The sequence below is a fragment of the Sebastes umbrosus genome, chromosome 5, assembly GCF_015220745.1.
Source record: "Sebastes umbrosus isolate fSebUmb1 chromosome 5, fSebUmb1.pri, whole genome shotgun sequence".
In the NCBI taxonomy this organism is placed as follows: Eukaryota; Metazoa; Chordata; class Actinopteri; order Perciformes; family Sebastidae; genus Sebastes; species Sebastes umbrosus.
The window spans coordinates 20,416,622-20,486,381 of record NC_051273.1 but is presented as its reverse complement, the minus strand read 5'-3'; the positions used below and the strand labels follow the sequence as shown (position 1 = coordinate 20,486,381).

The window sequence follows — 69,760 nt, the reverse complement described above, 5'->3', positions numbered from 1 at the left end:
TCTTTGCCGTTTCATTTGGGAGAACAGGACGGAAATGAAGAACACCTTTTTTGTGACTTCCCACACTCTTGTCTGTTTTTTACAAGCTGTGTAATGAACCTGATTAGGACAAGGCATTAAAGCTCAGCCCATTCCAGTTAACAGGGATGACTCTTTATTTCGAGCATTTGTGATTATGCTTTATTATTATTATGTGTGAAGAACAAAAAACATGTTATCCTATTCTAATAGATCTTAAAGGAAATATTTGCTTTCTTGCTGCAAGTTAAAGATTGATACCACTCTCTTAGTAGATATAAGATACAGCCATTAGCCAGTTAGCTTAGCTTAGTATTAACATTTGAAACAGCACAAAACAGCTGGGCTGGCTCTGTCCAAAGGTAAAAATCAGTTGCTCGGCAACCAGTGGACTCCATAAACGTACTGGTCCTGACCAACTCTGTAATTGTCTCAATCAAAAAGTCAAAATTTATTGAAGAAACATGGATGTAATCATTATTTATATCATCAATGTAATGGCTTGGTCCAATTTACTGTTTGTTTCGAATTTACACTGTCTGCGTATGACCGGCTTTTTTCACAAACGAGAACAAACAGCAAGTGAGGAGTTATTCACTGAATTTTACAAAAAGTGTATTGGATTAGTTGTCTTTGCAACATATCTTACAGTATTTAAGTTATTTATTAAAGTTATTTAATATGCTATTAATTAATTCATTTATTTATTTGGCATATTTTTCCGACAGACATTTTGGCCATTGATCATTTAATCTGCCAGACAACTACATGTGATACCGGCTAAAAACCGGCATATGCTGGCTAACGTACTAGTAAATCCTGATTCACGATGATTTGTCATTTTTAAAACGTGGCTCACCATAAGAAAAGTTTTGTAAACACTGCACTAGAAAACAAGATGGTGACCTCAAAACAGCAAGAAGAAGAGCTCCTTTGTTTGTTGTATTTGAATGAACAAAAAGAGAAAATGCTGTGGGCGACCGCTTAAAGAGAATAGGGATTGACCGCGGGATGGGAAATACAGTACATACATACATGAACGATACAAGCGTCCAGTTAACTTTACTGGATCATGTACAGTCTTTTTGTTTTTACATCATGGGAACCCTCACGGTCACACACATGCAGCAACCATGAATTGATCTTGACTCCCTGCAAGAAAGCAAATAAATGAATTTCCGAAAAATGTTGAACTATTCCTTTAAGTTTTTCATTTTCCCTTCATTCATTGAAAACTAGCTGTTTCTTGCAGAAGCTCGTGGAAAGATAAAAAAGAGATTTACAATGTGAGAGAAGATGCAGACGTTTTCAAGTGGGGCTGTCCAGTGGCAGTTACCTCCTTTTTAAAGGAGTCCCTGTTTCAATTATGAGTAGCCTACCACCCTGAGGCCACGCTTGTCCGGTGCTGGGAGTGTGTTTGAAGAGTGTGTGCTCAGAGAGGGTGACAGTCACTTCACACTCTTTAGCTTGTTAACTGCCCCCCAGAGACTTGCTGTCCCCCTACCCCCTATTTAAACCTTCCCATCATAAAAGAAACACTTATGAGAAAGAGACCAGTCACCTCTTTCTCCAAACTCCCAGCTCCCCCCAACTCCCCCAAGCCATTCCTGTCTACCTGCCACTATGTTCTGGTCATTGGTGCCCGCCAGGCTCCTCATCAAAGCTACTTTCAGCACAGATCTACGTGGGCCCTTCGTAAAAAATCAGTCTTTCACCCTCAAATTAAACCACGTAGCCGTGTCTGTTAACTTCCTCTGGTTACATCCACTTTTCCGGCTCTTTACTCGTCTTTTCTCTCCTCCTGTGTCTGTCCTTGGAAATCTGTTTTGCGGTGGACAGTTTTTAGTCACCGTCATGCATGAGCTTTTCTACATTACTGGAACTGGTGGAAGTCAGAAAACAAGAGACAGAGATGATTGTGAATGTGTTTTTTGTTAAGTGTTGTATGAACTTCTTCAACAACTACAAAAAGATAGTTTTCAGGACATCTGAGTGTTTGCAGGCTTGGCTCAAGTATTTCATCTGTTCTCTCTCTGTCAGCACTATAATGGGAAATAATGTGTGTTAACAAATTTATATAAGGCATTTGGATAACAGCTGCATTTGTTTTCATCATGGCTACTTTGGAACTCTTGACAAACTAGTCAGTTAGTAACCGAGACATGATTTTTGTTCTGGAGAAGTAATCAACATGTTGCATCACAAGCTGCTGCTCCCTTCCCTTGTTGATTGAGATGGATTGTTTTGTTGCACATGTTTGCTAGTGAGATGATGCTTCCAGCTAATAGTCCCAACAGATTCCATATGTCAATAATAAAACTCTCCGACAGCCCTAACCATTTCTTTTTCAACATGCTGAATCGGCCAAAAAACCTTCAACACGGGCAGACTAGAGCCGACGGTGCTAAAAAACTAGGCCGAGGGACGCTCACCGACAGCCCCAAACTGTCTGACGGCCGACCATCGGCTTGGTGTGTCTGGGCCTTTAGATTTAGGTAGAGAGACTAGTCAGACGAAAACTGGTTTGATATTGAGCCACAACACCGAACTGGTATACAGAATTTTACCACTAGGTGTCACACTTGACGCAGCAGCCGCTTGTCAGTAAAATGAGAATAGCTGGTCCACCTTAACAGCCCGCCTTACTTGAGCCTGGGCTGAAGTTGTTGCTAACTTCGGGGCTAACCTCCTTCACTTTAATCAGCAGGTGGCAAACAAGGTACGAGAACTTGGCTTGAGTCTTGAGGAGTTGTAGCATTATTCACCGACAAATAAACTGTACACACACTGCACTGCTACGTTCACTGCTACAACTTTACTGATTACTTCACACATTCACTCCCTCTCTCTCTGCTCTCCGACCGCACACTCGCTAACGTTACGGGCCGCCGGGCTGACTGGCTGCCGAACATACTTGCCAACTCTCCCGATTTTCCCGGGAGACTCCCGTTTTGCATTGCCCTCTCCCGGTTTCCTCCAGGGGTCACACTTCTCCCGTTTTTCTCCCGATTTTTACACCTTTTTCCTTTTCATTATCTCAACCTGTTTCTGTCACTTTACAGCCTGTATAAAACCTGTTGGTGCTGTTGTTGTATTGTGCCTGAAAGGGCCTTCAATGAGTGAGAGATGGAGAGGGAAATGGAGAGTAGTAAGAGAAAGAAATACTCAAGCAGGGACAAAAAAATTAACGAATGAATAAAAACTTATGAATATTACTAAAGTTCACGCCAGAGGGGCGAATTATTCAGTTTTATTCCCTGAGAATTAAAGTAAAATTAAAAGTAGGCCTATTTATTAAATTTTTCTAAAAGATATATTAAACACTATTTTGATGGAGGACAAGTATTATCTTATTATTTTCTGTTAGATTGTTGTCTCAGTGGTGCCAAACATGCAAACACACATGTAAACAAACAAAACAAAGTGAGAAAGAAAGACAGAGAACGTTAGAGAGAAAAAGAGTAAAAAGAGTAAGTTCTAGTTGTCCTTCCTTTGACAAAATTCCCCATAATTAAAATCATACTATCACTTCTAACTTCTCAAAAATCAGAGTGCCCCCTGAGGTCAACAACAAAGCTCAGGCCTCATGTGAGTGTCAGATGTGGCAGCAGATTGCTTTGTGGTGTCTTGCAAGCAAATGTTTGGGGTCTGAGCTCAGTGCTAGAGCAGACACAAGCATAATGTATTTCTTTGTTAAATGTCATAACGTGCAATCTCTTGCAGCTTTACAGTGTGCATCTTTGATGTTGAAGCTAACGTAATAATTTACATGATTTCAACTACATAATATATACTGAGGATTTGATAAATGTACAGTTTACAATTTATAATTAGGTCAGCGTGTAACCCACTGCATAACTTCTAATTTCATAGATCAGAAACAGGTACAAGAAAACTTTTGGAAAACAACAAGACTAAAGGGAGTATCTCTGTGAGGCTATATTTAGACACAGTTGTGCTATGAGGTAAAGGCTAACACAGTCTTTAGCATGTTAGCATGCTAATATTAGTGAATTAGCAACCAGACGTTGCTGCGTTACGTTGCTGCGTTACGTTGCTGCGTTACGTTGTTGCGTTACGTTGTTGCGTTATGTTGTGGTGTTATTATTTGAACACAAACCTTGATATTTGTTCTAACCTTAACCAAATGGTTTTGTTGCCTAAACCTAGCCAATCGTTTCACAGCGTTAACCACATGGCATTGTGCATTTCTGCAAGCGTGACATGAGGCTGATATGAAACGTATTTAAGAAATGTATTTGTGGTTCAGAAACGTTGACATTCAACATTCCCGTGGTTTGCAGACACGTGCAATGTCAACATTTTTGAATGAATGACGTGAATGTCTGAAACAAATGTTATGGCAAACTATCTAATAATTGTAACATTTCACTCAAAACCACAAATGTGAACCACACGGTGGCATTAGAGGAAAAGTCAGGCGATCAACAAAGTCATTAGGATTCATCCTCTGAGGACCACGAGTGTCTGTGCAAAATTTTCCTCTTAATCCATTAAATAGTTGAAGAGATATGGACCAACGTGGCGGCGATCGACTCTCAGACTGAGTTGAGTTGAGCCGTACTGTGTGGGTGTGCCCCGAGCTGAGAACACCACTCTGTGAGCCAGGCACCCAAGGAGGATGTTCTCAAGTGGAGGAACCTAATCTTTCCCAGCAGGAATCCAAGCGGCTCTGTAAGTGTATGAATAGAGATAATATCTCTATAATGAGGCCTGTTTTGTACCATCAAAGTCTTCAAAAGGGTCTGAAACCCGACCTCCCTCCTAGCACTGACAATCCCTCAGTAATAGCTCCCTATTATTAATTGTTTTGCCTGCCTGCTAAGTCCTTGTCTCTCTCTTTCTCCCTCTTTCTCTTGTAGTTGTGTTTTAGCTCACCCATGACCTCGTGCTTTTAAGAGGACTGACATCCTGCCAGTTTGTAACTCAGCGGTAGGTAGGTGTTTGTTTTGAAAATGAAACCGTTTCCAGACAACTCTCTATTGTGGACGCTAAACTGCGAGGAGTTACAACACTCACATAAGGAAATTATCTCACACATGTTATTCGCGGGCTGTAAATTCTGATAATTTCAGCTATTATGCAATTTATCCTTTCAGCGCGTCCAACACTGCCTGTGTTGTTGCGTCAGAGCCAACACAGGTGTGCTTGATATCTTTGAGCAGTCTGCTGTGGTTGGCTGACAAACATCCGGACGTGGTTAAAGGGAACTGACCAGACCACACCAACTCAGACCCGCTGAGGACTTTGCATATCCTGCTTTTTGACCATTGTCTATTGTCAGTGGCATTATGATAAGTGGGTCGTCTATCTGATGCTGTGCAGAGTTCTGATAGATCTAGCCTCCCAGTTCTTCTTTTCAGCAGAGATCCAACTGACTGATAGTGTTTGAGGGGAAAAAAAATGACTTGTCAGGGTGATTAAACATCTGTGCTTTGTTAATCTGATATATCAGAAGCACGATACAGAGGACACGGACAGAACAGAGCAGGCTGGCGGCGGCGAGGATGGAAAAAGGCACTTTAAAAATCTTTGTTGACTCAGCATTTCATCCCTCTCCTAATAGTAGCTTTGTCTGGATGTTGAGGTTGACCTAGCATCATTGAAGTCTGAAGTATAGGCCTTCATAATTCTTTCAAATTATTCTATTAAGATGCACTTGTAAATAGTAGCATGACACATCTTAAGACGTTTTAACTGACTCTCTAATTGAACCCATCTTTACTTGCAGTAAGAGCTGCGTGAGTCACAGGAGTCCAGTAAAGGCCGCCTGTGCAGAAGCCCGAAGGATCATTCTAATGTCTTGTCTCTCTGTAATGGACAGTAATGGACATAAAGTGTGTGATGTGATGAGTAATATTTCATAATTAATGTTTGTGTCAGTGCTCTGGACGTTTACAGTAGACTGTAAAAAAGTACTATAGTATGGGCTGCACGTCTCAGCTTGAGCCCAAAAGTTTGATTTTAAAAAGAAAAAAAAAGTTTATGGAAGTTTTTAAGGCTGCCAAAGTTAACGCGATAACACGTTAACGCAAATTTGTTTTCACGCCAGTAATTTCTTTAATACATTAACGCAACTTGCTCAGCTTTAAAGCCAGAGTGAAGATATCGGTACCATATGAAACTACAAAACCTAAGGAATCCATCGGTACCAACTACGTCATACTAGCTTTTCGCTAAATTTTGGCAAGGAGAAACTGTCATGGCCATTTTCAAAGGGGTCCCTTGACCTCTGACCTCAAGATATGTGAATGAAAATGGGTTCTATGGGTACCCACGAGTCTCCCCTTTACAGACATGCCCACTTTATGATAATCACATGCAGTTTTGGGGCAAGTCATAGTCAAGTCAGCACACTGACACACTGACAGCTGTTGTTGCCTGTTGGGCTGCAGTTTACCATGTTATGATTTGAGCATATTTTTATGCTAAATGCAGTACCTGTGAGGGTTTCTGGACAATATTTGTTTGTTAATTGATTTCCAATAATAAATATATACATACATTTGCATAAAGCAAGCATGTTCGCCCACTCCCATGTTGATAAGAGTATTAAATACTTGACAAATCTCCCATAAGGTAAAATTTGAAAAGATAAAAAAATGTGTGATTAATTTGCAATTAATCGTGATTAACTATGGACAATCATGCGATTAATCGTGATGAACTATTTTAATCAATTGACAGCCATAGAGGTTTTCAAATTCAACTCTAAATATGACTTCTCAGATGTCACACATGTGGGGAGTTCCTTAAGAGGCAGTTTTTTTCCACAGGTCACTAATTCCATGTAAGTGGTGCGTGCACACACAAGAGACTCGCACGCACACACAAACACATGCCAAAGGCATTTACCAACACAAGCATCTCACAGAGAAGTATCTCCATCAAAAAACAGCCCTCTCTCCATCTGTTAAACAAATAGGGAGCCCCTACAAAGGTGTGCAAAAGAATCCACATGATCAAAGTGTGTGAGAATGGCAGCCTTGTCCTGGCCCGGCCATTATCAGGCCCCATGAATGCCTGTCTTCTCCTCTTTTGTCGGCCGAGGCATTGACAGTCACTCACCCGGCAATGACTGTCACACCAGCGCAAAGAGCCAGCCGCCGACAGGGGCCAACCACATCAAACGAGGCTGTCAAGGGGCCCTGCTCGTGAACCGTGGCAACAAACACCTCCTGATCCTCACCTACAGCTCAGCAGCAGACACCCACCGCTGTGCTCTCAGCCACTGCCTCCACTGAGAAAAGATGTACTGCCTGGACCTCATTTCCCTCTCTGCCTCCCCCCTCACCCCTTCTCTCTCTCTCTTTCTCTCTTCCTCTGTCTCTCTCTCTCTCTCTCTCTCTCTCTCTCTCTCTCTCTGTCAAGTAGTGCTTGTGTTAACCTCCAGCCTGCTGAGACACAAAGGGCCGCTAAAGTGTTTAAGAATGCTTTATGGATGCATGACAAGGGGAGGCTGACACTGCTGGGGGTCAGAAAGTACACAGGATGTGAATGAGATACATTCAGTTTTACTTTCAATTTGGAGCCGAGTCACACTTGATTTAAACTACATCACGTTTGAACTTCAAACGTCGACATTAAGAAGAAGACAGTCACTTTAAATTGGCTGTAACAAGTACTTTGGTCAAGTCAGCATGGGTTGCATGTGTATGCTACCAGCTTCAGATTACATTCATGGAAATAAATGTAGCCTCATGTGCAGTGTTTTCCACAATTAATGAGAAGTTTATATTAATTGCCACAATAACTGAATAACAGTACAACTCCTGTGACAACATAAACACACCTGTCTAGAATTTTCTGTTTTTAAGTGTCAGTTTCTGTGCTTACAAAGAACCTTGAAACATTGTGAATTTCACTTCACTTTTCACTTAATGTTATCTTTCATAGTCAAAAGTCTTATGCACATTTTTTCACAACTTTACAAGCTGCATATTCAATATTTATGTCCACACAAGAAAACCTAATGCAGGAAGTAAATTCGAATGTTGGACTTTTAGTTTCAACCACTTTTCTACTAAAATGAACCAGTACTCAAGAGCGTGGCCATAACTGTTCCATTCTAAACTATATGCTATACCAAATTACATTAAAGTTGCATGACCAAAACATCTCAAGAGAATTGTTAAATAGAGTGTAAAATAACATAATGTGAATGCATATGTAAAATTATGATAGAAAACATGTTTCTTGTATCATTGTAGGACACTCATTTTCACCTTGGTCTCCTGTTTGACCTCTAGTCCCACTTTGATTGACTGTGATGACACTGCCACCTGTAGGCCAAAGAGAATTCACCATCCATTTCAAACTACTCTGATGTATATGGACGTTTCATTGTAGTCACTGAAAGGACAGAAAGCAAAAGAGAAACATTTGTATACATATTTAGCAATAAACGAGTGCAGTTCTGCCGATACTTTGTGTCCAAACAAAATTTAGAAAAGATTATTCATAGTTTTATTTCTTATAGGGTGGACAACTGTAATGCACTCCTTTCTGGCCTCCCCAATAAGACCAGTAGACAGTTACCACTGATTCAAAATGCTGCTGCTAGAATGCAGACAAACACCATGAAGATAAAACACATTTCTTTAATGCTTCCAGTTAAATATAGAATTGATTTCAAGGCCCTACTTATTGTCTATTAGTCACTTGCCTTGGGACGATGACATGCCCCAACTGTAGCCATTTTTTTTTTTAAACTAAGCTAAAGACTTTTCTTTTCCACAGATTTTAATTAATCATTTTTTATGGTATTTTTATTTATTTTATTTATTTGGTTTTAACCCTGTCTGTATTTTTATAAATATAATTTGTACTTTTATTTATATTATTTTATTCTTCTATCTGTCTTATATTTTTCCCGTAAAGCACTTTGAATGACCTCTGTGTATGATAAGGTGCTATATAAATAAATGTGCCTTGTCTATAAAATATAGAAAAATATATCAACAGCAGGAAGTGGATTTTTTTTTTGTATTTTTTTTTTTTAAGTTGATAATATTAACTGAAGCCAGGGATTTTTCTGCCTTTCCCGTCATATCTGTTTCATTTTAACATTTATCTGAAACAATTAAAGTAACTTTTTTGATTTATTTAAAATATGTCTGAAAATGTGAGTCTTGGTTTTGTAATAGATGGGAAGTTTGTATAACCTGAGCCTTATTTCCAACTAGCTTGTTCAATGTCAATGTCTAACATTGAGTTACATTAACTTCCAATTTAACACATTTCATTGACCATACAAAATCATCCACCATGTAATTTAAACAACTGGTAATGTTTTTTTACTCAGTTTTACTGTTAAGTCCAATTGATCCATGATCTACAGCAAGATTGTTATTAGTAACATCAGTAAGCAGTCATGTAAATGATTAGCTAGATCATAATTAAGGAATTATACTGCAAACTGTGCAATACTGTCATTAATACTGCATTTATACTGTACATTCAAGAAATAATGTTATTCATTTCAATTTGGTTCACCATCTGACTCATAAAGTTCCTATTGTTATTCATAAAGAAAAAATCCAGCAGGTATTTTCATATAAATATGTGGGAGTAATGATAGACCATCTGTTATCTTGGAAAGACCACATTTAATTTGTCTGTAAAAAGACAAAACAAAGAATTTACTTTCTCCGCCGCCTCAGGTCTTTTGGGGCGAGTAAACTATTTCTTCTTTTGTTTTTTTTACTTCTGTGATTATGAGTGTTCTACAGTATTGTTATACTACATGGTACAAGAGTTTCTCCACTACATTAAAGTCAAAACTGCTCCACCAAATGAAAATCTGCTCAAAGATTGTAGGTCAACGCCTTGAGAAATTCTATTAATCAGACTATCATAATAATATCTTAAGGCTGACTAACACCATCGTTTCTGACCCCACAACCATGTTATGAACAGTGAATATGAATTGTTACCTTAAAACCTCGAGATACAGTGTTCCACAATTTAATAAGGTTAGACTGAAGACACAAGTCAATCCTAACACTAAATATGAGGCATAATAATCTCAGATCAAATGTACGTTGAAGGGCCCTGAATATCGTCTTCTTGTGGTTTAAATGTATGTATCCTTGTTTTCCTGTCTTTGTCCTTTCTGTGATGTTGTAAATGGGGCTGCTGTGATGCAAAACAAATTTCAGAACTGGCTGACAATAAAGTATAATCGTATTAAAACCATTCTGGCATTTATATTTAACACACTTAATAGATCCCACTTCTCAACATTTTGTATTTACTTATTTGCACTGTGATTATTTGTTATACATTGCACATCTTAATGCAAATATTTGTACATATTTCTGTGATGGAATAATTGATATACAAGTTATCTTTGGAAGGAAGAGGTCCGGAGCTGATGATGTCTTACAAAAGAAGGTTTATTGAAGCTTGATCAAGGAGAATTGTCAGGTCTCCACAATAGATGCTCTCTGCGTGAAGGCCTCACAACTCTGCCCTTCCTCCCCGGTGCTCAGTGTCTTACCCCTTATCATGTTTTGACTTACTCCGTTCCTCTGGCATCTCTGACCCTGGTTGCCCTAGCGACTGGCTCTATGGTCTCCACTACAGGCACAGCTGTACAGATAACGGTGGCTCCTCTAGACAGGACTCCAACCCAAGAATGTCAACAGAGGGACACTCTGACAAACACTCTGACCTTTCTACCAACAAGAGAGGAATTGATGGAAAATTCCATCACAATTTCTTATATAGATAGATGGATAGGTAGGTAGATAGATAGATAGTAACTTTATTGATCCCGAGGGAAATTCAAGTTTCCAGTAACACAGTTCCATAGTGCAAAACATGTTAGTAAAAAGGCAGTAAAAAAGTTAGGAAAAAATATAGGTATATAAGTATAGGTATATAAGTACAAAAAAATATACCAGATATAAAAATACAAGGATATGAAGAAAACTGTTAAAACTGAATATAGTGCAGGGTAACAGCTGTGATACAGGACTATTAAAAAAGTGAATATAGTGCAGAAGAGACTGTAAAAATTGAGTATAGTGCAGGGTAACTCCAGTAGCTTAGTCTATGAAAGTGCACTGTATGCATTATCTGTCCTGTCATTTTCTTATTTTTAATTTTAGTTGTTACTTATATTCCTTTACATATATTATGTTTACATTCTAACGTTATGTACATCATTTTTTTTTATTTTCTTACATGTCTTTATGTTCATACAAGAGCAACCAGCTGTAACAAGCCTTCTGATTCTAATCCTGCTCGATTTATCTGCGATCTTCTACTCATCCCTTTAACGTACGACGATCGCTCCTCGTTGACTAGCTTGGTCTGTAAAATGGCGTCCTAGGTCTCAGTAGTAACGCGGTTGATGAGACATGTCAACATGTCTCTGCTCAGAGTTTGTGCCTTTGCTAAATGTTTAAGCCGTCGCAGTTTATTTGGCATTGTTCGCGTGTCTCTTGCGGACCGCTGTCAGCTGTGTGTGTCTTTAAAGGACAGCTCAGTGAGACGAATATCAGGTGAGTGTCCCGGACAGTTACAGACAGCATGATGGACATGTTTGTCCTGTGTCCTCGAGGACTCTTGTGTTGAATGTCAATGTGTTTACATGCTCATCTAATCTGGGTTGTATCCAGTAGTTCTTGTGATGTTGGACGAATGTTGGATGCTTTGTTTGTGGACACGAACTTGATAGAGGTTAATGGGTCTGGTGAGGAGTTAGTAAACATTTAAATAACTTCAGATGACATAACTGTCTCTAATATATTGCTAGGAGGAGCTCTATGGGAAAACCTGCAGGACCTATCTAGTTAATTCAAGACTCTCATTAAGAACCCTGACTTCACTAAACTATGACATGACTTCACTAAACTATAACATGACTTCACTAAACTATAACATGACTTCACTAAACTATAACATGACTTCACTAAACTATAACATGACTTCACTAAACTATAACATGACTTCACCAACACATTACTACTGTGCAGTTAAATAATTAACAATTATTTTATTCCAACAGGAAGAGTAAATAATGCTTTGGAAAACACAACAGTATAAAATGTACTCAGTGGTGGAATGCATCTAAGTACTTAAATACAATTTTGAGGTACTTCTACTTTACTTGAGTATTTCCATGTTCTGCTACTTTCTACTTCTACTCAGCTACATCTCAGAGGGAAATATTAGACTTTTACCTCCACTACATTTATCTGACAACTTTAGTTACTTTTCAGATTATTAATACAACATATAATCACATTACAATCAAATTACACATATTACTGGGAGCATTCCATATTTAAAACACAAATATTGACAATTTGTATTATTATTATTATTACTAGTATTATTATTATTATTATTATTATTATTATTATTATTATTACTAGTATTATTATTATTATTATTATTATTATTATTACTAGTATTATTATTATTACTATTATTATTATTATTATTATTATTATTATTACTAGTAGTAGTAGTATTATTAGTAGTAGTATTATTATTATTATTATTAGTAGTAGTAGTAGTAGTATTATTAGTAGTATTATTATTATTATTATTATTATTATTATTAGTAGTAGTAGTAGTAGTAGTAGTAGTAGTGGTGTTTTTTTGTGTGTGACTCAGGGAGGGCGGCGCCCTAGCGCCCTCTATTGGCCGGCCGCCACTGCTCTATGGGAAAACCTGCTGGACCTACCAATTATCTAGCTAATTGAAGAACCACTCCCATTAAGAACCCTAACTTCACTGAACTATAACATTACTTCACCATAGCAGTGTCATTTCATTTAGGACAGAGGTTTTCAAAGAGTTTCATGGGAAGGATCAGTGAATGGAAGTGAAAAATATTACATTAGTTATCAAAAGATCACATAGAATAGCCTAAAATGTGTGTGATTTTGGTTAATGAGAGTTCAGAGATGTTAGTAGTTTGGGGGGATTTTACTGTTTTTCCTACTTTCCCATAGTCGGGAACTAGTAAATGCCTTCAGACAGACCTTTTTAATTTGGTGTAGTCTGAAGTTATGTCAAATACTATCTTGGCTCAATTGTTGAGTGTCTACGGCAGGGCCCGGGAACCTTTACCATCAAAAGAGCCATTTTAGGCAAAAAAAGAAATCTGTCTAGAGCCGCAAAACATTTTCAGTGAGGTAGGGGCCACATTGAGGGAAACAAAAATCTAAGATTTTGAGAATAAAGTCACAACTTTACGAGAAAAAAAGTCATATTACCAGAATAAAGTCATAACTTTACAAGAAAAAACGAAAATAACTTGTAAAATTACTACTAATATACTACTATAAATATATAAACTAATATTGTTTTTATTCTCATAATACTACGACTTTTTCTCTTAAACTTCTGACTTTATTCTCATAATATTACGATTTTTTTCTCATAATATTATGACTTTATTCTCGAAATCTCCGATTTATTTTATTTTCCTCAATGTGGCCCTTATACTCCGCCGTACCGTCGTACCATAGACCTACAACAATGATAAATAAAAATGAAAATGTAAACAAAAAAAACAGTTATCCTTTTCCACTAATTTTTTTAAAAATCCACGGAGAGCCGCTGGAGAAGTGCTAAAGAGCCGCATGTGGCTCCAGAGCCGCAGGTTGCTGACCCCTGGTCTATGGTGTCAAATAACATAATAATGATCCCATAGGGCAGGGGTTCCCAAACTTTTTGGGGCCAGGGATTTTCCAAGGACATCCTCTTAATCATTACACAGATTAAGCATAATGCTTACTACCATTTGTACTCCTAGATGTCATTAGAACTATTTGTATTCTGAAACTTTTCAACCTAAATACTTCAGAGCTGTTTCATAGTGATAAACTGAAACACATTTCAATTTGAATTACGTTAAGATAAGATCTATACCTTCAAAACAGAGGATGATTTAATTCAAATTGCATTTGGACTCATCTTGACATCATTTATAGCCCAGATTTCAAGTAAATTATCTTAAAGGCTTTCAGAAAATGAACAGTAGCAGGACTGGCATAGTTCTTATAAATCCATATCTTTAAAATTATCAGTTAGGCCGACTTTCAGTAAGTGCTTCAACTTTAACATAATGAACTTATTGCTGTGTGTCAAAATCATATCAGAGATTTCTATTGGCCCAACGCTAACGTGGATGGGAGTAATGGACACAATATACTTGTTTTATTGCCGCAAATGATCCTCATCTATAGATATGCACTTTATGATGATAGAGCACAGTTTTATGAATTATAGCAAATTATTTTGCAGACCCCCTGACAGAGTGCCACAGACCCCACTTTGAGAATCACTGCAAGGGATCAAGCAAATCTAAGCAAATATACTAAGGGTGGGTGAGGGGGCGCCTTTTTCCAAGCTTTGTCTGAGGGGAGGCCCACAGTATCTGGGTTACTGAGACTTTGAAAAGTCCTGATTTAGCCCATTTTGGCAGACTGTGTGGTGGCTGAAGCTCAGGTGGTGGAGTGGGTCAGACAAAAGGTTGGTGGTTCAATCCTCAGCTCCTCCCTATGGCTCCTCCTGGTCCTTGAGTGGGACTCTGAACCCCAAAATGCTCCTTGTGTCTATGTGGAGAAAAAATGTATCAAAGTGAATGTAATGTTAGAAGTAATTTATGTAAAATTGTTTATTAACAGTAAGCAGAATGCTATTGTTTTTACTTACTAAATACTGTCATATAGGAAGTAGAGGCATGTTTATACTTAATCATTATCTCTAATGGTCTGTTTTTTTTTGTTTTTTTTGCAGAGACACCCTTGCAGCTTCAAAGAAGAAATGTTTCGCTTGTAATCCCAAGGAGAGAAGATGCTAAGACGCGTGTACTGAAACAGTCTCAGTTGTTAGACGGTATGTAATTGTAGACGGCAGCTTGTCATGCTGCCACATCTCTAACCCCCAATGCCACTAACATGTTATAAATAATTGCAGTTTCATACCAAATACTGATATTTCAGATTTCCCAGACAGTTTTTCTTCTCTGTATGCTGCCAGCTCAAACTGCATTTGTAAACTGTTTCGTCCAAGACTCCTGTCTGGGAGATGTTAGAGTAATTACTAGTTCTGTCTGTCTATTACTCTGAAACAGGCTAGTCAGTAATTTTGTTTTCTCACGTTAAAAATGCCTTTTCTATTTCTCTCTCTCTCTCAGTGCTTGAGGCCAGGATCCAGCAACTCCAATCTGACACCGTTTTAGATGTCCAGCATGCAAATGTGCAGTTTGTTAAAGCCCCCTCTTCTGGAAGAGGGGTTTTATCTGCTAAGGGTCCCAAAAGCACACCAAAAGAGAAAACTGACATTCCTAAATCAGGAAAGACTGTTGCTAAAGGAGCTTCTAACTCGCGCTGGATGGAAAAATTGAATCAGGAGAATAAAAACAAACTCACAATACAGCTCCGTCAGAAAATACAGAAGAATGTGAAGGAGAAACCTACAGCCAAATCTAAAGGTAGCAAAAGCAGCTCGTTGTTCCCCGGTACATCACATAAAACCATATCTACCTCTGCTAAAAAGACTGTGCCTTTGATTAAGAACAGCAGAAGTTGCACGGAATTGTCGGATGAGATTCATGCAGCAGTTTTTTCAACAGTCACCTCCGCTGCTGCTGCTGCAGCGGGGACAGCAGACATGGCACATAAAGTATCTAAAGGGAAACAGAAGGTCTCTAAAAATCAGGTTCCCGGTAAAGAGGACCAGAAGCAGACTGTTACTGATGCCCAGGACAGGGCCAAAGAGCTGGCTGAGGTGGAGGACCTGGAGAGGACAGGACGCCTACAGAAGGACAGCAAGGGAACTGCAAGTGGGGACATCCAGCTGAGCATCTGTTGTTACCTGGAGGCGTGTGTGTTTGCTGGGAATGTTGAGAGGGCTCACCGCTTCCTGCTCAGCCAGCACAGAGTCATCAGTCGACGTAAACATCTGAGCACGGATGTCTACAACATCATGATGAGAGTGTGGGCCAAGAAGGTGAGTTCAACAACTAAAGACACTAAGGCTGCGGTTGAACAGTTTTTTTTTTTTACTTGGGGAGGTTCCTAAATGAATGAAGTGACCCAGAAGTACCTAGGTAGCAGCCATGATAAGGATACACTGGAAAATCCTAACGAAAGAAAAGGAGAAAATGCCGTCATTGTCTAAAGTGACGCACCATTCGGCCGTTTATAAAACTAATTGGGATTCATGTTCAGGGTTGGAAATTAGCAACAACCACTGCTGGATTTGCTTCACTCACCAGCCAGAAAAACAATGGTAATCTACTGAGTGGTAGATTTTGGAATCCACCAGCAACAGTGGCAGGTGGACAAAAAACTTAATTTCCAACACTGTTCATGTTGATAAATATAAGTGGACAGTGACAACCATTTCGTTTCACTTCATTTTTTATTTATTTATTTTGAACATCTAACAGCCTAAGTAAATACAAAACAATATCCTTTTTTATTTCAATTCCAACCTTGGTAATGAAGTAATATTTTTCACTGAGATATAGCAATATCATTTACATGGGTACACACATGTGTCCGCCTTCACATGTAAGGTCACCTCCAGGTATATGTGCATACGTGCTAACCCACGTAGCTATAGTTTTCCTTCTGTTAGAGTCCATCTCTTCTCAAAAACATCCTCCATATTCCTTATTTTTTTGATTTCCCTTTTCCATAACTTTTACTTCTTGAATTAAACTTTTCCATTTTATAAAATCTGGGGGTTTAGTTTTTTTTCCACCCTTTTGTTATTTGCTTCAGTGCTGTGATTCTGAGTATTCTAAATAAGTAACGTTCATCTTTACCGAGACCAATCGGGGGTTTCCCCGAGTATGATATGCTCTGCTTTTAAATACAGAGGGTTTTTTTGAAAATGTCTTCTATAAACTTCAAAACTTTTGACCAAAACAAATTCAATAGACTGCATGTGTAGAAAATGTGTAAATGATTTCTGTTACTTTCGCCACAGTTGGATGGTACTTGTGTACTTACTTGTGAATGAGATACGTTCGTATTGTAAATACTCGCACATACTCTGGCTCTCTGGTAGTTGACAGTCATTAAATTGCTTAAATGAAGTCTTATCTTTGGTCAGTAATTTTGTTGAGTTTAATTGTTTCCTTGGTGTCCATAAACATTTCTGGAGTAAACATTGGTATAAAGGGAACGTTGAAGTAAAGTTTAATGGTCTTGCCATGTATCTCTCTCTGTTTGTAGGGCACATTAAATCACATCGGCCGCATATTTATTCTGCTAGAGGAGGCTAGTCTGAAGCCAAATCTGGGATCCTACTCTAGTGCCCTGGAGTGTATGGGCCGCAATTCCAACTCCTCACCAAAGAGCATCTCAAGGTATGTACACACTCACAGACACTCACACGCCACCCATGGACAAGACTCATGAAGAGCTGTGTGTTAGAGAACAAGCACTAACAAGTTTGTTCAGTATCATTTGATTTTTAACAAGAGGGGCATTACTGTAAAATCATGGGCCAGAGATTTGAGTTTTAAAGGAGGGCAGTGGTGATACACAGTCTTACCAGCAGGGGTCATGCTGTGCTCATGGTTTACTCTTCAGCACATCCTCTCTGAGTTCTGGCATACACTATTTATCTATGATTGGAGCCATGATTGTCACTATTTATGAGTGTTGTAATCTAAGAATAACAGTGTCAAAGAACTAGCAAACAACCCAACAGTTTATTTTTTTATTGCTTCATGTTTTTTATTGTTGGGTTATTTTTGATTTAGCTGAGGGCTGTGTGGTCGGATGGTGGTTTTACCACTTTGGTCACATGGGGATTAAGGAGTAGTATAACCTCAAGAGGCCCCAGTAGGGCTTATTCAGTACATGTGCAACTAAATATATACTATAATGTTTTTTAACCCCCTGAGACCTGCGATCCCGACATATATATGTTGCATAAAGCAGAATATTTGCCCACTCCCACGTTGATAAGAGTATTAAATACTTGACAAATCTCCCTTTAAGGTACATTTTGGACAGATAAAAAATGTACGATTAAATATTTCAATAGATTGACAGACCCATTGCTTCTTTTAATAGTTTTTTGCTTGTTTTATAGTCTGTGATTCTATTTTCATGCTAAATACTTTTGTGGCTTCAACAATATGATCTCAACTGGGATGATGGTAAAAGCTTCTCTTTGCCGTTACGGTCCAGTTGTAAAAACCAGGTTGTCTTGTGTATCAGTTGTAAATTAAGGCATGCTTTATTTTGTGTCAGAGTTGGGTGTCTCTCCTGTATTAAGCTGACACAATCAAGTGTTCCTAACACTTTGCACCTCATTAGCTGTTCCTTTCCCTCCTTGCTGATATTGTTTCCATGGCAACCCAGCATCACGGTTGTTTCTTAAATGTTTTGTCGATTTGTGGAGGTTTCCGTTGTAATTATTGTAGCTTTTCACAAGGCCACTTAGAATTGTTTTGGTTGTGGCAGCATGCTGACACAGAGTGTTAATGAGGTTGGCGTAGACTAATTAAATTGTTACAAGACAGCAGAGCTCTGCTGTCGTGCACTGTGGTGTATTTAATTTATTTTTGCTCAGACAACCTTGCACATTTTACAACTTTTTTCATCAAGGTCATCCTTGACAGCCAGTAGCCCAGTTGCGTCTCAGCGGTAACTAGGTCATCCTGAAAAATCACTGTTAAGTATTATTAATGAATTTGTTATGTCACTGACTGTGTGTCAGCCCCACATTTAGATTTATTACATGACATTTAGCTCATACAGTATACACCTACTGGGTACAGCTTCAGCAGAACACCACACGTGTCACAGTGTGTGTGTCTGTTTGATGGCTGCGAATACAATCAGCTGGCCTGCCGCCCAGGCAGTGGCAGGGTTCATATTGACTTTTCTTTTTTTTCTTAGGGGCATAACCTTAGTCTGGAGTTATTATAGCAGGAAAACCTACAGGGCACTAGCGGTATTTGTTTCATTTACCCCAATGCATGTTGATATATAGACCCCGTTGAACAATGCACTTTCATATAGAGCTGCAGTGAACGATTATTTTCATTGTCGATTAATCTGTTGATTATTTTCTCAATTGATTAGCTGTTTGGTCTATAGAAATAAAGAAACCAGAAAACATTCACATTTAAGAAGCTGGTATGAGAGAATTTTTACTTTTTTGTCCTTAAGAAATGACTCTAACTGATTAATCCATTATCAGAATAGTGGGTGATTAATTTAATAGTTGACAATTAATAGATTATTCGTTGCAGCTCTACTTTCATGCCCTCTTTGAAATGGGCTACCTAAGTTATGTCCCAGTTCAGGAGTTTCCTCCTTCACAGTCTGCTTTTCAAGAATACATCATGACATGTAGGCGGGGCTATCCCAGTCCAAATGTTAACCCTCAAATACATCGCCCTCAAAAATGGCAGCTTCCCTTTGGTAGATTTTTTTTTTTTTTTTTTGAGTTTACAAGTTGACAAGATCTGCCTGAATGCACCATAAGTTTTAGTCTTTTTGAAGTAAAGGTCCTGACAGACCAAGCAGACAGTCGGCGGTCGGACAGTTTGGGGCCGTCGGTGAGCGTCTGTCGGCCTAGTCTTTGTGGTGTGTCCCGTACCGTCAGCTTTAGTCTGCACATGTCATTTCGGACGATTCAGCATGTTGACTCGGCAGTGTCGCCCGTCGGAGAGAGAAATCATTCAGATTGGCTGTTCAGCTTAAATTAATCAGTGCAGGAGAAGAGAAACGCAAGTGAGTAAAGTCAAGGGGGCACACAGAAGATGCTTCTCATTTTTCATCTTCATCTTCAGCTCATCTGATCATTCCAATACATGGATATTTTCATGATATGGCCATCTGGAATGAAGCTAAATGGTGAGTTATAGTGGTGTGAAAGTGGTCGGCAAATGCCGCTTTGTTTTATGTACGAATCATAACAACGGCTTGTACATCCGCTGTCCTCGGTTTTCCAGTTTCCGTTTTTGAATGACGAACACAGACTACCGTAGAGAGTTATTTCCTCTCACGCAGGCACAGAATGTACGTGATGGTCGTCCGTTGGCTGAAGTCTTTGCGGTGTGTTCAAATGCAACTTGTCGGTCAAGAAAAAGGCGACGTGAGGCGAGGCAACAGTCGGCCTTCATCGCCGCTAGTTCTTTGATGTCGGCTTGGTGTTTGGGCCTTTTAATAAGCCTTATGAACTGTTTTATGGATTCTGGTATGGAGAGTTATTTCCTCTCACGCGGGTGCAGAACGTACATGATAGTTGGCTGTCGGCTGTAGTCTTTGCGGTGTGTTCGAGTGTAACTTTTTGGCCAAGACAAAGGCGACGTGAGGCGACTCGAAGGTCGGCCTTCGTCGCTGCTAGTTCTAGGAAAAGGAGTGCAGGTTCAGCCCACACAACCTTCAGTCTTCTAAAGGTCTGACCTTTATAGGCTACTTGTCCTTTGAAGAAAGCACCTTGTGAACTGGAGCACAGCTACTGTAGCTTCCAATCATGCAAAATAGTCTGAGAAGTGATGAAATATCATCACTCTGCATTTCACTGCTGGCTTGATTAGCTGTTTGAAGGCTTCATCAGCCTCAGTCACGTTGAGTACTGTTACACAAACCACACACACATGGAGAGACACACATAGTTTCCCCCTGGACCCTGGGAACATCACCCTATGCAGCGTGGTCCAATAGCGGGACAGGTGGCAGGGCAGTAGGGTTGTGGGTAGGTATCAGGTTGGTCCATCGATCACTGTAAGCTGATGCTTGTATGACATTGTTGTTCTGCAGTGGTGCACTCCTGCTCAGTCTCTGGCCCAGCAGCCTCTCTTTTCTCTTACAGTCCTCACTATCATCATTTTATCTTGTCACTCAGTGTGTTTGTAGTCCGCCTGTTCTTTTTCTTTACTGTGTTCTCTCCCTGTTTATTATGGCCGAACTGCTGTACTCTCCTAATATCACTCTCTGAGGTCTCCCCAGCAGCATCCTTGCCCTCAATGTACCAATCTGTTCCCCTCTCCTGTGTCTCTCTCACACACGCACACACTTATCCCTTTAAGTTTCCCTCTTTTGTAAGTGCTGTGTCCTCTAGAGCTCTTGGCTCCCTAGGGTGCAGCCGAGCAGTCACCAGGCTGATTATGCTCTATCTTTCAACCTCTCTGCTCTCTTTGTTCCTCTGGACCACAGTGCCAGCACCCAGACTAATCCTCTCTTTGTTCGAGGCTCTCTCATTTACTCAGACCAAAATTGCACATTGCATCACAGGAGAATCCGAAGCATGAGTGCAAATACTAAAAAAAAACTTGACCTCTTTGGCTCGCTTTAGAAATATAACATACACTTCAAACACAAGACAGCATATTGTAATATAATGCTGTCTTCATTGTATTCATTGATGTGCAGAAGCCTGCTCACTTCTGATTAGATTAAGTCGGTAGAAGTTGCTGAGCCAAGGTTTCCTCCACATGTTAATTAGCGTGCTGTTATTTATAATTGTCTTGAGGGAAAGGTGTGCAGGGTGAAGCAGTGTTCCTCTGTGGTCGATGACAAATGGGTTTTCCTTTTCTGTTGCTTGGCTTAGTCATGTAGTTCTGTTATTAACCTCTAGGGAGCAGTGCAACCAAACATGGTCTTTAGGCTCCTCAGTCGTCGTTTGGCAGGGACTTTAAAATGTGCATGGCTCTAACAAGGTTTTACTCAAACTAGACATACAACATCTGTAATTACACATTTAAAAAATAATGCACACTATAGGTCATACAAATAGCATACATGGATGACATCCAGTCATTGTAAAAAAACATTGTGTTGGCCCAATATATAGACCGGAATAATACATCAATGTACAGCTTAATAACATTATATACCAAAAATTCATTAATCATTTACACAAATAAAATATTAATCACTTTAGTCCCTGAATCTCACTAATCACGGACGAATATAGATCCACCAGGCTGAGCATATTAATTCACAGGCTTTCTGAGTTACATATATCAAATTGAGTTATAATATAATCACGCTATTGCACCTCTCATTTGTATTCCAGTAGCTGGTTTGTTGCACATTATTAGTATTGTCTTTATTCTGCAGTCCAGTCATGGAGACGGTGCTCTCTCTAGGAATCTCTGGGAGATTCTGTTTAAATAAACATTTCTCTGATGTCGTCAGTGCCCATCTGCCTCTGGATCAAACTCCTATTTTGAGTCTGACAGAAAGGCCCCGTCAATGCAAATACTTCGATTGATATTCTGCGACTGTCGATCAGGGCAGGCGAAACATACACAATGATCCCACAGACAAGGGAGCTTTTTAAAAGCTGAATTAATCAGTAGCTCAGCAAGTTATGTGATTATCATCAACAGGCATGGGGTCACAAGGTTGAAAACTCTGAACTTGTGATCAGACTCCAAATCTGTTCCATCATGATAACCATAATCTCCCACGTAAATGAAAATCTACTTAGTCGCCCGAAGGGCTGGTTCTCTGGCTAACTTTCTGAGCGCTAAATCTGAACAAACACTGAGCTAACCGGATGGGAAGGAAAAGTATTGTAATTACTTTCTGCAACAGAGTTGTAGGGAGGTTATGTTTTCTTAATCTTTGAGTGTATATATACGTCTGTTACTCTTGTTGGCAAGATATGAAGAAAGAAATTATGACATTAAGTGGACCTTTTACCCTCACACAGCTATTCGAGAATAATATTTTAATAGTTATTATATTTCAGTTGTTTTAGCCATAGTTATTAGGGGTGTAATGGTACACAAAATTCATGGTTCGGTATGTACCTCAGCAAAGAAAAATGCATAAAATAACTTTTGTTTTTCATTTATTTTGAAATTATTTATAATTTTACAGTTGCTCATTGGCAATTATTCTTACTTTAACAGTTAAGGCACTCAAATACTGATATATTGTCAATAAAAGATGGATAAATAACAAAAATAAATTAGAGAAATGTCTGAATTGAACTGTAGCTTGTGCTCGTTCATACAGGGTTGTCCATTGAGCTTGATTGACCCGGCGAACCGGGCTAAACCACCTAACATGCTACAGCGCTGCTACAGCTGATAGAGAACAACTGGTGCGCTGCCAAAATCTGCTTCAGGGGCCAATAAAAACCTGCTACACCAACTGTATGTCCCTGTATGTCCAGGTGCCTGAGCCAGATGGAGGGGGATGGCCTGTCTGTGGACGACCTGTTCAGCCGGTGTGTGTTCCGGCAGGATGAGAGAGACATGGTGCTAAAGGCCGTGCGCATCGTCCAGCCCGACTACCAGCCCAACCTCAACGCAAGCACAAGCCAGTGCGCCTCATCTCTGGTTCAGGACTTCTACACACAGGTACCACAGGCTAGCTTTCACCTGTACCAGTGGCGATATGAATGGAGGATAGAATTTCAACAAAATTTGCACTATAAATAATCATGCTGTCGCTCTCTGAATCTATTTTATGTTAACAATAAACACTTAATAAGACCGGGAAACTGTGTCATACCTGTCTGACTTCTTTCGTCTTCCAGTAGTTATAGTTAATCCGGGTACTGTCACTTGGAACGGAGCAATCCATGACAGGGTTTGGGCAGCAGCTAGCTCGTAGTTTCCACAGCGAGGAACAGTACACAATTAAGGAATCTCGGACTATTCCCATCCGTACTCTACTTGGTCATTATTTTACTATCTAACTAGCTAGCTACCAATATGCCATGCCTGTCGCTAGCCGCGGGATCATCTTATATAGCCTCCAGAACAATATCAGTGACGGCCTATTTTCTCAATCAGCTTCTGACTATGAGCGATGGTCATGAAAAAATAATTTTCTGCCAAAGTTTGAACAGGGATGTTATTTTACATGCGATATTTCTGTTTCTTTGTCCTTGCTTTTCTCACTGGCTTGAAGTGGGCGGGGGGGTCTGTTAGAAAATAGGTTATGTCACGTACTTCTGTGCACCAATCAGCTGATATTCCTTCTAAATAGTTTGATCAGTGGTCTCCATAAAGGCCGATCAGAAGAGCCAATCAGATGAGGCATTGATTCTGAATTGATACGTTTACTCATTTGTCTGCTTTCTCATCTGCTCTGTAATTCGCTCTAAGAGCGACACAGTTGGACACACACACACGGCTCGCAGTGCTAATGTTAAATTAACATATAGACTGTAAATTAACCTATACACTGACATGCGTAACCAGCCAAAATTGGTTGACAGTTGATATCCCTAGTCTCTGCCATGACCTGCACTTCGTGAGTTATATTTATCTAGAAACTGCAGGGGGCATTATGTTAAAGAGTGATTAATGTATTACTATAAATACAGATTAAGAGTTATTTTTATCAAGGCTGGGTCTTGTGTATGTTTTGAGAGTCAAATCTGGGAAAGCTGTCAGAAGGCTCCAGCGTGACTACGAAAGATTTGATTGTCACCCCTTCACAGCCAGACAGGCACTGGCCTATTTATAGTGAGCCAACTCTGCTTTCTAATGGGTCCCCCGCTTTCCTTGCCTCCTCTCCTCTCACCTCTCCCCTCCATCCCCTCTCCCTTCCCCTCCTAAGTCTCACATGATTCATTAACAGCCTTTTGTTCAATTGCACTATTTTTAGCCTCAATCCTTGCACCATATTCACTTTGGTCTTCATCTGTGTGACGTATTTAGCTATTTTTTGTCTACTTTATGTCTTATTGTTGGCCTGTGTGTGTGTGTGTGTGTGTGTGTGTGTGTGTGTGTGTGTATGATGGTAGCAGCAATCAGCAGGTCATGTATTTTTATCTTAAGAGTGTATGTGAAACTATGCCACTTGGTGAAATGTGAAACGGGTCAGATGTGACTGCTCCATTACAGTCGACTCTGATTGCATTTGTGAGGCTGTTTATCGGACTATGACTGTGACTTTCTGGCAGGTTGATTTAATGACTGAAACGCTGCCCAAAGAACTGGTCCACTAGATAACAGAGGAGCAGACTGGATGGTCTCCGGAGGATTTAGAGTCAGTGTTAGCAGCAGACACACAATCTAATTAGAATATTGTTTGTTGTTGTGAGATGGAATTTTGATTAAGCTGATGCTCGTACAAAATGCAGTTTGATCTAGTTTCAACTTGTCATTAGAGATATTGTGCTATTCTATCATTTGATTATTGTTTTCATCTGGAAACTGACTAACAACTGGCTTTGTCACAGTAGGGACAAGAAGGAAAAACATTATAGGTTTGGAAATTAGAGTTCATTCAGTTTGACAAAGTACAGTCTGTCCAGGTCAAAATGATCACTAGAAGCGGGTGATTACATCCCAATTTGTTGTTGTTGTGCATCATTTCTCATGCAGATTACCATCTAATTGACATTTGTATATTTATTACATGAAGACAAAGTAATGAAACGGAAAGCTTCGCTATTTACTGCCTTTTTACCTCACCGAGGGTGAGGCACTGCCATTTTTGGCCGGCTGTAGCTTGAGCATTGCATGCAGAACGACGCCCCTTTGCCCGGGCTCCTCGTTCTCTTACCCGGTAGCGGCATGGAGGGAGATGGGTGCCGGTCTGCATGAGCTGCCGGCGCTGCGGTGCCGAGGAGCCGGTCAGCAGAGTTTTACTTTAGGGGCATTACGTGACCAGTCATTATCAATCCACTTGACGAGGGCGGCTTTACCCACATGTGCTTTCCCCGTGCACATTTGTTTTTTAATCAGAGAAAATGACTTTCCTTTTCCCTTTCCCCAACGGTCCTCGAGGGAAAGTATCAAGAGAGTAAAGTAAAAACCAAAATTCAACTAACGTTAGTCTAACATAGTTTTAAAATGTTTTTCCTACATGTTGTCATGTAAGAAAAGATCCAAAATGAACACTGTAAGCGGACTACTTAATTACTATAAGCAAATTATTTAAACAGCATTTGTAAAAGAATGATTCTGCCCCAAGCTTTTTGATCCATATAGGTGATTGATCACTGTATTCACATGAAATCGCACAGCTGCACTTAAGCAATATTGCAGTACAGTCCTTTTTTAGAGCTTTTTGCTTTTCTTTGTACACCAGAAGCTTCAAGTTTGTACTTTAAAAACTATTGTGGCAGCCCATTTCTCCCTGGTCTACTGATAATTTGGTGTTGGCTTCGTAGCTCATTTATTGTTATGAAGTTGCACTATTGTACAAGAGCTGTCTGGTGAGCAATTTATGTGGCAAACTACCTCAAGCTTTGCTCTGGCTACTATCCATGCTCCGTCTCTCCAAGGCCTGATTTACAGTCTATGCTGTCTGATGTTCTTACTGCTGTAATACATCTACTCATGTCTACAACCTTTCTACGATGTGTACAGATGATATCATTTAATAATCATTTTACTGCTTCCCTCGGCAAGGTCACTACCTCTTTAGATAATAATTGACTTTTAAAGCACATTTTATATCTTTACTTTTAGCAAGAAATGTGGCAGTGTCTGTCTGACAAGTCTGTTGCTTAGTTGGTCACCTTGTCAGTGCAAACCACTTTGATCTGGCGGGATGTAAGGAGCAGCGTAATAGGGGGTCTGTTAGCAAGACGTTTTGATCGTGAGCGGTCGATTCACTAAGCCTATACACTCATTCAGTTCAGGCTATTTCAGATCAATAATGGCTTTAGTAGACCACTTTGTTTGCTGGGTTTATTTCCCATCATGCAACAGGGACTCCAAAAATCAGCATCCAAACATGCTAACCTGCTATTAAATGTTCAATCTTGAAAGTAATAAACTGAGTATAATGATCTTTTTGTTTGCTCTCTAGCAAAACTGAGCAAAAACTTGTGAGATTGAAACTCAGTTCAACGCTCTCTTGGCAGCAGACTGAGATGCTTTTGTGACTTTTTTGGCCCGAAAAGACTCTCTTTACCCTGAATTGATCCTCTCAGGAAAAGCTTATCCCCAGGTTGTGTACTAGCAACTTCCAGCAATCAAGTGGTTGGTAGATTAGAAGTGCTTAAAAGTAAGTTTAGTGTCTGTCAAGAAGTCCCTCACAGGTCCAGTGTGTAGGATTTAGGGGGATCTATTGCTGACGATAACGTTACGTTGACTCAAAACTCCGCAACAGCTCAAATACTGTTACTAATGTACTACTAACCACTTATTTACTTACTCCTCTCTTCATCCCATGTGGGTAATAAGGCTGCATTGAGATCTCTCCGTCGTATTTTGTCTGTGGCAACATGCTGCTCCTCTCCTTATGACAAGTGCATCTTGTCCAGCAGCTCCTCCACTCTTAACTTAGCTGCATTGTTACCATCAAAAGTAAAACAAACATGCAAATTATAAATAACAAACCAATAAAATGTCTTTTTAAAATAAAAAACTATATTTCGGGTAAATTAAACATAAACAATTAAAGATAAAGAAATCCCTTTTGATGTTTGTTTTATGTTAAAAGTCACTTCTATCTTGACGTGGAGAGGAGTTTGTGTTGCTCTGGCTCTATCGATCTGGCGTGGAGAGGTCGTGTTGCTCTGGTTATACCTATATGGCGTGGAGAGGAGGTTTGGTTTGCTAAGGCTCTATCTGGTTGGCATGGAGAGGAGGTCGTGTTGCCCTGGCTCTACCGGTTTGGCGCCGAGAGGAGGTCGTTTTGCTCTGGCTCTTTCTGTTTGGAGACGCCTGGAAGCTGCTTGACATCCTCCTGGATCCACCGTCTCACTTAAATTCACATTATACATATACATTTTTGTCATATGGATTGTCTATGTTGTATTTTCATTAAGTTGATACTCTGTACACACAACATCTATTGCACATCTGTCCATCCTGGAAGGGGGATCCCTCCTCTGTTGCTCTTGATGAGGTTTCTTCCATATTTTCTAGTTTTTATTTTTGGTTAAGTTATTCCTTATCTGATGTGAGTGTTGCACTGTCAAGGACAGAGGGTGTGGTATCCTGTACAGATTGTAAAGGCCCCCGAGGCAAATTTGTGATTTGTGATTTTGGACTATACAGATAAAATTGACTTGACTTGACTTACCTAAAGGCCACCATTGTTCTCAGACACACTGGGGAAATTGTGGTAGCGTGAGACGCAGAGTGCAAAACTGTGGTACCAGCATCTGCCATCGGACTTCCATTGCTCCTTAAGTAGACGAGAAGAAGGTCTTGAAAGATACCACGGCGTTACCATGGTTTTGCACTCGGCGGCTCACGTTACTGCAGTCTTGGAAAGGGAGGAGTACTCAGTTGGTTGCAGCCTGCAAGCACGCCGCTAGGTACCATTAAATCCTACACACCTTTAGTATCATACAGTATGAAGCAGTTATTATTTCTCTGTTTCTGTCTGTCCTTCTCACTATTGTGTCTGTGTGTGTTTTAGAGGTCAGACCACCAGTACCCCAAACTGGACTTCACTCGGGAGGAGCTTCAGGAACGTTTCAAACATCAGCTCAGCATGGAACAGGCCTGCACCATCACCATCGACTCTGTAGAGGTTGCCAAGCCCGTCACTAAAAACATGGTCAAAATGGTAAACAAACCCACCTGTTGCCTCTCCTCATCTTCATCACTCTCTCAATACACTAGACTCCTAGAAATGTGGATTTATAGTCTTGTATTTGCTGAAAAACCTAAAATATACTAGAGGTACAACATATGGTATTTCAATATGTTACTGTCAGATTAATTGCGACAGACTGGTTGAAATAATTGGTACCGTGTATCTACAAGAGTGTTGTTACTGATGCAGTGTTTTTAAGATTACAAGACCACATTTCCCATAAACCGTGTTGCTTCCTGTTGGAAAAAGTATTACTTAATTTGTGCTGGAAGAACATCTTCTTGTTTTGTGCTGTCAGTTCTGCAAAGTCCAACATGCTGGCTCACAATACAGACGTAGAGGGGGTGTTTATCTTGGCAGTTGTCTTGTCTGTTCGGAGTGATTATACTAATATAACACGATTCACACGTAGTGATGATGATAATAACTTTATTTATATTGCACCCTTCACAAAGAACTACAAATTGCCTAATAATAAAAGCATGATAAAAGTAATTAACATCCAGAGCTTAAGATCTAAACAAGATAAAATCATATAATAATAGTAAATAAATAGTTACAACAATATACTATCAGTTAAGAAATAGCCATAAGATAAAAGTGAGTCTTAAGAAGAGATTTAAAGGAAGATATTGAGTTTGCCTGCCTGAGATCCTCATGCTGTACTGACATTTATTTATTTTTGTATCTAAGGGTACCCATTGTAAAGTTTCTCTTTTCACCTGATATAAACTTTTAGATAATATGCATTTAGGCCGGACAGGCTCGAGGAAGAAACATATTCTTGTGGTGTGCCTTCTTTCCAACTCTGGCATTTACAGTCCAGCCTGGCTCACAGACGGGGTTCGTGGGAAGCGAGCAGGCTGAGAGTCCCTGGTGGTCAGGAAGCATTTACAGACAGGCAGGGCAGAATAATAATGTATTGTAATGGAAGCCTCTGGAGAGAGAGAGAGAGCGCAGAGTCACCTCTCAATCCACAATCCAGACCGACTGAAGAGTGAACACATACACACAGTCGTGCACCGAACATACGATAACCGCAATACCACCACAGGCATGTGTACATACATGAACAAGACTGCTTACAGAATCTAATTTTTCCATTATTCAGCCGTTTCAATCGTGCCATGTCAATCATGAAAATCCAGACGCACAGCTAAAATGTGATTATAATGCACCAAAAAAAAATGCAAATAATGGTGAAGCAAGTGCTTGTTCTGGCTGCAGGTTTTCTCCCAAATTAAAACACATTAGACCGAAATATGTACCAGGATGTGAGCGCAACACAGCTAAAAGATACTAACTTCTTTCTAGCTGTTGTGGAACAGGATTTTGCTTAGTGAAGGTTATTAAGACTATGTTAACCAAAGAATGTAGTCTGTGCTTGGGAAATAATAAATAACTTTTATCATGGTTAAGAGCTCTTTGTTATAACTTTATCTCAGTAACAGGGCTGGAAGTCACCAGTGATGCAAATGTAATGTCGTTAGCCACATCATCTGGTAGATACTTTTTACACTTTGTGTAAAGCAAAGCTAAAAGACCCCAAAAGAACTTCCTCATTTAGTTATTAAATTAATATTTTGACATTTTTGGAAATACACTTATTAGGTAGATTAGAAGATCAGCACCACACTTATGTATGTATATGTGCTTAATATGAGGCTAAAGCCAGCAGGCGATTAACTTAGCCTAGCATGAAAATGGGAATAATAGCCAGCCAACAGGGGGCGACTCCTCTGGTTGCAAAAAGAAGTCAGACTGTATAGAGGTTTATGAGAAAATGAGCCTATTTCTCACTTGATTTATTACCTCAGTAAACAATGTAAACATGAGTTTATGGTCTCAATCACTAGTTTCAAGTCTTCTTCAATACAGCATGATGTTCATTTGGTACATTATGGTCCCATTTAGAGTCAAATAGACCATAAAGCAGGGGATGCTTCAGGGCGTGGCTACCTTGTGATTGACAGGTCGCTACCGTTGTCCGGTCTGGGAGTTGTCCATGTTTTTGTCTCACAACTTTAACCCTTTCACAGTGTGTATTCAGTTCATGAAAGTTTATTGTAACATTGTGGTCGCTTAAAAATGTCTTATTCAGCGTTCGGTTGTACTTGGCTCCACCCTCTTGTGTTGTGGCAAAAAAAACAAGATGCCGAACTCGAGGCTTCAAAACGGCAGTCCACAAATCAATGGGTGACGTCACAGTTGACTACGTCCACTTCTTATATACAGTCTATACTCCTTCCACGTAACTCCGTTATTTACCCTTGTTTTCAGTCTTGAGGCTAAGCTAAGCTACCTGCCTACTGGCTCTAGCTGATCATCTCATCAAAGTCTTGACAAGAAAGCTAATATTAAGCGTACAGTATTTCCCAAAATGTCAAACTGTTCCTTAACTATAGTCTGGTGGAATGGAAATGACGAGTGACAATTTACTGTATCATTCATAAATTGTATACATCACAACTATAACTATAAGACTCTGGGAAAGTTTTTCCTTCCAGTTTTAGTCTTAGATGAATCAGTCTGTGGCCCAGTTGTGTTCCTCTCAGACAGATAGTCTGTTTTCTCCCTGTCACCTGGAGGTATCTGGGCCAAACAAGCCTAACCATCAAACAGAATGCACGCTCATGCTTCACAATACCTCGCGTCCAGTGAGAGGTGGCCCCGTCTACTGCTTCACAATTTATAATGACGTTCCATTTGGTTCATGCAGCTTGTGGTAAACAACATTTTATTCAACACATTCTTTAAGGGTTTCTCTGCTGGCAGTCACTGCCATGAATAGAGGATGACTTTCCGGTTGTGTTGTCCTTTCAGAGGGAGGTGCTGGCGGATCAGCGGGCACAGTGGCAGAAGATCCTCCTGCAGGCCCTGAGGGAGAGTAAGATGATCCTGGCTAACACCAACACCAAGGACTTCAGGCTTAACCTTTATCCCTACCTCTGTGTGCTGGAGGATAGCGAGTATGTTGACATCATGATTCAGGTAATTCAAACCCACCGAGCCCAGCCTACCGCTCAATGAAATGCCAGAAGTCTTGGATTTAACAAAGACATGTCAGTGTTTGAGTCAAAGACATTTGATTGACAACAGCTCTACTTTACTACGACATTATAAAAAAAGATTTGTAGTGATGTCACCGATATGCTCCTTTGTTTTCTCGACTCTGCCGTTGTGCAATACGACCCAACCGATCTGGGAAACCACAAAACACAAATCAAGTGTTTGACAGTGACAACAGCTGTAAAACCGTCAGGCTTTATCTTTGGCAGCAAAAGGAGAGCATGCTTTGATCAGATATCTCTGCTTCCAACAATGACAAATATACAGGATGTGATGTTAATTCTGAAAAGACTGTTTTCACTTTGATTTCCCCTCTGACTGAAGGATTGCTTTTTCATTAAAACTGAATCATACCTGCCAAAAGATCCACTTTTTGTGACAGAATTTTCATAAATGTTTTCTTCTGTTTGACGTTTTGAACTGTGTTCTCTTCGTACTCTTCAGAGCATTGCCGTCCTGCCTCCAAGTGGAGAGGCGCTGAAGATTTTAGCCAGAGATCTGGGCCACAGGGTCCACACCCAGTACTATGTGCAGCAGAAGCACCAAAGTCAGATGGTGGAAAAGTTAGGCAACATTTACAACACTTACACGGACCTGCTGGCCAAAGATACAAAGGTAGGGAAATCATCATCCTCCACATCTTCTTGTATATACAGTATGTACTTCTCATGTGTATTAGTTTTGCAAAAGAGAACGTATCTTCTGTTAGGGGCTGTACACATGCCGCGTCTAAAGAAAAACGCTTTTTTTTCTTTCCAATGCGCCTGGGAGGTTGCGCTCCTGTCGCGACTGCTGTTACTAAGCAACCAAAACCTTTGCGATGATGATGAAGTTGCGGTAATTTAGCAGGAAGGACTAAACTATACACAATAAATGGATTTCCAGCACCGTAAATCCCTCACAGTGGCTTCACTGCATTATCTGCTGGCTGTGATTGGTTGTTCCTTGTCACATGACATGTAGTGCACACTGCAGCGTTTCAAAAGTTTAACTTTTTTTTCTTGGGTTGCAGCTGTCACCCTTCATTTGAGAATATGTCATACATAGTCAAAGTAATTGTTTAAATAATATTATAAAAAAACAATTAAACAAGTTATTTGTATGCAGTTGTCAGTCCGTAGGAAGGATTCAGATTGCTTGATGTCACAATAAAAGCTACTGTACAGGCATACTGTATGTACTGTACTGCACAGTAAACACAATACATGCTCTCGATTCTGATGTGTAAAATCCAATAATTCACATCTCATTTTGTTTAAAAACTGCTGCGCTGAGATGATATCCTCTGTTTCTGAAGAGTGGTTGGTTTTCTTTAATTGCAAAGCGCTGTTTGTTTGTTTTGTGTCCTAGAAGCTATACTGAATGACTCAGTTGTTATAGTCTCAGATATTATGCTGTTGTGAAGTTCCATGTCACAGTGAATTGAAAATGAAATTTGTGTGCACAGTAGATCAGTGCCAAGTCGAAGTGAAAAAACTTCGACAGCAGTATTTCAAAGTCTGCGATGCCCTGCATGCTCTCGAGACGAAAAAGATAAATTCGCTCCTTCGTACACGCCCCTCAGAAAATATATTTTTGTAATTGTTCTGCTTTAATTTGTGCACTGTGAAACCGAACCGGATTAAATAGAAAACAAACCAAAAGTATCCATTTCACTCTGATTCAGACTAGCCAAACGGACTATGGCTTGTGAAAGCGCGCTTAGATTCAGTTATCATGCACTGTTTGTTTAGTGTTGAAAATTTGTGGAGTCACGACACCACAGCCGGTATCACTGACTCAGTGTTCCACCGGCGTTCTGATGGTTCTGGTACACTGGGGTGGGGAAAAGCGCTAATGTCATCAAGACTGTAATGAGCAACAGCTCATTACTCTGCAGTAGCTAGTTATTCTAGAAGTTAGTTAGCTGTTTGTTTACATGCAGCCTTTGTAGTTAAAATGATGCCTATTATTGTGTTTTTTGTTGTTGTTGTTATGACACAAAACATTAATCCAACTTCTTAATTACTTGTCTGAGGACCAAATTATGTTTTTATTCTCTCGGATCATCCCTTTCTTGAAGGCTCTGCAGCTGTGGGTTCTTGTTTTTGGCAGAACTTTTAATACATCTAGGCTTTTACAGTATTCATATTTCTTGAAACATGAAAGCTATCTTTTGATTGATCACTAAAACAGTGCCTGTTTGACAAATTCTTTTAGGTCTGAATATCAAAACTGAGCTCTTGGGCTCCTTCCAAACACGGTAGCTTATTGTGATGAGTGATGACTCCATCCTCAAAAAATGAAAACAACCCACTTCCATTGTTCTCCCTCTAGGAGTACGGCGTCCTTCCCAGAGAGCATTGGTGTAAGCTGGAGATGGACCACAGTTCAGGACCCACGCTGCAGGGAGGAGAGACCCACTGGCCATACATAGTATCCCTGAAGCTGGGCACTTACATGGTGGATATGATGGTCAAGAACCTCAAAATTAATAGCGACATCATAAACCCGGCTTTCAACAGGAAGCTCATCCCCATCCTCTACCACATGTACGCCTTCCGAAGCACCCGACAGGTACAGTGGATGTTAAAGTCTTTCCAAGTGCTCACAGGGATATCAAAGGAAATGTCTAACCTGGAGTTGGTAGCGATTATACTAAAGTGGTATAATAAATAGAGAGGGCTTTGATAACCTGGTAACAGGATTCCCGAGCATTCACTCAGACCAAAAAAAAACATCCTTTTAGCTGAATTTTATGTGGAAAAAATGGTCAAGGATTCTGTTTAAAGGGATCTCCTGGAAACCAACTTTGAGAAAAATATTCAAAAGGATTAAAAATGAAACAGCTGTTCATTATGAGAACCATCCATCAGTCAATCCATCTGATCCATTGTGACTTTTTGAAAATGACACACAATTAGTCTGATTAAAAGGTTTACCACACATTGTTCAAATTTAGGGCTGTCAGTCGAGTAAAATATTTAATTAATCGCACATTTTTTTATCTGTTCAAGATGTACCTTAAAGGGAGATTTGTCAAGTGTTTAATACTCTTATCAACGTGGGAGTGGGCAAATATGCTTGATTTATGCAAATGTATGTATATATATGTATTATTGGAAATCAATTAACAACATAAAACAATGACAAATATTGTCCAGAAACCCTCACAGGTACTGCATTTAGCATAAAAAATATGCTCAAATCATAACATGGCAAACTCAAGCCCAATAGGCAACAACAGCTGTCAGTGTGCTGACTTGACTATGACTTGCCCCCAAACTACATGTGATTATCATAAAGTTTTTCCTCGACAAAATGCCCAAGTTTGGAGCGTTATTTAACCTCCTTCGCGACAAGTTAGTGTGGATTCCTTAGATTTTCTAGTTTCATATGATACCAGTATCTTCACTCTAGCTTTAAAACCGAGCCTGCTACAACCTAAAAATCACAAGTTGTGTTAAAGAAATTAGTGGCGTCAAAATTAATTTGTGTTAATGCGTTATTACTGTGTTAACTTTGACAGCCCTAAGTTGCAAAGTTAATACTTTCAATAATATGAAAAGAACCACAGTGGAGCAGAAACAAAGGAAATACCTGGAAACACTTGACCTTCACTCTAAAGCCTATTGCCTCGTACACTTGTGAACCCGCCTATCCAGTGTGAAGCTCCAGAGTGTGTGAATTATAAAACCATTTCCCCCTTGTGTGAATAGGCATGGGGAAACAGTCGAGTGAGATGAATAGGTTCTGGGCTAATCCCTTTTTTAGTGTCCCCTTAATTGGCTCGCTGGTTTACCGCGACGGGACCCTGCAGGAGGGTGAGCCGACCGTGGCAGTGGAGAGAGGCAGAAAAAGAGAGAGAGAGAGAGTCGTGGACTTTTTGGACTTAATGCACTTTGACACTGTTGCAGAGTTTTGTTCGCGTGTTCTCTCTTCCTCCCTCTACTTTCTTTTCTCTTATCCTCCTCCTCCCCTTTCTTTCTTTCTCTCTTCGGAGGTTAGCCCATCAGGGGAGCATCCTAATGATTTTACATCACAGCATGACAGTCTGACTCATGCAACAATGCTGAGGTGTTTTATTTTTCTGTCAGGTTACTGTATTTATTCTTATGATGGTATTCTTATGTACAGTCCTACATGTTGTAAGAGTGAGTTAGAACTAGGACACAATAATTCACACATTACATTCACAACAAAGACAGCCTGAGAAAAAACATCACCCCCAGTCTGCCACCCTGACTCCTGACCAGGGTTACATAATTAAAGTTACTGTGAGGAACTTTTAACTGGTTATAAAAACGGTCTCAATTTTATACTGATGCCTCTAACTGACCTACGTTAGCAAACAAGAGCATCAGCGAGAAGATTGGCTATTTATTTATAGTTATTCCTAATGCTTCTCGTCGGTTCCACCGGGTCGGCAGCGACCAGCCCACCGCTGACAGACCCAGATCCGGCTTCGCTGCCGCCTTAAACCTGCAGTCGGAAACTCCAGCAGGAGGTGGAGAGCTCCGTGCCCGACAGCAGCGGCTCCACCTCCGGCCAGGAGCAGTGCTTCGCCTCGCTGCTCCCTCGGTTTACGCTCGAAGCCAACACCGACCGCATGCTGCTGGAGGCCCAGTCCGTATTGCTGGGCCTGCTGGAGGGAAGGAAGGCACGGTAGAACCAGAACCAGGACTGCTTGAGGCAGACTGTCAGACCCTGCTGCAGTAAAATGAGAGGTTTTCTGAAGGGACTCTGGTGCTCGGAAACACTACCGCTTTCGTCCACAGGGACCGCCAAAGTCAACACTAAATTAAAGTTCCTCGTAGTAGCTTTAAATAAAGAAAAGAAAGAAGTTCTTCCAGATCATCTGCGATGTGGAAGCTCCAGTATGTAAGCAACATTTCAGTGACCACTTTTAAGACAATGGGACAAACCAATTTAGCGGTAAGGTTTATGGAGCTACAGTTTTCTATCATAGTCTTTTGAAGATATTCACAGGTGACCAGTTGTTTGAATGGAGTAAGTGGAAACTTGTGTTTGGCCTGGTTGTTTGGGTCTGTTCTCAGTGCAGAAGTTGTTAATTGTTCTTCTATGAATCAGTTCGAATATGTATCTGATCTACTGGTATTTATTTATCAGAATTACATTCTCATTGCTGCTTCTAATAGGATTTCCTCTGATGCTTCATCCTCCAGGTCGGCTTCATCAAACCTCACCCCATCCTGTCTCAGATGCAGCAGGAGGCCACGGAGACCAGGCTGACCTTTGACTCCTATGTGATGCCGATGCTTTGCCCTCCTGTGCCCTGGACGTCTGCCAAGTTTGGAGCCTACCTGCTGACACCTACCAAGCTGATGCGTACAGTGGAAGGGGCCACACAACACGAGGTTTTGTTGGAGAGATGCCAGAACCTCCACGCTGTCCTGGACTCTCTCAACCAGCTGGGCAACTGTGCCTGGCGTATCAACAAACCCTTGTTGGATATTATCATCTCCATCTTCAATGATCGGGGTAACGATAAGCTAGACATCCCTCCTCCTATGTCGGAAGCCCCCGGAATACCCCACTTCAACACCCAAGATCCTGCTTATACCGCTTCTGAGAAAGCCCTCATGAAGAGGGAGGTGATAAATGCCAAGAAGAAAAGCAGCGAGATGCACAGCCTGCGTATGAGTGCTCTATATAAACTCTCCATCGCCAACCACATGCGTGATGAGATCTTCTGGTTCCCTCACAACATGGACTTCCGGGGACGTACCTACCCCTGTCCTCCGTACTTTAATCACCTAGGAAGTGATGTCACACGGGCTGTCCTTGTGTTTGCAGAGGGGAAGCCCCTCGGTCCGAAGGGACTGGACTGGCTAAAGATCCACTTAGTCAATCTGACAGGACTGAAGAAGAGGAGCTCACTAGAGGGACGGCTGGAGTACGCCAACACTATCATGGAGGACGTACTGGACTCTGCCGACAACCCTCTCAATGTCAGTTTGTCTTTATAGCTTAGTCCAACCATACATTTGCAGAAATACCAAAACAGCTACTATTTTAAATTTGCAGATTATTATAGCATATCCCTTTTCTCTCTTACTGGAGGAATGGTCAGTTTAAGCAGTGACAAAACCTAAAGGGGATATGAATATCTGTCAAAACAAAAAGTGAAAATGCTTTTCCGGCAGTGTTTATGTATGCAGGATAATGTGCCATGTGTTTGTCTTTCTCAGGGCAAGATGTGGTGGATGAATACAGATGAGCCGTGGCAGGCTCTGGGCTGCTGCATGGAGATAGCCAACGCTGTGAGATCTCCTGATCCAACGCAGTTCATCTCTCATTTTCCTGTTCACCAGGTACACCATGAAACAACACAGTTACTTATCTGTTTACAGAGTTGTATAGAGATTTGAAACACATTTTTTGATGTCCTACAGAAGTAAGATAAATCTGTCTAACTACATATTAACACTTTAGGCTGATCATAGTTTCCAGTTTCCAGCCTCCTAAAATAAGGTGTGCCATTCATTCATGCTTTATAGAGCTATTTTAGAGGGCACATCAAAGTTAAACAGGCAAGACCTCCCCAGCCATCTGGGGCCATTTCATGTTATCTGTCATAAACCTGTAGCCCTAATCTTACCGACCAGACCCCAGATTCAGCTATCCTGTTCTGAGGTACAAACCACAGCAGCAGACAAATCCTCTAGAATAGTGCCAGTGTTGGTTTTTATATTTACTACACTATGAAGCCCTCGAACTGAATCCAGTGATTTACAGGTTTAAGCATAATCTGAGACTCTTACCATGTTTTAGGGTAAAGCAACACCGTCTGCTCATCAGGCTGCATGTGATTATCATAAAGTGGTCATGTCTGTAAAGGGGAGACTCGTGCGTCTAGCTTTAAAACTGAGCCTGCTACAACCTCCAAAAGAGGAAATAGCCACCGGGCAAGACAGCGGGCCGTCTGATTTTTAAGAAGTTGATTAAAAATCAGTAGTGTTTTGGAGAATCAATACAGTATTGCAAAACATAATATCAGGATACTCATGTGTATTGATATTTTCCTACATCCCTACTCTATACTCAAACTACGGATAATCTTGAGTAATCGGGTCATGATTTCTAGACAGAGACATTGCTATTTTCTGGCGCTTTGAGCACCAGAAGCTGAATGCTATCTAGTTCCATTATACTGAAGAGAAGTCAGACATCTCTACAGCCGATACCTCTAACACTCGGCAACTCACACCAAAACAATCTATCTAGATAAATAGCACTACAGGTAAGAGGAAAATAAGTATTTTTGATTTAGGGCTGAACTGCCCCTTTAAGTGCAATATTGACTTTGTGGCTTTTTGGCTGTGAGACATGGAAATATGTTGTTATGAACTGACGGCCTCAAGCAAATCTTTTTCCTCATCTATTGAGCCGATGCTTATGTGTTAAATATCGCCCTTTCTCGCTTGTTTCTCTTCAGTTTCTTTCTCGTTCTTTCACTTCCTCATTCTTCAAATCATCCGTTCTTTGTTTTGTTCACCTGTAACCTTTCCTCCCATTGTGTGCCGATCCTGTAATTCCTCCACTGCTTCTGTTCTCTCCTCCTCCACATCACCGCTTTTAATCTTTCCTCTCCTTCTCCTCTCCTCCAGGACGGCTCCTGTAATGGTCTCCAGCACTACGCTGCTCTAGGCAGAGATGTTATTGGTGCAACATCAGTCAACCTCATGCCCTGTGACGTGCCCCAGGATGTGTACAGCGGAGTAGCACAGCAGGTCAGCAGCACCAGTGGGCTGGTTTTTTGGTTTGCCTTGTTTTTGTTCCCTTCTTTGAACTGCATGGGCAACTGAAGTGCGGTTGATGTAGGTTGTACAGTAGTTGCTCAGCTTTTAATATTCAGATGAGTCACTGTATCCCGTAGTGAGTGACAGATAAGTCATTGAGAATATATTTAAAGTTTCTCTTTTTAGGTCGTGCATTTAAAGGTTAGTTTCTCATGCCTTGCATCAAAGTGCAGTGAAAGTAGACTCACATATCCAAAGGCTCAAGGGGCATGTGTGCACACATATTTATCAAAGAACCCAGCTTGCTCTGAACCTGCGTATTTTTAAGCAGAAACAATTTGAAGCTAATTGTTATGTACTGACATTTCAGTACAGGAGGGATCACAGTGTGCTGAGTGAAAAGAGTCTGTCCCAGGCCGTATCAACGGCAGTGACTGTAATTACAAAGTACATCTTGGTGTTGTCAGTGAGCGAGGGTCTGACTGAGAGTGCAGTACACTATCTCACTGATGTATTTTTACCATTACAGTTGTTGTAAGAAGATATTGTAGATCATATCAGGCTGGTGAAATAGCCAGCTACCTGGAAAAATAAATCTTGTTAACTTGTAAAGATAAGCTGTACAATAAGTAACGGTGGCAACGGTCATATTATTATAGACGATGTTAAATCTAGTAGAGCCGCTGGAACGATTAGTTGATAATTCCATTAGCTGATCAACAGAAATTGAATTGACTGTTGGCTAAGTCATTTTTAAGCAAAACTTGCCAAACATTTTTTGATTGAAGCTTCTAATAATGATAAATTGTGATAATTTGCTGCTTTTCTTTTCTTATCTTGGTGTTTTGACCATTGGTCACTTAAAAATAGTAGGGCTTTCAATTGAGTAAAATATTTAATTGCGATTAATTGCATGATTGTCCATAGTTAATTGCAAACTAATTGCAGTTTTTTTATCTGTTCAAGATATACCTTAAAGGGAGATTTGTCAAGTATTTAATACTCTTATCAACATGGGAGTGGGCAAATATGCTTGCTTTATGCAAATGTATGTATATATTTATTATTGGAAATCAATTACCAACACAAAACAATGACAAATATTGTTCAGAAACCTTCACATATGTTGAGGTTAGAGGTCAAGGGATCCCTTTGAAAATGGACATGCAAGTTTTTCGTCGCCAAAATTTAGCGCAAGTTTGAAGCGTTATTCAACCTCCTTCGCAACAAGCTAGTATGACATTGTTGTTACAAATGGATTCCTTAAGTTTAGTTTCATATGATGCCAGTATCTTCACTCTAGCTGAGCCAGCTACGACCTCCGAAAGATCGAATAATGGCCGGGCCCAACGGTGGGCCGTCGGATTTTTAAGAGCTTAATTCAAAAATATTTTAACGCAAGTTGCGTTTAAGAAATTATTGGCGTTTAAACAAATTGTCGTTAACACGTTATCGTGTTAACTTTGACTAAAAGGAAGGCATTTTGTAGGGATAGAGCGGGTCGTCTTTTAATCACAAGGTTGGCGGTTCAATCCCCGGCTCTTCCTGTCCGCATGTTGAAGTGTCCTTTAGCGAGACACTCAACCTCAAGTTGCTCCCTGGGCGCTTTACAGCAGCCCACTGCCCCTAAATGCTTAGGATGGGTAAAATTCAGAGGTCAAATTTCATGTATGTATACTATGTATGTGTCGATTGAAATAAAGTTTAAGTTTTAGGTGTTTTTTAAGGTTTTAAGTTTAAATTATATGTATCTGGATTTGTGGATGAGCATTAAAATATCCTCCAAATGACACATTTTGAACAGAGGCTGTTTTGACATTTGCATAAATGACACATCTGCGCGTACCTTCTACATGTCCATGTGTTTCAGGTCGAGGAGTTCAGAGCGCGGGACGCAGCGAGTGGTATGAAGACCGCCCAGGTCCTGGAGGGCTTCATCAGCAGGAAGGTGGTCAAACAGACCGTGATGACGGTCGTGTACGGGGTCACCCGCTACGGGGGACGCCTACAGATAGAGAAAAGACTGAAGGAGATTGATGAGTTCCCCAAGGTACAGTGGTGGTGGTGGTGGTGGTGGTGGTGGTGGTGGTGGTGGATGGGGGCTTCCCTTGCACTGCATACTGTTTTATTTTTAGTGTTGTATCAGCGTCAGCGTGGTATGACCGAGTGGCCTGTTAGCACAGGATCTCCTCTATATGGGTCTCCCCTTACGCCTTCCTCTCAGGCTATATATTCTTACACACATTGAGCCCAGACAGACTCGTAATGAAGTACAAGGTCTTCTCTGCTGAGGTCTTTCCTCCTCGGATATTATTGCTCCATTGTCTCCTGCATGTGCATGGAGGCATTTATCACAGCGACTGCATATAATTTCAGCACCTTTGATCGTCTGCCCAAAGAGATTCCAGTAGCTTCGACCTTGACATTAAGAGTCCCGCCAAACTGTCTCCAAGTGAGCTTTAAAGTTTCTTTTAGTCAAGTTTATTTATGTATTATCATATTGCAATGAAATAAGATATTGCATGGTTGTATCAGGGAAGCCAAGCGTGTAATACAACAATAGATATATTTGATATCCTGTGCGCAGTCATTATGAATCTATTTTTAGTTCAGAACCACTGCGCTTCGATTTGGCTCTCTGATGGGCACACCCATTCTGTAAAATGACACCATGGCAGGAGAATGGAGGCATTTAATCTTCTTACAGCTCTGTAGTGCTTATTATCTGTCAAATAGCTATATACTTCCTTACAGTAGTTGGCGTTAATCTCATTGCCTGTGTAGATGGGATCGGCATGATCCTGCTGTCAGCGTATCTCCTATCTTGCAGCCAGAGGATTGTGCTAAATGACTTCTGCATAATGTCCCTAATTGTTTAAACAGGGAATTAGAGGGGAGTGTAATTGTGATTGATTACAGGAGGATGGATGGAGGGGGATGAGGAGGAGATGATATCGCTGTAATGATATGAGAAATATACCACGCTCATTCAGTGCTGCAGCTTTTATCACTTCTATTTGCATTATACATTTAATCCCTAATAATAACTAAATGGAAAAAAAACAATCAATAGTTTGTTTTAATGAGAAATGCAGTGGAGCAAAGAGTTAATGTGTGTGACTGTGTGGAAAAAATACACAAACATAATCACGTGTTTCATGTATTTCCAGGAGCATGTATGGGATGCATCTCATTACCTGGTGCGTATGGTGTTCAGCGGCTTAAAGGAGATGTTTACAGGGACCAGAGAGATCCAGGTGGGTTCATTGCACCTACATAAAGTCAAATACATACAAGCTTTCTCATCTAACAAATCACCACCAATATTAACTCACATTTGTTTGTTACTAATTGCATAACAGGGCTGACATTCAGTAAAAATATTGTCTAAAAATACAGTTGCTCCTTTTATTTTCACTAGAATCTACATCCACACATGCAGTAAATCCTAACCCCTCGTATAGAGTAACGTGCATTTTGGTAAATTTATTTTAGGTTTTTGTCATTTCCTGATAAAAGTTCTTCTATAACGGACAATGTAATTTGGTACTTATTATGGGGAAAATAGAGACAATGGTCAACTAACACACTTAAACTTAAAGGAATACTTCACCCTTAAAATGATCATTTGTATATCAATTACTCACCGCGTGTTACCTTGAACTCTTGAAGAAGACTTAGTTTTTCTCGCATGCCTCCACAGCGAACGGAGAATCCAGAAACTAATGAAAAAGGAGAAAAGTCTTGATGAATTGGATAAATGGGGCCCGCGTTTTAACAACTGCAAAACTATATTAAAACATTTGTTTACAAACACTCACACAACTCTTGCAGTATAATCCAAGTCTCATTTATCCAGTCGTATGCTCACTACTTCCCAAACACAAAATGTATTTTCGCCGAAATCTTACTATTTAAAACCCTTCCGCCAGAACCATCTCATGCTTGCGCAGGCGAACTATTTGTCCGTGAGAGTCCAGGCGAATCTAAAGTTTTAAATATTAAGGTTAAAGATTTTAAGAATTCAAGGTAATACGTGATGAGTAATTGATATACAAATGGTAATTTTAAGCGTGAAGTATTCCTTCAATTCCATTTAATTGCGAGTGTAACCTAGAGTCTTGCACAGCAGGTCAGCTTAACATGCAAAATTGTAAAAATTGTCGACAGACAAACAAACAGTTCAACATATATGAAGAATACAGTTTCCAATATTGAATGAATATTAAATTAAAATTTACTTTTTTTGTTGTTTTTTTCAATTAAATTTCTCTTGAAATCAACCACTATTTATAAACCCAACATAACTAACTAACTAACTAACTAACTAACTAACTAACTAACTAACTAACTCACTAACTCACTAACTCACTAACTCTTAATAAGATAACTTAAATAACATAACTAAGTCCCCTTTTGCCTTTTAATTAATACAAAATGACATTGTTTTATTCCGGGGAACTTCTTAGGAAAAAAAGAAAGGATATGAGAAGGTTACTCCAGTTTCTGACTACTAACCTACTACTCTAAATAGGATGATATTTTATTTTTTATTGATGACTAGTTTACTTCAGTATTACCCTGGGAACGGCACCCATTCATCACATAGACTCCATTTATAGATTTAGGACGGGCAACTGGTAGGGGATTGTATATTATCTCCACAGGCAGAGAGGAGTCTGGCGAGCAAATAGAAACACCACCCACTGCTGGTGTGTGTGTCCTTTGGGGAATGTGTGGGGATGGCCCAGTCTGAGATGAAAAATCCCCTTCCCCATCTTACCTTGGTGTCGACCTGATGCTGCTGTGTGTGTGTGTGTGTGCACCTGCTGCTTTTAAATAGGTCACATCCTCTTGTATTTCGCAGCGGTGAGTTGAAGTATGAGTGAGGGAGAGGTAGCTGATCCATCCCCGGTGCTGTCATCTCTGACCTCTCCTACGCTCTCTGTACATTTCCCATTTATTCTGCCAACACAGCTACTCATTCTCTTCAAACTGTGCTCCCACTGTCTGTCCACTCTTCACTCTCCTCCTCTCTCTGCCTCTTTATCAATCAGTATTGATTGATCAGTCACCTCCAGCTTCCTCGCCAGCTAATCTCTCACTCCCGTTTCTTTGCTTTCATGCTATCTTCTTTTCATTGTACCTGGGTGTATAAGGAGGGAGGTGATGATGAATGGAGCCGCTTTGGGCCAGTCTGCTACCTCGAGTTGTTAGGACATATATATCTTTCCTACAGCTCTCTGTGTGCCTGCATGTGTGAGGAGGCACTTGTGGGGCATTAATATGGCTTCTATTCTTGGAGACACAGCCTCATTTGTAGAGTTAAGCAACAACTCCTCACCTGTTCCTCTGCATGTTAGCAACAATTGTTTGCTGCTCCGGGAAGTAGAACAGCAGACCTTAATGCATAGATCATCTGTTGATGCTGTGGAGAGAAAGTTCCTATTTTCAGTTTGTGTCTTTATATTTGTAGCCTGATTAATTAAATCCACCACCCAACTGTCCAAACTCTCTGAATTGAACTGGATTGCTCTGTTCATACACACACTTAGAAAACACAACAAATAGGCAGACTCACACTCCTGATTGGTGAATGGCTTTGCATATTTTCTGAGTATGCTCCTCAATCCATTGTGTGTCCTCAATTTACCTCTGCTGGCATCCATGTGTTGCAGGATTGGCTGACAGAGAGCGCCAGGCTCATCTCCAAGTCCGGCCACACTGTGGAGTGGGTGACACCCCTGGGTTTACCCGTCATTCAGCCCTACCACCGCAAACGCAACCAAGTGGTAAGTCTCATACTAATGCCTACCTTACACTAGGAGACTTGCAAAGACTGGGGATTTTGCAGGGACACTAGTTGACACAATGACACAAGATTACAACTAGATTCCTTTTTAGATTATGTCACATCCTGCTCCTGGTGGAAATTTACAAGAAGGAAAACTGTTGAGAAAGAAGTGGACAGAAATTACTGCAGCTCTGGAGAGAGCACAACTATTGGCTGTTGACAATGTTCGCGTCATTGAACTTAGGATGATATTAAACTTGTTTGTTTTTTATCAGAACGTCGAGATGAGAAAAACACTGACTTAAGACAGTTTTATGACAACCTTACACTGAACAATCGACATCACGGGAGTGCGCTGCAACTTTAGCAAAACTCTCGTGATTTTATTCCAACATCGGAAATGTGTCTGCGACAGTGAAATCGCTTGAAAAATCGTTTGGTGTAAGGTCGGCATAAGGCACGTGTGGGGGTTCTCTACTCGTCTCTCTAAGGTTGTGTTTTCAATGCGACTTTTGTGATCGGATGCATCAGATCATATCTCATCTAGGTACGCATATGTGTGTCTACACTTGACACTTCAATGCGACCTGCCTGATCAGATATCGATCGGATATATTTTTTGTGGTCAAAGCAGCGGTTGTAAAATGATGGATAAACACATAAAACCTCTTATAAATTCTTAATAAAAGTCCCCCGTTATTTTTGCTGCTTACTCTTCCTCCCTGCAGTATTAGGTTAGCAAAGCTCTTCTAATTTGGTGATTAAAAACATTTTCCAAGTAGTAGTTTCACACACCGTATGATAGACAGCTTAGCCAATTACTGGCCTGTCTTCATTTCTCTGTATTTTCAGACCTTTCTGAAGTTCTCCTCTTGTATCTGCACCTTGTGTCTTGCTCTTCTTCACTCTTAGTTTCACCTTTCACACCAACCTCAATACTCCCACAACTGACATCATTTCATAGCACACACTGTCTACACTTTTTTGACTAGCATAAGTACCAGTATATACATTTATGCTCATGTATCTCTCTGTTGGCATACTGACTAATAATAGAATCCCCTGTGTGTACCAGCTTAGTGCTCTTATAATATAATATAATATGTGTTGGATTTGGACCCCTCATTGTCTTTTTGTTCTAATATTTCCATGAGGCGGTGAGATGCTTTGAATCATCATCTTTTGATATAATAATAATTTCACAGTGCAATTTCCACTCATTATATTTCGTTTGGACTTTGATGGAATTTCTGATGAAGCTGATAATAAATCAGGGTGGCCAGTCAGCGGTGAGTCGGCTGGTTGGTTTTAAGCTACGGTATGCTACCACGCATATGAGTCCAATGAGTATTTACACACAAATATAATAACACTAAGAACAGCAGTTCTCCTGATGGCTGTCATCTTATAACAAGCTATGAATCTAGTTAAAATTCTGTGTTTTTATCCACTGAGAGCAAGCTGTCGTCCTCACACAGTCTGCCCACAATTTTTTTGCTTCACTCATTGTGGTCTGGCGAGGCTCAATAAGCATTTGCTTGCATTACGGGCACTGCCAACGTGCATAGGCCAACACTACTGTGCATGTATTCTGATCAGCCTGTTTTCAACAGATAATTGACAAGTGCTCCTCTTCTCGGCACAAACGTGACTGGATGCACTCAACACTCACTGGGCTTTCCAGGTTTTCAAAAAGGCTTCAGGATTTCTATCCGGAAAAAAATGCTGACTCTTGAGGTTGTAGCTCTGTGGTAGACTGGCGACCTGTCAGGGGTAAGGGATTTATTTTCCAGACTAAGAGGCCGTTCACATGTCACGTTTTTTGCTCGCTCAAATCTACTGTTGTCAATGTAGATGCGCGGCAGGCACACCCAAACGCTAGAGCGATGCCGTCACGGTGCGCAAGCGTTCCCAAGCACTGCGCCCCGAGATAAAAAATAGTTCAACTTTTGGAACGCTGTAGCACGCACCGCATGTTATGTGAGGAGGAACAACCAATCACAGCTGGCAGATATCTTTTCTTTCTTCCGTAAATAACAGTCTACAGTAAATACATGGAGGAGAACTTTAGAGCAGGGCTACCCAGAGCTTTACTATCTGTCCCATGGACTTTACTTGCTTCCCCCTTTCCGTCCGAGGACGTCACAACATCCAGTTGAAAGGTCAGCAAACTGACACGGACAAATCAAGCAGTAAAGTTACTGTGAGGGATTGACGGTGCTGGAAATCCATTTATCTTTATTTTGACTTTGTGTTTAGTCAGTGAGGCTTTTACTGCTAAATTACTTCAGCAACTTCATTATCGTCATCGCAGCACGCAGGTTTTGGTTGCTTAGTAACGGCAGGCGCGACAGGAGTGTAACCTCCCAAGCACCTTGGATAAAAGGACAAAAGCGCTTTTAGGCGTGGCATGTGTACGGCCCCTAATATCTCCAAGCAAAAAGATTGTGAGATAATCTGTAGTCTGGTTTTGGGTTTAGTGTGTCTACAACCCATCCCTTTGTGTTGGCCTCAAACTGTTTTTAAACCCAAATTATTCCCATCTTATTTTTGTGTTTGCTGTTTTAATTCACTCCCCCCTCTCTTTATTCCTCTCCCTCAGTCTGCTTTCTTTTTCTTCTCCAACTCCCTAAAATAATGAATGTTTCGGTCTTCTTGTATGCAGGACACCCAACCTATCGTGTAGCTTTAAGCACTGGAGGCTTTGCGGCTGGAATGTACGATGGGTTTGTTGCTCGAGTGCACCACTGATGGTGTATTGTGATTGCTGTGAGTGGCTCAACTTTAATGGAGCTCAACAACATCACTAGAGTTGTCCGTCACTATGGAGATCCTGGCAGTAGCACAAAATAACATGTCTGTGTGCCAGCACATCTGCAGATAGCATGCTTTTGTAGGTGTGTGTGTGTGTACATGGAAAGAAAAGCCTGCATGTGTGTGTGATAATTATATAAAATCTATTTTGACCTCTATATCCTCAATCTCATTAATTAAGTGAGAGGAAGAGACGGACATATAGCCAAACACAGCTAGCACAGAGAGCGGCATGCTGCCTGCTCTATTAGTCTGACATCAAGCAGAAGGTTGGCTCAGAGGGGGAGTGACACCTCATAAGAAGGTGCAAGAGAGCGATGGTGACAGATGGTGGGTCCCCTGAGGGTGCATCTCTCTCTGTCCATGTAGTAGGGCGAGTTCCCCCCGATTTGATCTGCTTCTTTCAATGTCCAGCAGGGACAAGGAAGCTGATTAGCCGGTGATGATGCCAGAGATGATGATGATGAAGCGATGAGGTTTTTAGCTTACATTTCACAGATAACATTTTTTTTTTTTTATCCCCTGCATTAATTCTCTAATCCAGTTGCATCACTGGGCAACAACAATGAAACTTTCAGAAAGGTCACCTTTTCCCTGCGTGGCTGGATTAAATTCAATCTCCCAGTCTCCTCTCTGCCTCTTAAATCCAAGGCCACAGTGTTTCTGGGGGTCGTTAGTAATTAGACTCGAGATAGAACAGGAAGATGAAGTGCGATGCACGGAAAGGAAACCAATGAGTGGAGAGAAAGTAGCTGCTATAGCGTCACATAATCAGAAAGAAGTGTGTGTGCATGTGTGTGTATCTTTTAGCATTTTTTGTTTGTTGGTTCTTTTCATTGTGCATACAGATGAGTACAAAATGCCGAGTCTAGTATTTTCCATAGCTGATGTGAAGTGAGGAAATTAGAGTAGGATGGAGTAGCTGAATGGAGCATGAATATACATCAAGGAGGTTGCTTAACAGGATTGGGAGATACTAATCGGATCAGAGGTCACTCTGGCTCAGATTCCGTGTTTATTTCTCATTCTCCCGTCCCGGGCAAGGTTACAGTGAAATCTCACTCTCAGGGGATGGTGACACAAGGGAGTCATCCGCTGGATTGGCCGGATTTGACTGGATTTGTGAGTTTATAGCGTGACTAAAAGCTGGGTGATCTAATGTCCGCTATGTGGAAAGATTCAGTTCGGTTTTGGTTTTTGGTAGTAATTGGTGATTTCCCTGGGCAGTTAAGCTTGTGAATATTTTTGGGTATAGTCAACTGTCAACATTAAAGAACAGTTTAGTATAATGTGGTATAAGCCATAAGAGGTAATACGTTTTAAATGAAAGTTAAAAAGAAATCATCTTCCTAATCATGGACGGATTATGAGACAATGGCAATTTTGCATCTGTTTGTCGTTGTTTTCTGTCAGTTTGTGGTCACTTTGTATTTGTTTGTGGTCAATTTGTGGTCCCTTTGTTGTCGTTTTGCATCTCTTTATGGCAGTTTGTGGTCACTTTGAGTCCAGTGGTAGTTTTTATGTCTCTTTGTGGTCATTTTGTGTCTCATTGTAGTGGTTTTGTGTCTCTTTGTGGTTGTTTTGCATTTTCTTTGTGGTTGTTTTGCATTTTCTTTGTGGTCGTTTGTGTCTCTTTGTAGTTGTTCTGCATCTCTTTGTTGTTGTTTTGTGTCTTTTTGCGGTCGTTGTGCATCTCTTTATGGTTGTTTGTTGTCAATTTGAGTCTCTTTGTGGTTGTTTTGTATCTGTTTGTGGCATTTTGTGTCTCTTTGTAGTTGTTCTGCATCTCTTTGTTGTTGTTTTTGTGTCTCTTTATGGCCATTTGTGGTCAATTTGAGTGTCGTTGTGGTTATATGTCTCTTTGTAGTTGTTTTGTAAGTCTTTGTGGTCATTTTGTGTCTCTGTAGTGGTTTTTGTACTCTTTGTGGTAGTTTGTGGTCGTTGTGTGCCTCTTTCTGGTCGTTTTATGTCTCTGTGGTCATTTTGTGTCTCTTGGTAGTCGTTTTGCATCTCTTTGCTAAATAGATTATATGCTCTGTCTGTCTGGTCTGCTTTTCTTTTGTGTAGAAGCAGGATTACTGCAGACTTGGAAACATTTTCGGGACTTGTACAGTCAGAGTGAGTCGGCTTTTCTAATCCTGGGGAACTACATATCTCTAAATGTCGGCGTGATGCCCTCCATGCCTCTCTTTGTCTTGGAACAGAAGCGAGCCTTTCCCAGGGGTAGCATGGCGTTTCGTTGATCTTGCAGAATCTTGTGGCATTTTGGGGTAAAATAATGAATGCAGTTTGAGTTTCAAGGACACCCCCGAGTGGAAAGTTTGGTAGAAAGAAGGTCTGGAAAAGGTCAGTGCAAGTGTGGCGAGACTCAGGCGGGTGTATTGCAGCTGTCTTCAGGGCTAGAAGGCGAGGGGGAGGACCAGGTGACCCGGAACAGCAGAGAAAGGAGGTGTGACGCAGAGCTGCTTCCACTTGAATGGATGAGACGTGTGTTATTAACCACTATGTGATGAATGGGGATTCCCCTCTTGGCAGCACGGCTTATATGTGGTTAGTGATGGCTGTTGTATCCATGACCATCTGTGCTGCCACTCTCATGTGATTTAGACTGCAGGAGCCTATTCCCCACAGACACACAGCAGGGTTAGCCAAGGTCTCATTCATCACAGCCTCTCAGGGTTTGAGTCAGGTCTTGTACACAAATCATGCACGTATGCATTATAATGTACCGTGTAGGGTAGTGACCTCATTTACAGCGAGGCAGTCCATTACTCACATCAAAGGTAACCTCCATCCCTTTCGCCCTCACACCTTTTTGCGTCACAGCGACACCTTTCCTAACCTATCCGTTAGCACACAAGACGGGATGTAAAGAGGGGGTTGATGGACAGTTTCCCCCCCACAAGTCCTCCTAGAGCAATGATGGATGAGATAGCAGCCATGGCAGAAACTAATGGGGTTTTACCACTACGCTTCTATTTTAAAACCATTTCTCGATAATTGTTTGATTCTGTCATTCATCACACAGCGACCTTCAAACTTTCAACTGGAATCGCCAAACCGAGTAGCTCGCTGGATCCTTGAAGCTGGCTTTAATGTACTACCTGTCACTTTAATCCCTATTTATCCATGCCCTTTTTAATGCATCCAGTTAATAATTTCAGTATTTCATTTTTACAAGGTTGTCATAGAAATGTTAATTATAGAGGAGTACAGCATACTAATAAAGACATTATTGCTGCCTTATTATCAACAAAGCACCTCCTCCACCTTTTTTTCTACTCTTGAGAAGTAGATGATGTAACAAAAGTGTAATCTGCAACATTATCTTAATGCGCTTGAGTTATTTTTATACTAACACTATTTCATACAGCTAGTGGCGTGAGTAGTCGTCTTGCACCATCATCGACATTTTTGGTTGTTAGGGAACTGAACAACTATTGGATAGATTGCCATGACATTTGGTGCAGGCATCAAAGGTCCCCAGAGGATAAATCCTACTGGCTTTGACTTTTCCACTAGCGCTGCCAGCAGATTAAAGTTTTCACCTGTAATATCTCGAGATCTACTTGACGGATCGGCACACATTTTGGACAGACATTCATCATTCGCAGACAATGTATTCTAATGATTTTTGTGAGTCACCACGGTTGGTTAATTTTAGCTTCTTTGAAATTTCAGACATTCATGCCCCCCTCTAGATGAATTATAATAACCTTGGTGACCTCGTAGCTTTTCATCTAGCATCATCATCAGGTCAAAGTTTTAATTTGTTCAATACTATATGTAGATTCTTTGTATTGTTGAATTCGCATTTTGAAGTATCACATTAGAACAGCTGTATGGAAACGTCAAGATTTGATAAAACTTCCTCAAATTGTAAAAATAAAAAAAAGGTGCTACGCTTGCTTGAGGTGTTTTTTTGCCTTTGTCAAAAAAGAGTTGATGCGCTAAATGGGATGTGGAAACACCTTTTCCAAATAAACTCTGATGTAGCGAACATTTAACTCACATGACTGATCAGCTGTTTCTGCTGTCGCCGTCTTCCCAGATATTCCCATAAGCAAATGCCTGTCTTTGCCAGATAACATGAAACATGTCCAATACTAGCTGACATGAAAGAACAATCAAAACTCGCCCAATTGAAACAAATTCCTGACGACCTCTCTCCATTTTTCTCTCATGGCTGTTTAGATGACCAAGTCGACTTGATTTGTTTCCGGTTCACAACCTCTACTTCTTCTACTCTGTTTACTGGCGGATTATAGCCATGCGTAGCCTATTACTACCAAACTACGCTGCAGCCAACAAGCCGAGTTTATTCGCTCAATACCAGTTGATGGAAACACGCCTAATTTGCATTTCTTTTTTTGCGACATGATATATCTCTGTCAATATGTCAGTGGATCAATTTCAAAAAGTGTCACCTGATGTCGTTATAAATGGCGGTTTTTATGTCCCGATTTCCAGCTCTGTGTTTTTAAAAATCAGTAAACAGAATCATTGATAGCACTGTGTAATTCTACTCTAGGGTGCATTTTTTTTCCCTTTAAACATGTAAAAGGCTCCACAAAATAATGCACTCATCATAAAACCTTTACAGCACTCAGGAGAGAATAGCACATGAAATGTCTGGTTTCCAACTTTCCAGGAGGTCATTATAGACTCGGAAAGATCATGAAGGGGAACGGGGAATAGTTCAGATTGCGGAGGGATGTGCACTTCAAAGGGCTGGTGTGTCCTCGGTGTTCATCCCACAGAGAAACAAGCAAGATAAAACAAAAGAGCTGTACATTAGCACCAAACACATTATTAAAGGTTTCTAAGGGTGTCAGAACGGCAGTGGTCATGCTGCGGTCTCCTGCGCTCCTGTTCAGAGGAGTTGTTTGTATTACGGATAATAAAGGAGTTGAATTCAAAGCCCCCATCTCGTAACGAATTTGGAATTTGTCAGTGGAAGTATAAAGCAAACAAACAACTAATATGAGTTGATCCATCTATTTCCTTTCTGCCTATCCTACCCCACGCAAACAGGACATATAAACCCCACACTTTAAGGCTCAGCTCTAAACACTGAGCCGCCATGCTGCCCAATATGAGTTGATTTGTTTCTTTATTTTTGCCAGTTCCATATATTTGACCTAAAAACAAAGACATGAATGCAAATTTGTCCTCATGTGAGCCTGATAATAATTGGGAACAAACAAACTCAAGGTAACGCCTGCACACTACTCCATGCCACAAAAACTAGAAGGATGTTTAGACTCAATTTCTGTACATGTACTCAAGATTTCTTCTTTCCTTTTTTTCGTCTAACTTATTACAATATTTTTTGATGATGATGATGATATTACTTTTTCAGCTTAGGTCTGAAATTCTTCTTGCATTTCAGGAGCTCCATTTGACAAACAATTGAAGACAATAAACAAGGATACATACTGTACATTTACAATTACTGCAGGCAATATATTCAAGACCCTTCACTGTACATTTGATCTGCGATTAGGCTCCATATTTAATTTTAGGATTGACTCGTGCACAAAAGAGCGCTTAAATCTAACCCTATTGAATTGTGGAACCCTGTATCTCCGATGTGATGGCAACAATTTGTTCAGGACACGGTTGGGGTCAGAGACAATGTTGTTAGCCAGCCTTAGTATATTATTATGGTAGGCTGATTGATACAGTTTCTCGAGGATCAGATTTACATTTGGTGGAGCTGTTTTGACTTTAAAGTGGTGGACAGACACTTGTACCATGTGGTATTACAATACTTTAGAAAACACTCATACTTACAGAAGTAAAGATCAAAAGAAGAATTTGTCTACTCGCCCCAAAAGATCTAAGGCAGCGGAGAAAATAAATTCTTTGTTGTCCTTTTGCAGACAGATTCAGTGTGGTCTTTCCAGGATAACAGATGGTTTATCATTACACCCAAGTACGTCCAGTATATGATAGTACCTGCTTGATGTTTTCTTTATGGATAACAACAGGAACTTTATGAGAGTCAGATGGTGGACTTAGTGTTAATATCAAGGGAATTGTTATCACTCCACTCGACCACTTTGTTTACGCCACGTTGGTGCAGCCCAGGGATGTCAGAGTTAACAGAGATATTAGAGCTTATGAAGGTAGGTGATGTAGTTTTTGGTATGTGTTCATGAATATGACATAATGCTTATAAATAACATGGCTTTTGTACTACTGTTTTTTAATGTACTTTATTGAATAATTAATTGTTTGTTGATGTCACCCTGTTTTTTGGATGAACCACACCTGCCATCATAGAGCTTGTTTGTTTATGGGTGTAGATGATGTATAAATCTGATGTAGTTTCCACTTTTCAAAAATTCGGACCTGACAAAGATCCAAGCAGGATTGAAGTCATTAATACATGTGCGGGCGTTACTTTTACCTTATTAATGCTGTTTTTCTGATAGCCTTGCACATATAATACATTTTCTATGTATTCATATTATTGTGGATAAGTAGTACTAGGAATACTGATGTCTACTGACTTTTCACAATAAAAGCACTTTAATAATTCAGAGTACAGATAGATCTAAGTGTTCGCCGCGTTCTGAGTATCATTGAATTGAAATGGCAAAATGTTTTCGTGTCAAAGTGGCTTTCCATCAGTGAAAAAAGAAAACGTGTTCAGGCAGAGCAACAGACAAAGAGACACTCGGATACATTAGTGCAGGCTGAATGCAAGGTAAACAGACTAATGCTCACATTGACGTTGAAGTTGGCTGCCTGTTGCCAGTCCTATCTGGTTCGTGATAGTAGCCCGTCGTTCCCACCCAGGCGTGGGTCCAAGGGTCAGGGGAAGACTGCCCTGCCACAGATGCCGTGGCACGGCTGGCTGGATGGACCCTCAAGGCTCGGGAGATTAGAGCACTAAGTCTTCCCTCCACTAGGAACCAAAGGTTTAGGTGTTGGTCTTAGTGTTTGAAAATAACGTGGAATTAAGAAAACAGCAGAGATGGAGGTATTTGCCAGATGCCCTCTCAGTGTGCACAGACTGGCAAATACCTCGCTGTGCTTAATTCCTTCGTTTTCCACCGGTGGTTGGTCATTAGGGTTGTATTGATAACAGCTCTATACCAGTATACTATTAGTACTTTTAGTAAGGTGTAATTTTGTGGCATACTCTTATTGAGTTTTATGTCTTTATTATGCAAGCAAAGAGAATATATTAGAGCAAAACTACCGACATGCAATCAAAACATTTTAATGTAGAAACATTTGTGATCTTAACTAGAATCTGAAAGTTCAGTTTTAAAACTTGGTCTTAAGTTACAACAGTTATCAACCATCTGGATTTGAGATTATTAACCCTTTTGATATCTTTCTTTGTTTTGTCTCTGCAGCTGAAGAGTACCATGCAGCATATCAACCTCCAGATCACCCACGACGCCAAAGAGTAAGTCTTCCTGCGACTGACATCTGTTTGTGTCTGTTTCTCCATTCTCCTACTGAAACCGAGCCACAGCAGATGTAATGTTTCCTCTTTATCCTCTCATGGTGCTCATTGACATTTTGTGCTGAAGTGTCACATTAGTGACCTGGAACAAAGACAGAGGACAGCTGAGAAGAGAAATTGTGGTTTCAGTAGATCATTTGTTTTCTCTTTGGCTATAAGTGAATTTTCAGTCACAAGTTTTCAAAATGTAGCTTCAGGCCGTTTGACAACTCTCCGTTTAGCTTTTAGAGGTGAATGGGAGTAGAAAGTAGAGCTCTCTGGAGGCAATTAGCTTACATTTTTAAGAACTTCAGCTGCACAAAAGCTCTGTCTCCACTGGATATTTCCACTAATTGCCAAACTCAAACTCCGATGTAACTTTTCATTTGTCATAAAGTAGGAAATCCCATCAGAAGTGTTTGAAAGCATAGTTTTACACTTCAAGGTTCAGATGGAAGAAGTTGAAATGGGTCTTCTTTTTTAACAGAAATTAATTCAAAAAGGTAGTTCAAACTCCTTTGTCCAGAAGCATATTACAGCTAAAATAGTATGCACTCATTAACCAGAAGACGGTATCTTAACTCTAGCTTTAAAACTGAGCCCGCTACAACCTAAAAATCACAAGTTGTGTTACTACGTTAAAGAAATTAGTGGCATTAAAACGAATTCTGCGTCAACGCGTTATTATCGCATTAACTTTGACAGCCCTAGTTTTGAACACACCTGATGCACCTCGGCAGCCCTTACTGTTGGATCAGGGAGCTGGAAAATGGGCAGGAAAGGGGCCTATTTGGCTCAATAACCTAGATTTGTTTTGACTTATTGTTGACGTTTTTTCTTATAACTGATTAGGAGGACACTCCATTCACTATTTGTCGCTGTCCATTGACAGAGGGGTTCTGAATTAAAGTTACTCTGGCATATTGTGAAAGGATTGGAGGGCCTCCAAAACGTACATAGCCCCAGGGCCTCAAGTAATATTAAGGCGCCTCTGATGTTCTTGTGTAGCTTCTTAAGGAGGATTTCAACCCCTAGATTTGTTTTACTCCAGTGCAGTTATGTATGACAAACGACAGAGAACCTACATCCTTTTGATGCCAATAGGTTGATCAGAGAAGCTGCTTTTGCACCTGTGATTTACTGAGTGGCAGTCCACTTCAATAGATGATATTTGATCTTTTGGGATAAAGAAGACCATGATTTGTGGTATTTTCTGAATAAGTGACAGTTTGGGATGTGTGAATGACTGCGATGGCGTGGAGGCGAGAGAAAAATAGGTGGATATAGTTTTAAAAGAGACGACAGAGAAACGGTGATAGAGGTGAGTAGAGGACAAAAAGAGACAGCGACGGAGAGTCGAGGGAAGACGGGAGTGAGAGCGACTGACAGCTGTCCTCAATCTGACATCTACAGTGCTCTACAGATCCAGCAGTGTGAATACTTAAAAACCAGCCGAGGGGAGGGGTGGAGAGAGAGAGAGGGCAGGATGCCGCTCAGAAAGGCCGTCTCGTCTGAAACTTGAAATTTGCTGTCAAGAGAAAGCATCAGTGTTTCACAGGCTGACATTCTGAGCTAAACTTGACACAATCGCCATGGTCGATTTTCCTCCGCGTTTCCTTCCCCACACACACACACACACACACACACACACACACACGGGAGCACACACAACTGCACTCGCTGTAATTAAAGATCCTAAAAAAAGCTTGTCCAGCTTCTAAATATGTAAATAGAGTCACAGACGGAGTAGTGACAGCCTTCAAGCCCTCGCTTTTCTTGCTTTTTCCTCCTCGTCTTTAGAGGACTGCTGATTATCCAGGCCTCTAAACTGCAGTGGACAAAAAAAGTAACATTAAATGCTCAGCCCGATGCCAACGTTCACCATCTCTGGCGACATGAAGTGAGCCATCAGCTCTATAGGGAGAACAGTTACACTTTAGAGAGCTGTGGTTGCTAACCCTTAGAGTACGGACTGTGCACCTCCAGGCCTATGGGAGTTAAAGGCGACATGTTGGTGTGACACAAAGGGAAAGACAGTCTTGTGTAGACAGCTGAGTGAGCTTGAAAATAAATCTCCAGGAATCTTTTTTTTTGTTCAGCTCAAGCCCAAAACAGCAGAACTAAAGGCACTCTGATAAAAGTCTTACATTTCCAAGCCAAAAATAAAGCGGACAGAAGGTAAACGAGACTGACAGACAGGCATCCTGTGTATGTGTGTGTGTGTGTGTGTGTGTGTGTGTTTTAGCTCTGGGTTTGGCCCAAGCTCTCTCTCCGCTCTGTCTCCATTCCCATTAGAGGAGCGTTCTGGTCTGTGGCAGCCCAGAGGATTTGAATGGCACAGGCTCAGGGTAATGGGAACACGGGGATACAGATTGGCAGGATGCTTTTTTTTATTTGACTGCCAGTTCCATCATCAGTAGCAGCAGCAGCAGCACTGCATTTATATTACCTTGTACTATTTCTTTTAAATCACTTCTATATTTGTATGCTCTCATATTGACTATTGTTTAGAAAGCACAGAGCCGCAGAGTCCACCTCCCCCCCCCCCGGGGGTCACATAGCAGAACATAAATATTGATGTTGAAATCCATTCACACAAACAGACCTTTTCAGAGCAGTGTTTTTGACTTGTCATAGCAGGGAAAGCACAGGTGGGACTGAATAAAATGAATGATGCAGACACTAATAGTGTTATTAATTAGACATGTTAGTCTGTTAGTAAGACTTTCCATTAAGAGTCTGACCTTGAAAACAATAAAAACTAAAAAAAACAAAAAACAGTGAGTTAGACCAGTGGTTCTAAAAAAAAATGTATTGAAATATTTTAACCCTCTGATCAGTGCACAACATTTTGGTAGGCAAAAAAAGCCTATATAAAGAAGTATAATACAGCACCGCGCCATCAGTGCCTGATTTACTAAACGACAACCCTGTAACTGAAAAACACTTAAATGCTGCATTTCAAATGTTACTGACGGTATTTTGTTGGCTCTGTGTTTGATAAAGACATTCCTACTAAATGAAAGCAGAGATTAATAATTGGTGTCAGAATAATACTTTTGTACTGCACATACAAGACTGCTTTAAACAGCGGTCAGTAAATCAATGTTTAAATTGCAGCATATTGTTCTCTTTGTACAATTCCTTTGTGATTGTTATGTACAGATTATTTGTTCAAACAGTCCTTTATTCATCTGCCTATTTACTGTAACATTATCAGATTTAAAATGGTTCAGTGGTTTTTAGTGCAGTGGTTACTAACATGCTCAAAATTAAAAAGGGAATCGAAATATAGGATTGCTATCTGTCTCCTCTGGGGAATCATAATGAGGCCACTTCAGCTGGCTGAAACATCCTATTTTGTATTGGAAAGCAGCAAAGTACAGAAAGTGTGTTTTTTATATGTCTCTTCTTGGCTTTGTGTCGTTTCTCAGGAGGCCAGACACAGTTAAACAGAAGAATGCCTTCCCGCCAAACTTCATCCACTCTCTTGACTCCACACATATGATGCTGACTGCTCTCCACTGCTACAGGTATCACTCAACACACTCTACTTAGAGCACGGACATCTGGAACACCTAAAGAAAATCAAACAGAGATGCATGTCTTGCATCTCCTCTTCCCCATGCAGAGTCTCTTCTTAGAAAGGTAGTGTGTAATATGCTTGTGACACAGACTCTCCATGTATGTATGATCTCAAGTAGCTTTGATAATGTACCCTCTCGTCTTGAATGTAATTATCACCTCAGATAAGCATTGTATGATGTCTTGTAATATTAGCTCAATTCACAAAATGAGGCTCTTGACAGGTGTGATAACTCACACTGGCTTTGAATGAACGTCCGCCAGGATTTTAGCAATTATTGTCGCTGTAATGCACCTTCTACCTAAGACTACCTATTTTTAATGACTGTCTACTCTCTCTTATTATGTTCTTCCTCTGATTTCAACCCCTTCATGACGTGGACTATCTTCATCCGTTTGTTTGTTCCCTCTCTTCTTGTCTCAGTGCTGGCCTGACGTTCGTCTCAGTTCACGACTGTTTTTGGACCCACGCCATCACGGTGGACACCATGAACAAGGTATCACATTACAGTACAACCGTTTTCTTTTTACTCACGCCTGTCCAGATTATTTCACCATTCCTCATCCTCATCATCCATTCAGAGCTGTTTCATCCTGTCTGATCATGTATCAGGTTTCTTTTTTTTTTTTTTTAGTCTACAAATGCAAAAGTCTGTCACTGAGTGATGAAGTTACACAATTGGTCGGCCACGTGTTGTAGTTTCCTCATTGGCCGTTACTCTTTCAAAATGAAAAGGTGGGGAACAGTCCTTTATGCAAATGAGCCCGTCCAGCGCGATGCGTCCAGCTCACAAAACGTGGACCAAGCTGTAAAACTAGGCGATCTAGTTCTCAAATGAAGTGAGATTCAGCAGTGGCATAGACTATTTCTCGCTTAAAATGTTTTTAGAAGTAGATTTTGGTGGATTGTTTAGACGGACTAACAGGAAGTTTACGAGCAGGCCGCCACGTTGTTTCCTGTTTGAGAGGAGCAGCACCTCCCCTAGCACCCTCGCCGGATCTGGTGGAAATGTACTGCTGGATTTAACATTATAGACATGACTACTGACTATTTGTGTAACAATTTAGCCACAAATTCACAGACTGACCGTACACGGCCCAGACATATACTCAGTTTTGACCAAGTCTTGTTGCTGATTAATTGAAGCTTAAGGTGGCACATGTGATTCCATTCCTCTGGCTCTCTCTTGCCTTTACATCCAGACTCCCTTTTTGTAGCATCCTTCTGATAAAGTAGAAGCTTTAGCTTTGTGAAGCCGGTAAAAAAAACAAAATCTTTTCACAGTTTGGTACATTTACAGGCTGCTGGCTGCAGGTAGCACCATTAGACAGAGTCTGTTGTGCTGAATAAATGGCTGTCTGCCCCAGCCTCCTGAAACTAGCTTGTCGACAGGCCCAGACTGAGACGCTGCAGTAGCATACAATTTATCAAATTACCATAAAGTCCCAGTTCTCTGTAGATGTAGCTTCAGAGCACAGTCACAGTTTTATGTCTTCATCCAATCTCGGAGGAGTAACAACCAATGAGGCAGTTCCCTCTCAGTACATTTATTCTCTCTCATATTCTCTTGATGTGTGAGCGTACGCTTTCCTCATTACACAGGTAATTGAACACAGCGGCGGAGGAGGGGTAATCAATATCTTAGTCAACACCTAAGCACATCAAGAAGATCCTTTTATTAATGGCGACTGAGCCTTCCTTCATCACTCACCCCCCCCCCATTTAACTGAACCCCCTGACTGCCAGTATAGACGGGTTTCTGAGTGACGTCATCATACGCGTTCACGTGGGGGGTAGAAAACGAACCACAATGACCAAGAGCTTGAAGATCAACATGAGGACCTGTTTTTGTTCTTTAAACTGCACGAACCACAAAGGTAATGCGTGGAAAATGTCCAATATTCCAAGAAGGAATCGTCCCTGTTAGCTCCACTGATCAGATCCCTGCATTTTAATGAGGCGGTGGATAGTTTTTGCACAGAAAGTTGTGAGGAAGAAACACCTGTGTTAGGTAAGGCAAGACAGCTCACACTGTTACTGTGTGTTTATGACTCTTTTAATGAATAATGCAAAAGTTAATCAAGCTCTATGATCAGTGCTTGGCTGATCAGTTTCACTTGTGTTTAGAGCTTCAGTGTGGTACTTGGTGACAGCTGGTAGAGGAGGCAGATGATGATGATTTTGGATGGAAAAATGCGTCATAAAGTTCCGCTTGTAATATTTCAGAGAAAAATAAGTCACAAACAAGTTTGAATAAAATTTTATTGGCAAAGTGCATTTCCATCTACCTGTTTTTATGTGACTTTTTAATTTGCGCATAAAAACACCGGAATGGAAACGCCTGAAATTCGCATAAACAAAATATCGGAAAAAGTTTTTGCGCTTGGCTGAGGTGGAATAGTTGGTGTATCGATAAAAGCAAAATACGACAAAGTGCAGTGGAGAGAAACTTACCAAGTGAATCTTAAATCATTAGAAACATCAGATCTGTGTGGAGCGATTAGGAGACTTTAACGTTTCTCAAATTAATACATGAAACAAACACGTGCCATATTTCCATCACGTTTTCGTAAGTTTGAGGTTTGACTGGCCATCTTTTAATTAAAGCATCTCGTTGCACCCTCGTCTTTTACAACGGTTTAATGGCACCCGACTGGAGAATTAGCGGCACCAACTGTTAATCTCGATTCGGCCAACACAACAACAAACTTGCGATAAATTTGGATGAAAACTTCACATTTATTTCCTTTGAGTGAAGCTTTGCCTGTATACACTACAAACGTGAGGTTTTGCACACATACATACTACAATGAACTTCAAGACAAATTCTGGCATATATTTGGGGTCTGGCATATATTTAATGTTTAAACAGCATGAAGTTCATACATGCTAAAAAGATTTTATGTTAACGTTACACGTTGTGTAAGCGGGGGCTTCTGTGCTCTCAACCTCTGCTGACTGTTCATTTCTCACTAACTGTGTGTAGTTTGTGTTAGCGTTAGCCTATCACTGCTACTAGCTGCCGTTTCTAACTGGAGTTCCATGCGTCATGTTAGTTAGCCAGACCCACCAGATGTGCCGCATACCAATCTAGCACGTTTCTGTATTTCTAAATATTCAAAATGTCCATATATAAGCTATCATTAAATTGTGGCAACAATGTTGTTTGAGCTTTTCTGTCGAGGGTTTGGACCAGATTAACTCAGAGTGCACTTCTCTCTGCCTCTTCTTCCTCCTGTCAGGTCTGTCGGGAACAGTTTGTCGCTCTGCACAGCCAGCCAATCCTTCAAGAGCTGTCCACCTTCCTGCTACAGAAATACTGCACCGCACTCCCGTGAGTTTACACACCTGCATGCAGGAACACATTTGATTGTGCAACACTCACATACGCACATGAAGTTCCTGTGAGTTTCAGGAGCAACACTGTGGTCAGCTGTCTATCAGGTTTATGATGACAAAAAAAAGCTGTTTTTCACAGCCTCTCCTATTCAGGTACAAATACTTAGTCATACAGTATCTACATGTCTTAGTTACAAGGTCATATTTTCACACATAGTTACCACCTTCTGCAGCTTGTGCCTCTTTTTCTGTTTGAATTGTTCTCACATAACAACCATGAGTCTCTGTCTCTCTGTCTGTGTTTATGTAGGATCTTTATGGACTTTTATGGTACAGACAAAAGCCATCATACACTGAACATGCAACTCCTCCATGTACATACATTATAAAACAATCCAAACAGAAGGTGCACACACACAAGAGATTATGAGATTGTAAAAGTTATATTAGCGTGCCAGAGTTTTTCCTCCACTTGTCCGTGACATTAGATCCAAAATGATTTCCCTCTCTCTCTCTCTCTCTCTCTCTCTCTCTCCATACATCTGTCTTGGCCTCAGGCTGGGTTATGCTCATCATCTGACTGTGTTTTTCTCTCTTTGGGATAATTGGACACCTTCTCTACAGCCTTTACTCCACAGCAGCCCTCGCCGTCTTTGTCTTTCTCCCTCCCTGTCACACAGACACATTACTGTTCCCTGAGCCTCGCAAACACATTATTCATTCTTGTAGACACCACAGAGAGATAGACGAGTGGGAATAGAAAGACTTTTTGGATTCCTTCACTTGCTGCAATGTGACAGTATAGATTTCTCCCTACAAGAATTTGTTAAATATAAAACAACCCCCTGCTTTAAATAGATTTTTTTTTGCTAATTAGACCCTTACGATATATTTAGTCGGGCTGTCAATCGATTAAAATATTTAATGAAATGGACATGCCAGTTTTTCCTAGCCAAAATTTAGCGCAAGTTTGGAGCGTTATTTAAGCTCCTCCGCGAAAAGCTAGTATGACATGGTTGGTACCAATGGATTTCTTAGGTTTTGTAGTGGCATATGATGCCAGTATCTTCACTCTAGCTTTAAAACTGAGCCCCCTACAACCTAAAAATCACACGTTGCATTAATCCGTTAAAGAAATTAGTGGCGTTAAAACGACTTTGCGTAAACACGTTATTAACGCGTTAACTTTGACAGCCCTAGTATACAACTTTTTAAAATTTGAAGCATTTATTTTATTGTTACAGCGCAGTATTCTAATTAATGTTACCGTTAAATTTGCCACTGAAGACCAGCTAACAGACTTATCGTTTTTTTTATTTAGTCTTTCGGAATAAATCCATTTTTAATATATTGCACTCCATTGAGTCGGCCTGCCCTCTATAGGTGAAACACTAGTGACGTGGCTGTCGGTTGGTTCACCACTTTGGTCCAGACTGAAATATCTCAACAATTATTAAATGGGTTGCTATTAACTTCAGATATTCATGGTCCCCACAGGATGAATCTCTCTGACTTTGGTGACCCTTGACCTTGTCTCTAGTGCTACTGTGAGGTTGACATTTGTAGCTTTGAGTGAAATGTCTCTACAACTATTTCATACCATAGAATTTAGTTCAAACATTCATGTGCAACCTTAACTTTTCATCTAGCTGTACTTTGTGTGAAGTGCTAATTAGCAAAAGTTAGCATGCCGATACACTAAAGCAAGTCGGTGACCATGGTAACCATACCTGCTGAAAGGTCAAATCAATCTGTGTTCTTTTCCGGGTTTTTTTTGGTGATTTTTTTCAAATGGAAACACTTAGCTGTTAGCAAAAAGCAGTGACGTAGGATATCAAAGTAAGCTAGTCAATATGGTTATGAATAATGCGAATGCCAGCACTAGCTGAGTCATAGTAAGTTGGAGCCGCTACATTGCCGTCTTCAAAGCCACCAAACTCCATTTACAAAAACAGTGATTTTACCTTGTAGAACACGGAAGGTGTTGTTCTACCGCTGCCTTGATCGGTTAGTTTGTTATTGTGTGACTTTCGGGATCCGGACTAACGTGGCGTTTACAGCAGTACATTGCTTAGCTTCCGTGCCGGTACTCCTGTCTGCCTCTCCAAAACTGTTTGGTCTTAAAAACATCTCGCTCGTAACATCAACAGCTCAAATGTGACATCCAGGTGTGAACAACCTGCAGATGTTTAAATACCATCAGTCAGCAGAACTGATGAAGACACGTGAATGAGGGCTGAACCTTCCCCCCCTGAGACAACTCAGAAAGTGCTGTTGTCTTTGACTCAGCACATCTACAGACACACAAACATGTTCTTCTCAGAGTTACTAAACTTTTTTTTTTCTATTCTCCTTGTTTGTGGCAGGACTGAGGCCAAGAACAAGAAGTACCAGGAGTACAGGAGGCTGATGCTGCTGCTGGCCCAAGTGCCCCAGACAGGTCAGTTTCGATGCAGCTGTTTGGCTCCCAAACACCTGGCTTCGCCAAGGCTGGGGTATTGTTTGAAGGCGTCAACATGCAGGATGCGTTTTTTTTCCTAATTGGATTGAAGAATACTTGTATGTCCTGAAGCTCTGTCTGAGGTTAGCAGGAAATGACAGGAATGCTATTAAATTGGGTTCTCGCACAACCCTGTATTTTCTACCCTGGTTATAATTGCTAAATGTTGTTGCCTATTGTCTGTATAGTTATCCCGTTGTCTGTAGTTGGTTGTCTAGCTGTCTGTGTTGCCCAGACATGGTATTCAGCTTGCTCATTCAAACAGCAAAATCCATTGAGTTTGGCTAAAAATCAATTTTTCAGCTTCAGTAATGAGTGGTGTATTCATGTCTGCCTGCGTGGCCACTAGCAGATACAGATTTGCTTGTTTTCCTTCGACGCCACTGCGAGCGTCTGTCTATTGTTGTCCAGAGTGGAGGTACAAAGGCAGTGTCTCTCTCTGTCAGTCAGGTGGATGGAGGCTTTGCTGTTATGTAACCCCTCGCTCCATCTCCATCTGTACAGTCTGCTTGGCACTGACAGCTGGTTGTATAAATTGATTACTGTTAATTGTGTCCCTCCTCTGCATAATCAGCTTATGTGGTTGAGACCAGTCAGGTGTGCTCCTGAGGGGTGTGTGTGTGTGTGTGTGTGTGTGCACACTGTGCTTAATGTTCAATATGGGACTCGATGGATGTGGACTAAAATCCACTATAATCTTCACTGTGAAGGATGCTGAACTTGTTATTAAGGTGAATCGGGTTTTACTGTGTGTAATCCAGCAGGACATCAGATGGAGAAAAAAGGCTGGAGAGCACACTGAATAACTTACATCACTGTGTTTCAACAGCTAGGATCTGACTTTAATGATGACACAGTAGTTGTCCGTATAGCAAACGCTTTAAATTATTCTGTGCGCTCTATTTTAAACACTGGCATATTTACTTTGGTATCATTTGATATGAGTTTGTAAGACCCAAGGTGAGTGGTTGTCAAGAAAAATGTCTCCTTATTTTTTTTCACTTTGGCACACAAGGCAGAACATTACGTCATCATGGTAACAGTCTGTTTGTGTGTTACCATGATTACATAATATTCTTACACAACACAGTAACTTCAGAAAAATACAAGATAGAAAGTGCAAACATTTACTGTGTGGAGAGGATTGGAGTTCGGAGCTCCTTACTGCGAGCATATTAAAGAACAAAAACTGTTTTAAAGGAACTGTGTAACATTTATGGGGATCTATTGGTAGAATATGATATTAATAAGTATGTTTGGTCACACTTCATTTTCATGATAATTAGGTGATAATTAGCAAGTAACCTATTGGAAATTTCTTTGGAAATAGCTTCCAAATTAACCCAATATTTACCTAAAAAATGTCTGCAAATTACTTTATTATAAACATTATTTAATAATTAATTATTTATTTTTTTAATAGAAATTTCAAAGAAGTTATTTGATAATTATAATCTATTTACCAGCAGACATGGAAATAAAGCATATCAATTAACTTTGTCTTTTCCTGGAAATGTATTAAATAAATTACCAGCTATTTATATATAAAAGTCCAGTCAAGACAGCCAAACAAAGTAATTTGTGATAAATGTGAGGTAAATATTAGGGTAATTTGGCAGTAATTCAAAAGAACTTTCAAATAGGTTACTTGCCAGTTACCATGGACTTTGCGGACATGTAGAATGAAGTGTTACCGTATGTTTTCTTTAGTGTATATTCACCTGAAAATAACAATCATTGTGTTTTCATTACCTTAGAATGAGCCGTTTGTATCTACATAAGGAGCGGGTCCTCTTCATGCAGCCGCCATGTTTCTACAGTAGCCCAGAACGGACAAACCAAACGCTGGCTGTAGATCGGACCATTCGCGGTTTCATGTTTTTGCGTCGGCCACCGTAGTTCTCCTACACGCTTGGCACTATGGGGAGAAGTTTCAGTTGGTTGTAATCTGCAAACTCACCGCTAGATGCCGCCAAATCCTCCACACTGCACCTTTAAGACAGAGTTTATATCAGTTCCTCGCACGTCTTAATGTTTTGACAGGTACCTAGACATTTATTAGTTAGTTAATGCATTATCTTAAGCATTCATATTAACATCATTTTCTAGCTACAGTAAGTTTCTGCATTCTTAAACTTTTTATGGCCTTACCTCAATAATTCAGGCTGCAGCTCCTGCTGGTGTAGTCTGCTGTCAGAGAGGCAAAGAGCACACAGAGTGCAGGACAGGGCCTCATCCCAGAGCTGAAATTAATATTCAAGAGGTGTATTAAAGCTCATAGAAATGTTACTGCTGGTGCCAAGTAAAACTTAAAAGTTAAAATTAAAGTTCCTGAGTTTGACCCACTTAAAAAAAAAATCAACTTCTCCTCTTCTATGTCTCATAAAGATTATAATCCACCTCATTACAAACTACATCCTACAGGTCTTAGAAGTTTCCTTAAAGGTGCTTTATACGATATTCAGAGTATTAATATAGCATCAAAGAACTATTTGCTATGTAAAGATATAGAGGAGTAATGTCTACCTGAGCAGAGAATGAAGACAGAGAACTCTCTCTCCGTTTGTGTTGTAATCCGAGCTTCTCCGTCTTTTGTTGACACCGCCGGGCCGGTCGCGTGCAACCGGTACATTGTTTCATCATTAAATTCACTCTATGTTTAAGTCAAAGCCTGATGTTGCCTTACACATAAAAGAATGATCGCAGTCACTTAGTCGCATAGTGAGGCATACAGTTTATTAATTAAACACTGGTATCGGATCGGTACTCAGTATTCGCCGAACCCAAAGCCCAGGTATTGGTATTGGGACTGAAAAAGTTGGATCGGTGCACCCCTATTTTTTTTCTGGGTTAATAAATTATGGATCAGTGCATAGACTAGCGTACTCGTCAATACCCAATCCCGAATTTTGGGCAATATCGGACGAATTTCTGATACCTGTATCGGTATCAGAACAACGACAGTTAGCATACCTATCCTGTAATAGTATGTGGTAAGTTTTGTTATGTTATTTACTTTCTGCAACTACTGTCCAGACTACTTGTTCAAACTTTAACCTGCTCTGACACCTCGCCTCTTACCTCTCTAGGTGATTTTGATCTCCAGCGGGTGAAAGAATCCACATATTTCTTCAGCTGAGAGGCTCATGAGGGCGACCCAGCCGAGGGAGATTGATGGAATTGACAGAGTGCGGCAGGGAGGCTGCAGACCTCCCGGATCTCCACTGGCTTTTGTCTCCCTCAGACATCAGGACATTGATCCAGCTGCGTGCTGCCTTCCTCCTCGTCCACAGGCTGGCTGGAGCTGTTAACACACAGTGAACCCGGCTGATTAACTGGAAGACAGGGTGGGACACTCATCCAGGCGAAATGATGAGGGAATCAGCGCCGGATGGGAATGTTAAGACTTCAATCAGTGAAAAGTACCTCTTATAATGGACGCTGAGACCATATTCAGGTGTGTGTGTGTGTGTGAGTGTGTGTACATGAGCCATACTGACTTCATCACTCAGCAACACTTCTGCTGCTCGATAAACTTTTCAACTACAAACTGTAATCGCTAGTGATTGGTGGCGTGAAGACCTCCACAGAGCGCTGACTTGCCTCTGCGCCTATCCCACCTAATCATCGATCCCGTCACTTACTGTATAACAGGATGATCTCTGACACGATATTCAAACATTCAAACATTTAAACTGAAGAAGTTTGAAAAAGAGACGTTTAAGAGGAAACGTACTGAAATGGAGGATACAGGACTCTAAGAGAAATGTGGAAGGACGAGTCAAGGACAGCTTGTGTCACAGTGTACTCTTGATTCTTACCTTCTCGGACTGACTAAGCACCCGACAGTTGCCCTAAAATAAATGTGTTTCTTAAAATGTCTCTCCTTAGTCATTCAGTGATTCAAAGAAATAGCTGATATTCTTAGTGTGCTTAAATAGGATGAATGAGAGAGCCTGTTATTTAGTTATATCTGCATATTTCAGTTCTATTGTGTATCATGAGATGAAGGCCTCCTTTTAGATGCACCACAAAGGGTTTGCAGGCTTCACTAATCAACTCAGATCTTATTTTTCTGGGCCAGTGCTGCATCTAGAAGTAAAAATAGCAGAAGTGCTATCTGATCATTGCTGGAAACGTTACAGCAGTTTCTGACAAAAGGTGCCGTTGATGTTCAAAGGCAAATGTAGACTGAGCCAAACAAAGCTGGCTGAGTGACAATGTAATGAAATGGAAATAATCTGCGAGGGGGCATGAATAGTGCGCTGATTAGACTGTAGGTTTTCACATGATTTGCATGGAGATGCTCCTCATATTTTATGACGGGCGTGAGACTAGACCTGTGACTTTGATCAGTTATTTTATTATTTTGGTAAAAAATGAGCAATCACCTAATGACTTGATTTTACTGTGAACTCTTCTTTGAACTGTGTTATTCATGCACAATGTACTTTCTGTGGGGACCAGCCATAAATATTGAATATTAGAAATTAGAATTGATAATATAACCTGATTTCCTTTCGTGTTTACAGACATTTCAAATGAAAGCAGATCTTTAACGGCACCAGAAAACAACAACTTGGATTTAGTTGTCTAGTTTTGTGTATTACAGGAATAGTTCTGGGAAATGTGCTTTTTTGCTGAGCGTTAGATGAGACGTTAGGTCGTGTCTAGATGATGCCCCACAATTTGCAAAACTCTCACGAGATGGTTAAGGTTAGGCATTGACCTTGAATAGTTAAGGTTAGGATAGGTGTCAGGCAACGAGTCTTGTGAGAGTTTTCGCAAGTTTTTGCAAACTGCGGGTTACCATCTAGACACATCCGAGAAGTTACGTCTCATATCTCTAAACTAACTAACACAAAGCTTGAGCTAGTAGCCGCTCAGCTTAGCATAAACACTTAGAAGGCAATAGCTAGCTTGCCTGGCTAGCT

At 40.6% G+C, this 69,760-nt stretch overlaps 1 protein-coding gene across 1 annotated transcript; it reads left to right on the top strand.

Moving 5' to 3' along the window:
- Window positions 1-11,327: 11,327 nt before the first annotated feature.
- Window positions 11,328-69,319, top strand: polrmt (polymerase (RNA) mitochondrial (DNA directed)). Its single transcript, XM_037769651.1, has 21 exons — window positions 11,328-11,549; window positions 14,803-14,901; window positions 15,203-16,017; window positions 17,253-17,386; window positions 23,173-23,359; window positions 28,338-28,487; window positions 31,341-31,508; window positions 32,031-32,201; window positions 33,903-34,142; window positions 36,752-37,537; window positions 37,778-37,900; window positions 39,197-39,319; window positions 41,199-41,378; window positions 42,499-42,585; window positions 45,007-45,120; window positions 55,310-55,362; window positions 58,836-58,934; window positions 59,411-59,483; window positions 62,230-62,321; window positions 64,693-64,766; window positions 67,916-69,319. The coding sequence occupies exons 1-21, from the start codon at window positions 11,399-11,401 to the stop codon at window positions 67,963-67,965; spliced, it is 3,969 nt and encodes a 1,322-aa protein (XP_037625579.1). The 5' UTR covers window positions 11,328-11,398; the 3' UTR covers window positions 67,966-69,319.
- Window positions 69,320-69,760: the final 441 nt, after the last annotated feature.

Excerpts from the sequence above, each read along its gene's own strand:
- polrmt (XM_037769651.1), top strand. The coding sequence starts at position 11,399 with ATGAGACATGTCAACATGTCTCTGCTCAGAGTTTGTGCCTTTGCTAAA. Across the intron at positions 16,018-17,252 it reads TGAGAGTGTGGGCCAAGAAG|GGCACATTAAATCACATCGG; the intron begins GTGAGTTCAACA and ends CTCTGTTTGTAG. Across the intron at positions 37,901-39,196 it reads CTCATTTTCCTGTTCACCAG|GACGGCTCCTGTAATGGTCT; the intron begins GTACACCATGAA and ends CCTCTCCTCCAG.